Source organism: Chiloscyllium punctatum, chromosome 45, assembly GCF_047496795.1.
Source record: "Chiloscyllium punctatum isolate Juve2018m chromosome 45, sChiPun1.3, whole genome shotgun sequence".
NCBI classification, from domain to species: domain Eukaryota; kingdom Metazoa; phylum Chordata; class Chondrichthyes; order Orectolobiformes; family Hemiscylliidae; genus Chiloscyllium; species Chiloscyllium punctatum.
Window position 1 is genome coordinate 48,726,978 of NC_092783.1, and position 72,089 is coordinate 48,799,066.

The 72,089-nt window shown below is 40.1% G+C and overlaps 1 protein-coding gene and 1 long non-coding RNA gene across 2 annotated transcripts; one reads left to right on the forward strand and one right to left on the reverse strand.

The window, feature by feature from the left end:
- Positions 1–4,921: 4,921 nt before the first annotated feature.
- LOC140467105 (uncharacterized) lies at positions 4,922–27,162 on the reverse strand. Its single transcript, XR_011955344.1, has 3 exons — positions 27,082–27,162; positions 24,062–24,152; positions 4,922–5,101 (listed from the first exon to the last, which is right to left on the reverse strand). It is a non-coding gene; the product is annotated as an uncharacterized lncRNA (long non-coding RNA).
- A 216-nt stretch (positions 27,163–27,378) lies between these two features.
- prelp (proline/arginine-rich end leucine-rich repeat protein) lies at positions 27,379–57,228 on the forward strand. The gene is made up of 3 exons (XM_072563706.1): positions 27,379–27,703; positions 47,573–48,615; positions 50,207–57,228. Exons 2-3 carry the CDS (start codon positions 47,592–47,594, stop codon positions 50,380–50,382), a joined length of 1,200 nt encoding a protein of 399 aa, XP_072419807.1. The 5' UTR covers positions 27,379–27,703; positions 47,573–47,591; the 3' UTR covers positions 50,383–57,228.
- The last annotated feature ends 14,861 nt before the right edge of the window (positions 57,229–72,089 follow it).

The window sequence follows — 72,089 nt, forward strand, 5'->3', positions numbered from 1 at the left end:
TTAATAACCTGAGTTTACAGATTGAAGATACCTAACAAATAAAAAAAATCCAGGGGGAGTGGAGGAGGAATATTTTTAAGCAATCAATTATAAGGATTTTGGTGGCATGTTGGCTCAATGGTTAGCGCTGCTGCCTCACAGTGCCAGGGACCCGGCTTTGGTTCCCACTGCAGGTGACTGTCTGATGGAGTGTGCACATTCTCCCCGTGTCTGCATGGCTTTCCTCCAGGCGCTCTGGTGGAGAGGCAAACTAAAACTTGTTATTGGGCCATAATTAAGACAAAGTCATATTAAGATTTGACAGTCATTGTTAATTAAAATTTGCATTAGAACTACACAAGTGTATTGCTTTTATAATAGGACATTTTGCAAATTCTATTTAAAAAATTTTGAGAAGCATTAGAATATTTGGGTTTACTCCATCTTGTATAACGCAATCTTTGATATAGACTCTCTTTGGGAGCCCTGCTCACATTTTATAATTCTTGTTATGTGCTGAAAGAGCCTTTAGTTGTCATGATTGTTTAGTCCTTTCAATAAAAAAAAATTAAATAAATAAGTAACAATTCAGTGCCCAAAGTTGGTCTCAAGTCAGAGACTTGGGAGAGTAAGAGCCCCATTATCTCCCAACTAGGCTAGATGGAATGCGCAGGAATTGGAATTTGTCACACTCTGATGCCCCTGCAGTCCAACTGATGACCCTGCAGTCCAGAGATTGATAGATTCTTGTTGTCTCGGGGAATTAAGGGCTATGGGGAGAATGTGGGTAAATGGAGTTGAAGTGCCCATCAGTCATGATTGAATGGCGGAGTGGACTCGATGGGCCGAATGGCCTTACTTCCACTCCTATGTCTTATGGTCTTATGGTCTAACTGGAATGGTATATAGTCACTATGCTTGCTTCAGCAGCACATTGCAAGCCAAGTACGTGTAGACAACCATCCCTGGTGCCTTTCTGATCAGCCGTAGGACTTACAGCATAATCGGAACAGAAAGAACAATAGCAGGGCATTGGGGAGAAGCAGGGAAGTGAAATGAATTGGATAGTTGTTCAAAAGAGCTGGAAATGACATGATGGATCGAATGGCCTCTTTCTGTGTTGTATGATTCTCTGAAACAAATTAGTGAGAAATAGTTTTAAAGTTGATTTGCAAATGAGGTTGATTTAATCATTTTTCTTCCTTGTATGCATCAGATATTGGATAGACCAGAAAATGAATATCATTAACTCACCAGAATCAAGCTGTTGTTTACCTTTCTGAATTGCAAGCAGTTTGATCTCTAATCATAGTTTATTTCACTCTCTGCTCCTATCCTGTAGTAGTGAACAGTATTCTCTAATCACTATCAGCTTTTATTTTAATTAAACTAAATACAAACAACACAGCCTTGAAATTGCTCCCATTCTGCTTAAGACAGTGCTTCTATGTTCTGGTGTTATTAAGTTACCACATCTTATCATTACAGCTTAAATCCTGAGAGTCTCCAGATCATAGATATCCACCTACAAACAGCCGAAGTCCAGGGCAAATTGTTTCACTCCTAAAACTGTGTTTGGGCAGCTATTCGAATCTACTGCAGGGTTAAAAGTTCAGAGGCAAAATGTGTTTCTTGAGGGAAATGATTCCACCTTTACTTTTTATTAAGAAAACAAGAACAGATTCTCGCAATATTAAGACTCTTTGTTCATTTGTATCTTTTCTTTCTGCTGAAAACAGATTTGTGATCACAGTTCAGAGACAGCAATGTGAGAAAGGTCTCATGAGAAAATCACCAACAGCTGCAGATTTTAGTTTTGGACTGTGGGAATGTAGATAGAGATCTAAAATCATGAGGAGCATGGATAGGGTAAATAGACAAGGTATTTTCCCTGGGATGGGGTGTCCAGAACTAGACGGCATAGGTTTAAGGTGAGAGGGGAAAAATTTAAAAAGGACCTGAGGGTCAACTTTTTCATGCAGAGGGTGGTGCATGTATGGAACAAGCTGCCAGAGGAAGTGGTGGAGACCAGTACAATTATGACGTTTAAAAGGCATCTGGATGGGTACATGCAGAAGGGGATATGGGCCAAGTGCTGGAAAATGGGACTACATCAATTTAAGATAACTGGTCGGCATGGACGAGTTGGACCGAAGGGTTTATTCCTGCTATACATCTCTATGATACTATGACTCTTTGCTCCAAAGTCTTCAAAATGTCGATTACTGCTGAATCTTCAATTTACACAACACTGCTGATTGGCAAATCAGAGGCAGGTCAGCAGTGCTTGCAGTATGTATTCCACTTCATTCTTCCCATCTGAGTCCAACTGACTGCATGGTTGATATAAACCATGGAATTATACACGTTGGTGGATGGGAAGCGATCGGAGAAAATTCTGAAGGAGAGAATTAATCTCCAGTTAGAGTGGTAAGGTTTGATCAGGAGTAGGAAGCATGGCTTTGTTAGAGGGTGGTCATACCAAACAAATTGAATTGAATTTTTTGAGGTGGTGACCAGCTATGTAAATAATGGCAGTGCAGTTGATGTAATTTATATGGATTTCAGAAAAGCCTTTGATAAGGTCCCACATAGGAGACTGATAAATAAGATAAAAACACACGGGATCCAGGGTAACTTGGCAAGTTGGTTTAAAAATTTGTTTAGCATTAGGAGACAGAGAGTGGTGGTAGAGAGCTGTTTGTGTGACTGGAGGCCAGTCTCCAGTGACATATCACAGTGATCAGTGCTAACAATATGTTAACAATATAGAAGGAAATGTGGGGCAGGATGATAAGTTAGTTTGCAGATGACACAAAAATTGGCTGGGTGGTTGACAGTGAGGAAGGTCTTAAGTTATAGGAGAATGTAGATGGGTTGGTCAGCTGGGAAGAACAGTGCCAAATGGAATTTAAAACTGATAAGTGTGAGGTGATGAACTCTGAAAGAAGGAACAAGTCAAGGCTGTGCTCAGTGAATGGCAGGATACCAGGAAGCTCAGAACAATTGAAGGGCCTTGTCTTGACCACAGTTCCCTGAAGGTGGCAGGACCGATTAATAGGGTGGTTAAGAAAACATGTGGGCCTTCATCAGTCATGGCATTGATTATGTGGGTAGGGAGGTTATGTTGGCATTTTGTTAGGCCATAACAGGAGTACTGTGTATAGTTTGGGTCACCACACAATCGAAAGGATGTGATTGCAGTGGAGGAAGTGAAGAGGAGATTCACGAGGATGGAGCAGTTTAGTAATGAGAAGAATCTGAATAAGCTCGATTTGTTTTCTTTGAGCAGAGAAGGCAGATAGGGATCTGACTGAGGTCGATAAAGTTATGAGGGACCTGGACAGGGTTGTTAGAGAGCATTCTGAGGCAATGCAATCCACACCATACCATCTCAATGTACAATTTCCTTTGCCTCATGTTGCCTATATTGTTAACTTGTGTCAACTGTTACTGTGCTTTCTGTCATGGGAAACAGCTTTTCTTGATTTTAAACACACTCGGAAATCTCTCTCCATTCTTCTCTGCTGTAAAAGGAACAGCCTCAGCTTCCCCAGTCTCTACACATTACTGAAGTTCCCAAAATCTGGTGGAATTCTAATAATTCAATTTCTGCCCCTTCTGCAAGCCCTTGACAATCTTCCTAAAGTGTCGTGGTCAGAACTGAGCACAATACTCCAGCTGGAACTTAGTCAAAGTTTTATTTAGACAGTTCAGCATGACTTCCTTAAATCGGAACTCCAGGTCTCGATTGTGACCCATTCCACATCACAGATGCTTTGCCTCTGTTAATTAAGCCAAGTTTTTCATAGGTTTTGTAGAAGCCTTCTCAATTTCTCAATTTGAAGATGGATGTATATATTCTCCACATTTCTTCTGTTTCTAAGCCTTATTATAAATTGTGCTATTTTGTACTTGTTGTCACTCATTTTTCAAAATTAACCATGTCACACTTCCATACTTTAAACTTCGTCTGTCAAGTGTGTATCCATTTTATCATTCTGAAATCTGCTCCCATTTTCTTCATAATTTATAGAATTTCTGAGGTTTGGTTCATGCATAATATTTGAAAATATGGGTAAGATGCATTCTTACCATCGCAGCACCCACCAGTGGTCCTAAAAACAATCAGGGATCTAATACAAGACCATGGCGATTGGTTGGACCTGATTTATGTGATGGTTGGCCAATGTGTGTGGGTGATTTAAGCTGTCACTACATCATTTTGCAGGAGGTGACTCTGGTAAGGGGAAACCTGCTCATCTGATAGCCATGCAAGGACTGGGCGTTAGTTAAAGAGCAGTTGCTCTGAGTTTGGAAACCATCCAGGTGGCCTTTGAAGAACATATTGCAGAGAAGGGAGGTGATGGCCAACTGACATTATCACTAGGCTATGAATCCAGAAACTTCAGCTAATGATCTGGGGACCTGGGTTCAAATCCTGCCATAGCAGATGGTGGAATTTGAATTTGAATTTTAAAAAAAGAAAATCTGGATTTAAGAATCGAATGATGACCAGGAAACTATTGTTGGACGAGCCCCTCTGGTTCACTGATGCCCTTCAAGGAAGGATATCTGCCAATCTCAGTGAGATACCCTACCCACAGCAATGTGGGTCACTCTCAACTACCAGCTGTAATGATCTAGCAAGCCACTCAGTTCAAAGGCAGTGAGGGTCGGGTTATAAATGCTGGCCAACAGTGATGCCCACATCCCAGAAAGAGAATAAAAAAAAACAAAGAATTGATTTGTCACTCTGCACCATCCCAAGGTTTAGGAAAGGCATGTTCCTTGGCTTTCTGCTCTTGTGTTACCTCACAATGCTGCTGCTGTGTGGCCTCAGTTGCTATGGAGCTTAATGCTCAATCTTCACTGAGGAACTCAGATCGGTGATGCCACTTTAAAAATCACCCGTCTGCTCCTCAGTTGTGTGCTGCTCCTTTAAATTGTTGGACCTCTTCCTTTTTGAATTTTCAGCTTGGCATTCTGCCCCAACTCAGAGTGCCAGCCCAGTGAGGTTTTACACAGATAGAATGTCTCCAACATCGATTCGATGCCCTGTGACTCCTGGTAATCTAAGCTGCTCTCACAGTGAGTCCAGCTAGCATCCACTGGTGAAAGACTGGAAAACACAAGAGAAATGGAAATTTTACAAAACCATGGAAACAGGATTAAATCAGGATTGAATTGGATTTAAATTACACGCAAGAGATCAGTTAAGCATACCAATCAGCTTCCCACGGCTTTTCTTAACCTCCCACCACTCATTTATTTGTTTATAGTTTCCTTCTGTAAGTCTGACACACAGACTCCTGTGCCGTTTTCCACGCCCTCCCACCAATTTCCAGCAGTCTCCATCAATTTCAGATCTTCGTCCAGTGGATCCAAATCCAGGTCACTAATGTAGACTAAATAGTGCAGTGGTTGTATTACTGGCCCCTAGGCCACACCTTTTCCTGACTGTCCAAACCGCCATTAGTGACCATGGTGTTTACTGTCACTGAGCCAATTCTATATCATACACAATCCATCAAATTCCGTGGGCTGTTCCGTTGCCCACAAGCCAATTATTTGGCATATTCTCAAATGCGTTTTGAAAGCCCAATAATTGCCTCCTCTTTCCGATTCAGAACTGAGAGACTCCTGTTAGTGCTTACAGTCATGTTGTTTTTGGGAGAGGATATTGTTCTCTGTTACCTTTACTGATCCTCAGACATGCTCACCGATGACTTTGAAATGTCACTTTGTTATGTGACTCTGCACTGATCCACATTTCAAGACTCGAACCTTGGGACTCCTTACTGAACAGTCACGTGAGAGGAACATCACCTCTGCAGTAGGTCAGGATCTTGACTTACTATTGCCTTCTTCAGGGCAATTGTGAATTTTTCATAAGTTCCAGAAAAGGCCATATATTACATATGTTTTAAAAATTTCAACAGGCTGTTCTGGAGAGCCTCAGAGAATCTCCCAAATGCACTTTGGTACTGCATCAGCTCTGTATGTAGGCCCAGATGGAATTCTAGATTAGTGGTGCTGGAAGAGCACAGCAGTTCAGGCAGCATCCAAGGAGGTTCAAAAATCGACGTTTCGGGCAAAAGGCAATCTCTTGTCCATATAACAAATGTATGACATCAAGGCTGTCAGCCTACCCAGATCTTCTATCTTCCTCCATTGATACAGCCACGTTCTTCTCAATTGCAATGTATGGTTCAGCTGATAATTCTTCCTGAAAGTTATCACAGGATGGGGTAATTATATCCACTCAGCCCTGTATTGGTGCTGGCACAGAAGGAGTTCTTGATAAATGGAACTATTACCCCAGATTTATTGTAATTTAAACCACACCCAAAGCCCATTTCACATGTGTAGACCTTCATTTTCTATAGAGCTGCTACACCACTAATGAACAAATGTACACTATGTTCCAAGTTTCAAGCCAACACCTTCTAAAGAAGAGTTTGAAGTCTGCAGCTGATTTTGTGCTCCAGTAATGTAGAAATAGTGATGTGTATATGCTCTGACAGATTCAGTGGCTATAACAGTATAGAATGATCCTCTGTTTTGGACCAGACCAGACCCCCTCAAAATATTTTGAGAAGATAACTTAAACTCTAACTTTCTCTTAGTTTAAAGGTAGATGTGAAGTGTTGTGTTCCAGATGTGATGTGACAGGTCAAACTACTCGACGGTAAGCAAAACACCATTTATTTAAACACTATATTAAAAAGAGGAACAAAATAAAGAGGAATTTAGAAAAACATAACTATTGGAAAACTTAACAGAGGAGTGGATACAGTACGTAATACTAATTAACATCCTACACAGCCGTTTACAAAAAGGCAAATTCAGACACAGCTTCTCATATGTAATTGCCCAATCCAGGAGGAAAAAACATCAAGAGAAAATTCAGAGACAGTCACTGCCAGGAGACATTCAGTGAAGCTTCCAACTCCTTTGAGACCCCAAAGGCTTCAGCTTAAGTCTAAGCCTAAAAACCAAACAAAAACCTAGAAATCCTGGTCTGTGAGAGCTGGCCACACCCATCTAGGCTGCTTCCATTGTTCCAACTTTAACAAAAAGCCCCAAGACCCCACAAATTGTTGACTTTCCCAGAGACAGTTCATCATCTTTGCCTTACAACCTCTCTTCCAAAACAAAAACCAGGACAAAATAACCTCTTGATGTGTCAACATTGTCACCCTCAGATATTAGTTTATCATAAACCCATGCCTTTTCTGCAGGAGGGTAGGGGTGGAGGGAGGAAAATCCTCCAACTGATTCACTCCTTTCTCTGCCTTCATTACATTGACTAATAACGGGTGCAAGTTAATTTTACTTTGCAGTTCTGGGATGCCTCACCAGTTCAATATTAATGTGCTCAACATGCAGAAATGTTGCTTTTTCCTGAACACAACATGAATGTTCATTTATGTAGTTTGGAGAGATAGAAACTGCTGATTGTAGCATTCAACTTGGACAGATATTCTATTTGTGGCACAGAACCCTTTCATATCACATCTGTTTTATGCTACAACAAATATGGAATGTCAGCCCGTTAATGTAATAAATCCATCCTTCTAAATATATTCTTTTTTGTGGGAGGATTCTAATTGTCTAATTAGGATATTGTGTAATGCAGAGTTAAACTATTTCAACAAAGAATCCCACCCTAAACGTTCCTTGCCGCCAACAAACCAGCTGTTCATTTCTAACATTTTCTGCTTTCTTTCAGATTCCCAGAATGCCTTTTCTTTACATAATATTTATACTTTAAATATTCTCTTCTGTGTAAAAAATTATTGAGTAAAGAGAAGGGAATGTAATATATTTGTAATTCGGTATGACCCAGTCTCCATGTTGGTGAAGGTTCATCTAATTTCATATACAAATGAAGGTACTTACACTGTTGTGTGTTCAGAGGGCTGCAGTGAATGATGGATTTGGTTGAGCTCAGTTGGCTGGTTGGCTTATTTCTAAAGCATAGTGACACAAATAGTACAAGTTCAGTTCCTGTATCAGTTAAGGTTACCATGAAGGATTCTCCTTCTCTCCCACTCCATTGGCTGAGGTATGATGACCCTCAGGTTAAAGCATCATTGGTTATCTCTCTCTATTGTATGAGTGGTTCTTTGGGACTACAGTGACTTTACCTCACAATGAGTGATAATGCTTCTCTTTTAAATTTAAAATATTTTTGTAATTTTGAAGGATATTTATTTCATGGAATATATTGCTTTCATGTATAATATTAAGTATAGCATAATGAAAATGCATGTTGATGACATGATCACTTGCTTTTACTCATTTGTGAGTCATGGATGTCACTAACTGGCCAGTGTTTACTGCTGGTTGTCCTTATGGAGGTGGTTGTGAGCAGCCTTCTTGAATCATTGCGGTTTATGTTCTGCAGGGCAATCCACAAAGCCCTTAAGGAAAGGCTTCTCAGATTTTGACCCAGTGACAGTGAAGGAACAATGATATATTTCCAAGTCAGAATGGTGACTTGGAGGGTAACTTGTAATGGTGATGTTCCCATGTAAGAGTTGCCCTTGTTCCTCTAAATCAAAATGGTTGAGGTTTGGAAAGTGCTACCAAAGAAGTGATGGTGCTATTCTGCAGTGCATCTTTGAGATGGTACACACTGCTACTGCTGAGCATTGATTGTGGAGGGAGTGAATGGCTGCTTTGTTCTGGGTGGTGTTGCTGGTGCTGCACTCATCCAGGCAAGAGACGAGTATTCCATCACACTCCTGACTTGCACCTTTTAGTTGATAGACAAGCTTTGAGGAGTCGGGACTTTACTTACTGTAGAGTTTCTAGCCTCTGACCTGCTCTGGTAACCAATGTATTGATATGGCCGGTCTATTTCTTTTTCTGGTCGAAGGTAACTCCCAGGATGTTGAGGTTAGCAGTGGGAGATTAGTAATGATACTGCTATTGAATGCCAAGGAGTGATGGTAAGATGGTCTCTTGTTGGATAAGCTCAGTTCCTGGCATTTGTGTGGTGCAAACATTATTTGGCACTTATCAGAAAAAGCCTGGATACTGTCCAAATCTTGCTGTATTTGGAGTATTATTGGAGATGCATTCATCCAGGGAAATGAGGAGTATTCCATTACCCTCCTGACAGGTGCCTTGAAGATAGTGGACAGGAATTGGAGAATCAGGAGGTGAGTTATCTGTTGCAATGTTCCGAATCTCTGATCTGCTCTTGTAGCTACTGCATTTATGTGGCAAGCCCACATGAGCTTCCGGTCAATGGTGTCTCCAAAAGTATTGATATTAGGTGATTCAGTGATGACAATGCCATTGAATTTCAAGGGCCGGTAGTTTGATTGTCTCTGATTGGAGATGGTCATTGCCTGGTATTTGTGTGGCTTAAATGTCACTTGCTACCTGCCTGATCAAGCCAAGTCTTGCATTTGATCATGTATTTTAGTATCTGAGGAGTCATAAGTAGTATTTTACATCAGTGTATACTGTGGAGAAGAACATGGAAGATATCACATGTGGGGAAATAGATGGTGACCACAGAGGAGGAAGTGCTGGATTTCTTGAAACACATAAAAAATAAATCCCCAGGACCTGATCAAGTGTACCGTAGAACTCTGTGGGAAGCTAGGGAAGTCATTGCTGGGCCTTTTGTTGAGATATTTGTATCATCAATAGTCATAGGTGAGGTGCCAGAAGACTGGAGGTTGGCTAACATGGTGCCACTGTTTAAGAAAGGTAGTAAGGTTAGGCCAGGGGACTAAAGAACGGTGAGTCTGATGTCCATGGTGAGCAATTTATTGGAGGGAATCCTGAGGGATAGGGTTTACACGTATTTGGAAAGGCAAAGACTGATTAGGGATAGTCAACATGGCTTTGTGCATGGGAAATCATGTCTCACAAACTTGATTGAGTTTTTTGAAGAAGTAACAAAGAGGATTGATGAGGGCAGAGCGGTAGATGTGATCTATATGGACTTTAGTAAGGTATTCACCAAGGTTCCCCATGGGAGACTAGTTAGCAAAATTAGATCTCATGGAATACAGGGAGAACTAGCCATTTGGATACAGAACTGGCTTGAAGGTAGAGAGCAGAGGTTGGTGGTGGAGGGTTGTTTTTCAGATTGGAGGCCTGTGACCAGTGGAGTGCCACAAGGATCGGTGCTGGGCCCTCTACTTTTCGTAATCTATATGAATGATTGGGATGTGAGTATAAGAGGTACAGTTAGTAAGTTTGCAGATGACAACAAAATTGGAGGTGTGCTGGACAGTTAAGAAGGTTACCTCAAATTACAACAGGATCTTGATCAGATGGGCCAATGGGCTGAGGTGGGGCAGGAGCGGAGTTTAATTTAGATAAATGTGAGGTGCTGCATTTTGGGAAAGAAAATTTTAGCAGGACTTATACACTTAATGGTAAGGTGCTAGGGAGTGTTGCTGAACAAAGATACCTTAGAGTGCAGGTTCATAGCTCCTTGAAGGTGGAGTCACAGGTAGATAGGTGTTTGGTATGCTTTCCTTTATTGGTCAGAGTATTGAGCTTGGAATTGGGAGGTCATGTTGCAGCTGTACAGGACATTGGTTAGGCCACTTTTGGGATATTGTGTGCAATTCTGGTCTCCTTCCTACTGGAAGGATGTTGTGAAACTTGAAAGGGCTCAGAAAAGATTGAGAAGGACGTTGCCAAGATTAGAGGATTTGTGCTATAGGCAGATGCTAAATAGGCTGGGCTGTTTTCCCTGGAGCATCAAAGGCTGAGGGTGACCTTATAGAGGTTTATAAAATCATGAGAGGTTTATAAAATCATAGGATAAATAGACAAAGTATTTTCCTTGGGGTGGGGGAGTCCAGAACTAGAGGGCATAGGTTTAGGGTGAGAGGGGAAAGATTTAAAGAAACCTGAGGGGCAACTTTTTCATGCAGAGGGTGGTACATGTATGGAATGAGCTGCCAGAGGAAGTAGTGGAGGCTGGTACAATTACAACATTTCAAAGTCATCTGGATGAGTATATGATAGGAAGGGTTTGGAGGGATATGAGCCAATTGCTGGCAAATGGAACTAGATTGGGTTAGGATATCTGATCGGTATGGATGAGTTGGATCGAAGAGTCTGTTTCTGTGCTGTACATCTCTATGACTCTATGGTGCTGAACATTGTGCAGTCATTGGTAAACATCCCCACCTCTGACCTTATGATGGAAGAATAGTCAATGATGAAGCAGCTGAAGATGATTGGAGCTAGGATATTACCCTGAGGAACTCCTGCAGAGATGTCCTGGAGCTGAGATGACTGACCTGCAACAATCACAACAATCTTCCTATATTCCAGGTATGACTCCAATCATCACACAGAGTTTTCCCCGACACCAGTTGATTCCAGTTTTGCTAGGGCTCCTTGATGCCACACTCAGTCAACTATAGCCTTGAAATGGAGGACTATCATTCTCACCTCACCTCTGGAATTCAGCTGTTTTGTCCATGTTTGAACCAAGGCTATAATGAGATCAGGAGCTGAGTGGCCCTTGTGGAACCCAAGCTGGGTGTGACTGAGCAGCAGATGCTGCTTCATAGCACTATTGGTGACATCTTTCTTCACTTTATTGATGATCGTGCATAGATTGATGAGGCAGTAATTGGCTGGGATAGATTTGTTCTGCTTTTTGAATCCGGCTTTGGAAATTTTTCACACTATCGGGTAAATACCAGTGTTGTAACCATACTGGAACTGCTTGCCTCGGGGAGTGGCAAGTTCTAGAACACAGGCCTTCAGTATTATTGCCAAAATGTTGTCAAAATCCATAACCTTTGCAGTATCCAGTGCCTCCGACTGATTTTTGATATCACATGGAGTGAATTGAATTGGCTGATGATTGGTATCTGTGATGCTGGGGACTACTGGAGGAAGCCATGATGAATCATCCACTCAGCAATTCTTGCTAAAGATTGTTGTGAATATTTCAACCTCATATATACCCTCCTATGGTCTCCATTGGCTTAATGGTAGAGGTTGAATAGTGGATATGCCAGCCCATGAAGTTACAGCTTATGTTGGAATTCACCTGCTGCTGTTGATGGCCCACAGAGCCTATGGATGCCCAGTCTTTAATTGATAGATCTGTTCAAAGTCTGTCCCATGTAGCACAGTGATAGTGCCACACAACACAATGGAGGTGGGACTTTATCTCAACAAGGATTGTGTGGTGGTAATATTCACCAATACTCTCATGGACAGATGCATCTGCAGCTGGCAGATTAGTGAAGATCAGTTCAAGTATGTCTTTCCCTCTTATTGGCTCCCTCACCACCTGCCGCAGACCCAATCCAGCAGCTATGTCCTTTATGACCAGACCAGCTCAGTAGGTTATGCTGATGCTAAGCCATTCTTGTTGGTGGACATTGAAATCCCTTACCAAGGTACATTTTGTGCCCTTTTGCATCCTCAATGCTACCTCCAATTGTTGTTCAACATGGAGGAGTATTGATTCACCAGCTGAGGGAGGATGGTACGTGGTAAATGAGCAGGAGGTTTCCTTGCCCATGTGTAACCTGATGTCATGAGACTTCATGAAGTCCAAAATCAATGGTGAGGATTCTCAGGGCAACTCCATCCCAACTGTATACCATTGTGCCACCACCTCTGCTAGGTCTGTCCTGCTGATGGGACAGGTCATATCCAGGGATGGTGATTGGTGGCATCTGGAACATTGTCTGATTTTATGAATATGACTATGTCAGGCTGTTGCTTGACAATCCAAGAGATAGCTCTCCCAATCCTTGCACTCTCCTCAAATGTAATCAAGAAGACCTTTGCCCAGTCGACTGGGCTGTTTTTGCATTGTCATTTCTAGCGCCTATGTTGATTCCATGTTGTCCATTTGCTTTCATTTCTTTTTTGAGACTTTGTAGTGATTGACATAACTTAGTGACATGTTAAGACATTTAGAGCGCACTCGAGAGTCAACCATAAGGCTGTGGGTGTGGAGTCACATGCAGGCCAGACCAGGTGAAGATAACAGATTTCTTTTTCTGAAGGACGTTGGTGAACCAAATGGATTTTTCCTACAATGAGCAATTGGTTTCATGGACATCATTAGATTCTTAATTCCAGATATTTATTAAGTTCAAATTCTACCATCCGCTATGTCAGGATTCAAACATGGGTCCCCAGAACATTAGCTGAGTTTCTGGACTAATGCTGCAGCAATAATACCAGTAGGCCATCATCTTCAGATAAAATGATGCAACACAAGCATCGGCAGTCACATGTTATTGAGACTGTAAGGAGGGAGAATGGACTAATCTGCAAGAGACAGCTGTATAACAAAGCTCTGAATTATGTATAATGGAGTGTAAACAAAAGAGTACCTTGGAATTCCTGTGAGTTAGTTAATAGTTCTCTTCGGTAAGATGGAGATGAAGAAGTAACAAACTCAAAGCAGAGACAATACAGTCGTAAAACAACAGTCTTACAGCAGAGCAGGACAGAACCCCAAGTCTCAAGTTCATGGGAAGCTAATCCATAAGGATTGTTCAGTTAACGTTTATATTGTGAAGACAGAATCAAACTACAAATTGCTATTTCTAAAGACTCTTGTAGCACGAAATGAGTAGAAAAATTGCACAAGGAGGTACACATCAAAGAACAATCAATCATCCATGAAATGTATCCGTTTCACAGACTGTACGCATCCTCTACTCTCATGAGCTCTTCTGCATTCATTCAGCTTAAAAGAAAGTTTGTGTGCATGTGTTCCCTAAATGCATGAAGTCTATCAAGCAAAATGTCAAAAAAAAATTATCCATTTGTCAGCACCAAGCAATTATAGCTCGACACCACCCAACCACAAGTAGGTGATCTGTACTTTTGTTCTTTCATTTCACTGAATACTCGGCTCTTCACAGGCTTCTGCCTTATGTCACCGTGTGTGTATATTAACGAAAGCAACGTCTCAAAGCTGATGCTGAACTCTCCACAGATTATATTGCACAAATTAAAACTTACTCACAATGAGATCCCTTCTCTAGAAAAATTCTGTTGACACCAAAACATAGTCCAACATGTCATAATCTTGAATAGTGTCAATTAAGGCATGTTAGAAACATTTTGTGGTTAACATTAAATGCCTTCAAATGAGAACAACCTGTTCAATATTTACAAGACTTTAAAAAGAACTATATACTTCTGAAAAGATGCAACACAGGAAATTGTGTCTTAACAGACAATAAAATATTTGTAAAAGATTTCTGATGTTTTTCCTGTGTTTACTATGTTAGCAAAATCTTTATCTGTCTATAAGTTTCACTAGAAATGAGAGCAGAGAAAATTAGATATTTTAAGTTGTGTATCTCTGTCACTGGAAGTATTTATTTTCCACCTTCCTTTAGTCCTGTACATTTTACATTTTTAGTCTCTCCTTCTCTCCCTAATGGTGATTTTTATCATTGATCAGGTTTAGAAATGGAGGCAGCAACTTTTCACTCATCCTCTAAGAAAGAAAAGTGAGGAAGAAAAATAAAGAAATTCTATTTATTTAATGTTATGAAAATGTTTCAACACATTTTACAGGCAATTGATTCTTCTTATTTCTTGTCTTGTTGGCAAATGTGGCAGCCATCTTGTTTACAGACCAGCCTTGATGGATTTTCCCATTGCTTCGATGGGTGAATAATGAACAAGCAAACTAAACGCTCATTGTCTGTTGTCTCATTTGTGGTGCAAAATTAAATCTTGGGGTTTGGTTTTGCAGCAGTAGGGTTGGAAATGCTGCTTGAATCCCTGCTGGGTCAAAAATTAAACAACTTTATACAAAAGGGAGCTTTGTTGCACATACCACCCACCCACCTGCCCTTGCAAAAAAATGTGTAGCCTCTTTTTTTCACACCAGTCACAAATCTTACTGGAAAAACAGTTTATCCACTTCCCCATGCCTTCCCCTACCCAGTGAGTGGAGATAATTAACCACTTAAAGTTTCAATAGATGCAGGGTTGGTCTGACTGGTGGGTATTTTCTTCATTGCATACGTATGGGGGCAGAGTCAGGGGGACACTTGGCCACCCATCCAACATATTACATGTGTCCATCCTTTCCCCTCACTGGCAAAAACATTCCTGGCCAGGAGGGGGGGGGGGGGGGGGGGGGTAGGTAGTGGAGAGGCATAAAATCCAGCCCTTGCTTTGTAAATCCAATTACAAATGTTGCAGATGAAGTCAGGTGGGTGAAGGCAGTGGTATTCAAAATGGTCACCTATTCTGTTGGGGATCTGATCCTGTTCTCCTCAGTTGTTGGGATTTTCCTATGATCGACTTCTCCATTTTTTATCTTTCCAAGACTGTTTTCTCCCCTATGGAGTGGGATCCAGCTGACAAGCTCTGAAATAAAAACAGGAAGCTGGAGAAACTCAGCAGGTCTTGCAGCAACTGCAGAGAGAGGAACAGAGTTCATGTTTTAAGGCAAACATGATTCTTTACTTTTTAGGTAATGAGGAATTGTCATTTTGGACTCAAACCGTTCACTGCTTATCACTCCAAAGATTCTGCTAGAGCTTTTTCAGCACTTTCCGTTTTTCTTTTTATATCAGAGCTCTGAGTTTGGCTTTTAGCTTGTTTCTGTATCTGAGTTTAGGACGTCCTATGGTGTGGGTTCCTGTGCTCAGCAGGCTGCGGAACACTGCCATTGCAAATAGGGTAAAAGGCCAGTCAATCATTTTCTTCCCAAAAATGAACTGGCTGTGGATTATTTCTACAATTTCAGTTGGAATTCTGATGAGAGAGCTCCGCACATTAATCCTCCCAACGGGACCCCTCATGCAAAGAACCTGTGGAGATTTAAATCTCATTTTACGTCTGCAGTCCTGTTGGCTAAGAGGTGTTCTAGTATTACTGAATCCTTTATCGATATCACCAATGTTTATGTTGGAGTTGGTATGGGTTCACTCACTGACAATCACAGGATTCAACTCACAGCTAATCCAGGCCTGTGTAGCTCTGCATCGCACTGGGCTTGTGATGATTTGCTCAGCAATTGGGACTCTGCAGGAATGAATCTGAACAGTGGAAAGAGTTCTGTGGAGAACCATGAGTCTATAAACACTTCCAAGTGTTGTGAGATTTAAAACAGAACTCCTTCAATGTTGACCTGTTCGGGCAGTTGCTGGAGAGCTTTGAATGTTCCCTGGCTTCAGTCTCAGGAAGTGGTCAGTTAATTCAAAGTGAAAACATAGATTTCTCTTCAGGTTTGCAGCTGTCAGAGTAGCAACTGAAATCTCTGTAGCTTAGTAACCACTGAATGCCCCACCCAATAAAATTCTCTCAGTATTCCTTTGTTAATGCATTTGATATCAAATTAATCCTATTGTCTATGTGTGTCAGTGTATATTTATCATCCATGCAGAAACTCTCTGAATTCCCAAGTGGCAAATTTTAACTTGCATGAGTTCATCCAGATGTAATGCGTATGACCTTTGCTGTCAGACCACAGATGCATTTCATTTCTATTGTACGAAATTGCAACCAAGGGAAAGGAAAGCTTTGGAATATATTCTGCTTCATTACACTGAACTAAAAGCCTGATTTGAAACATTGACTAAGATACATGTGAAGGGAACTGAGAAGGGCAACAACACAGCTGAGTTGGACAGTGCAAGACCCGAGAGGTTATATCTCATGTGCAGCTTATTGTTTGTTGGTCTCCCTGAAGCTGGTGGGAAGTGAAGGCTGACCAGCCAGCAGAAAGGGGCTTTCAGGAGGCCAGAGGCCATCAGAAATACTCAGTAATTGATCTGAAGCCAGAGCAGGAGTGATTTGGATGGACCGTGAGAGACTGCCTGGGCACCGAAGTACTGAGATTTCAATGTGCAGCCTGAAGATGGACCAATGCATCTCCTGACTCATGAAGAACATACAAAATATGTTCAATAACATGAATTGCTGGAGAAACTCAGCAGGTCTGGTACCATCTGTGGAGAGAGAAACATGGTTAATGTTCTGAGGAAGGGTCACTGAACTTGAAACATTAACTCTGTTTCGATCCCTACAGATGCTGCTACACCTGCTGAACTTAGAACCATGTGCCCCCCTATAATGCAAAAGGAGGCCATTCAGCCCACACCAACCATCTGAATAGCATCCTACCCAGACCCTATCATATCCCATGGCCAACCCACCTTACATACAGATGAGGAAGGGCACCACCATGCTTCTAGGAATTCTAGTGTGTGTCTCTGTTTGGCTTGTCCTAGGTCTGGAAAAACACCAGCTTCATTACAGGTAAGGATATTGAACACACCAACTGCTCATCTTCAGTTGCACAAACAGTATTAAACTGGGTCGTTAACTCTCCAGGATGAGTTCTCTGTACATAAAACTCTCGACACGGTGGCTCCATGGTTAGCACTGTTGCCTCACAGGGCTAGGGGTCCGGATTCGATTCAAGCCTTAGTGCAACTGTCTTTGTGGAGTTTGTAAATTATCCCCATGTCTGCGTGGGTTTCTTTTGGGTGCTTGGTTTCTTCTCACAGTCCAAAGATGTGCAGGTTAGGTGCATTGGCCATGGGCAATGCAGGTTACAGGAATTGGGTGGGATGCTCTTCGGAGGGTCATTGTGGACTCAATGGACTGAATGGCCTACTTCCACACTATCGGGAGTCTCTGTTGCTACCCACATAATGGATTTTCTATGCTTGATTGTTCTTATGGAAAACTAAAGCAAAACCCAGAGCTGAAGATATTGTTGCATTGGGGTGGTGTTGCTTTGGGAACTTACTTGCTGGCTGTGGAGCCGGTAGAAATCCATTCTCTCTTTGGGAATGGCTGCTGAATAACAGGCCACTAAGGCAGCGATGAGTTCATCAGCCGTCCTTCTCCTGATGGCTGCTGCAGGAAGGACAACATCTGAAGGCTCAGGATCACATTTGGCCCAGACTGTGGACAGGTAAAGAGATTTATGGAGAGGAAGAATTGTTGAGCAAGGTGGAGAGAAGTGGCATGGGGGTTAGAGGCAATGTGAAGGTCACTGTCTTCAGCCTCCACCTTCCCAATATCCAGTCCTTCAGTAAGGCACTTTTTTTTTGATTGATGCTCAAATATGTTCCTCCCCAGTCACCATCTGCTCTTCTCCTGAGGTGATCACCCGTTCACATTTTTAGATGCCATAATTCTTGCAGCAGGATTGAGGCCCAAATCTGATCTGAATTAGCTACATGGGAGTCTCAATTGGCAGCACATGGGAAGGTTTCCAAAGGACCTTTCTGCCCAGAATTAGATTCTAGTGTAAATGTGAAGGTGATGGGGCTCGGGTATGCCACCATGCTGCTGAGTTCAATGTCCTACCTGCCTTCAAGCTCATCATTAGTGACAGCAGAACAACTACTGGGGACTGTCCAAAATAGGGAATAATAAGATTTGTCCTATTGAAGATATCAAATATGGATAATGAAGCTATCGAGCAAGGTTAGATCTCATGGAATACAGGGAGAACTTGCCATTTAGATACAGAACTGGCTCAAAGGTAGAAGACAGAGGGTGGTGGTGGAAGGTGGTTTTTCAGACTGGAGGCCTGTGACCAGTGGAGTGCCACAAGGATCGGTGCTAGGTCCACTACTTTTCATCATTTATATAAATGATTTGGATGTGAGCATAAGAGGTATAGTTAGTAAGTTTGCAGATGACACCAAAATTGGAGGTATAGTGGACAGTGAAGAAGGTTACCTCAGATTACAACAGGATCTGGACCAGTTGGGCCAATGGGCTGAGAAGTGGCAGATGGAGTTTAATTCAGATAAATGCGAGGTGCTACATTTTGGGAAAGCAAATCTTAGTAGGACTTATATACTTAATGGTAGGGTCCTAGGGAGTGTTGCTGAACAAAGAGATCTTGGAGTGCAGGTTCATAGCTTCTTGAAAATGGAGTTGCAGGTAGATAGGATAGTGAAGCAGGTGTTTGTTATGTTTTCCTTTATTGGTCAGAGCATTGAGTACGAGAGTTGGGAGGTCATGTTGCGGCTGTACAGGACATTGGTTAGGCCACTGGTGGAATATTGCATGCAATTCTGATCTCCTTCCTGTCGAAAAGATGTTGTGAAACTTGAAAGGGTTCAGAAAAGATTTACAAGGATGTTGCCAGGGTTGGAGGATTGGAGCTGTTGGGAGAGGTTTAATAGGCTGGGGCTGTTTTCCCTGGAGTGTCAGAGGCTGGGGGGTGACCTTATAGAGGATTATAAAATCATGAGGGGCACGGATAGGATAAATAGACAAAGTCTTTTCCCTGGGGTGGGGGAATCCAGAACTAGCAGGCATAGGTTTAGGGTGAGAGGGCAAAGATATGAAAGACACCTAAGGGGCAACCTTTTCATACAGAGGGTGGTATGTGTATGGAATGAGCTGCCAGAGAAAGTGGTGGAGGCTGGTACAATTGTAAAATTTAAAAAGGCATCTGGATGGGTATATGAATAGGAAGGGTTTGGAGGGATCTGGGTCAGGTGCTGGCAGGTGGGACTAGATTGGGTTGGGATATCTGGTTGGCATGGACAAGTTAGACCGAAGGGTCTGTTTCTGTGCTGTACATCTCTATGACTATGACTATGACTCAAGGCCTACTAGGCCAATATTGCTGTGGCTGGGCATTAATTGCTGCTGAAGCCAACTATCAAAAAGTCTTGGTTATATTTGAAATTAAATGAAAATGTAGTCTTGTCAAAATACCTAGAAATTGTAAGGTTTGCGAATGTTGATACATGTACAATCTTCAGTGAACACCGCTGTTTCCAACCTGATGATGGAGGGAAGCATGGACCTTGGACATTACCTTGAGGAGCTCTGACATTGATGTCCTTATGTTGAGATGAATGGCCTCCAACAGCTACACCACATTGTGTTGTGATGGGATATAATTCCAAACAGGAGAAAGCTTTCCTTGTGAATCCTATTGATTTCAATTTTGCCCCATCATTTTGATGCTGCACTTGTTCTTGACCTCAGCTGATGTCAGGGGCAACCGCCCTCGCGTTAACTGTGGAATTCTGAACATGTACAACCATGGTTTTAATGAGGCTTGGAGATGCTGTGAACTGCATCAGGGGGCAGATTATTGCCACAAAAATAATATATGATAGCACAGTCAACAACAACTTTGCTGATAATTGAGAATAAATTGATGGGGCAATAGTTGACCAGACTTCACAAGATCCAGGCAACAGTGAGAACTCCTATGTCCACTCCCTGCCAACTGCCTACCACTATGCCATCAACTTTGAACCTACTAGTGTGACAGAACACATTCAAGATTGATGATGGCGGAGATGACACTTTTGGTTCGAGTGTCAACTATCTTGCACTGTTGTTTCACTAATCTGTGGGACAGCTCTCATAACTCTAGTACGAGTCCTCAGTTGGAGAATGTGATGAGATTTATTGGCCCTTTCACATGTTTTGTTGCCTGTGTAGAAGATGCATGGATAATTCAATTTTATTTTTCATAATTTTTAATGCAATTGGATACAACTAGATTAGATTAGATTCCCTACAATATAGAAACAGACCCTTTGGCCCAACAAGGCCACACCGACCCTCCAAAGAGTAACCCACCCAAACCTATTTTCCTCTGAATTATGCACCTTACACTATGAGCAATTTAGAGTAGCCAATTCGCCTGACCTGCACATCCTTGGACTGTGGGAGGAAACCCAAGCAGATACAGGGAGAATGTTACCTGAGACTGGAATCAAACCCAGGTCCCTGGCACTGTGAGGCAACAGTGATAACCACTGAGCCCCGTGCCACCCAACTAATGACTATGTGGACCAGTTTAGAAAGAATAAGGTAACCATGTTGCTGTGTGCCTGGAGACACAATAGCCAGATTAACTAGGCAGGTCACTTTCCCAAAAGTACATTGGAGAATTGTATTTCTAATGGCAATTCAGTAGTTTTATGATCAACACTTCAGGCACTTTTTTTTGTATTCCAGATGACTGAATTTAAAATCCCCAGTTGCCATGTGTGAACTTAAACACTTATCTGTTGATCGTTAATCCCAGATTCTACATTATAAATCCAGTAATATAGCCACTATGCTATTATCATGTATACACTCATGGGACATGGACATTGCTGGCTGGCCATCATTTTATTAGCCATCCCTAGTTGCTCTTGACAAAGTGGTGATGAGCTGCCACCTTGAGTTGTGAACCATTCAAATTTAGAAATATATAAGTCATTCATTGTCACTGGGACAGGATCATGGGAGTGTCTAATTTCTGCATTGTGGCAGCACCGTATCTACAAGACGGTAACAGTTTAAGAAGGTGTATCACTGCCTTTTCTTATTGGCAATGGATGTTTAATAAATGCTGGCCTTGACAATGATATTCACATAAATAAATCAGAAAATGGCTCAGAGCAATGCCTGCTTCATTTGATACATTAGTGTTGAATATCTATGTTATCGTCATATTCTGCATTTCTCGCTCTCTCCAGAAGTATTTGCCATGAGTTGTAAATTTCCATAGACTACCTGACCTGACCAGGCTGTCAAACAGCCTCAGATTATTGTTTTAGGCTTGATAAACCAAAGACAAAGGAGGGCCTCATCCCCGAAATCCAATATTGTAGACTTGCTGAAAGGTCATCAGGCAAATGTCCAAAACGAGAAGACTAAAGCCCCCTGTTGCTGGGTTTTCCTGATGTTGCTGTTTTTTGCCTCATAGCCACATTGTTCGAGTGGTTCTCCAAAGGGGCTCATTGATGCAGAAAGCTAATGGAAAATTGAGACACAGGCTCCATTTGCCCTGGGAAATAGCCAGGATGTCTGTGGCCAACATAAATGTAAACATCTCAGTATCATGCATCTCCACACCTTGACCCATGCTCTGAACCTTGGAATTGAACATTTTTCAGAGGTAAAATCAGGAACATCTCCCCAATTTGTCTTTCCAATCTGTTTACACTGGCTGCGTAAATGGCTATTTTTCTAATAGACTTCACAGGAAACTGAACACAATCTTTTTTAAAATGGCTAACTGGGAAGAGATCTGTTAAGAAAAATATTAATATTCAAAAAAACGATTTATAAGAGGCATAACAAAAGGCCTGGGGTGGGAATTGAGGGATAATGAGCAAGACCAATCAAATCAAAGAATCCCTACAGTGTGGAAGCAGGCCATTCAGCCCATCAAGTTCACACTGACCTTCCAAACTGCATCCCATCCAGGCCTACCCCCTTACCCTATCCCTGTAATCCTGTCTTTCCCATGGCTAATATACCTAGTCTGCGCATCACCAATGGGCAGTTTCCCACAGCCAATCCACCTAACCTACACATCTTCAGAGTGTGGGAGGAAACCAGAGTCACCTGGGGATGGAATCAAACCCGAGTCCCTGGTGCTGTGAGGCAGAAGTGTTAACCAGCAAGTCACTGTGCCCTATATGTCAACAGAAATGCCAATTGATGTAGGTACTCATTTGAATCTGGGGTTGAACGTGTAAAATTCTAAGAATACTCTTTCCTACAAACTTATGTATGTAGTGGAAATAGGTAGTAAACATTTATTTTTTACCAGCACAGGGACTCACTTTTCTCTCCCTGCAATCTTAAAACGATCTACACTATTAAATGACCTATACTATTAAATTATCATCGCAGATATTTTAGGAAAATTCTTCCATTTTGTATACGTTGCTGCTTTCATGTCTGGGTGCTGTACATTTGAACAACATTGTTATCATTGGATTTCGTCCATCACGATGAGGGAACATTAACTTGAGCACATGTTGGCCATAATTGCTGTTCGATGAGTTCCAGCTTTACAATCGAGGATAACTGATACTGGCAGTAAAAAGCTATTTGAAATCAAGGGACATCCAGAGGGTGTGTGTGAGCTCATGTGAAAGGGCTAGAAGGCTCCCAAGAAAAAAAATCAGCTTTCTGCAACTAAAATCCATATTCGTGGCAGAATGAAAATTGGCAGTCAAAGAATGCATTTTGTAGCCCAGTTAACTCAATGGCATTTCAGAAAATAAGATTTTAGTGTAGGATATCTTACCTGCAGACTGCTCTGATGACCCCTGAATCAAACACTTTGTTATCCTGTACCATTGATCTCTCAGTCTGAATAAGTCATAGGATAATTATAACCACAGTACATGTCTCTGAGTTCATAATTCAGTTTGATGTCAGATATCATGTTCTTTTGGCAGATTGGATTGCTTTTTGTGCAGCTTGTTTCATCTGTTACTTATTAAAGGCTTTGTTTTAGAAGTATCTATTACCTTGTCCTCCAACTTTATCATCCTGCCCAATATACTCATTTATAACAATGACCCGACAGTGCAAATAGCATAAAATAAGGAATATATGTCTTTAAAAGATTTCAAATAAAAATATAAAGCTCACAAAAGGATAGTCGTTAAACTTATCCCAAAAAAATGTTGTGTAACAGATAACTCCATGGAATTTATTTTACCATTGAGGTCCCTCAAAATAGAGTTTCCATTATTAAATTCTTGGAGTTCAGCACGTTTTCAAAGAGCATATGGAGAAATGCATAAAATGTTCAACTATCAAGAGAGTTGTCACTATGTGTAGGGCACTGATGAAGCTGTCAATCATTCCATCATAAGATAATTAACCGTTTTGATATGCAAAAGCTGTTGCATAAGGCATCGTCTTGTTTTTGAATAGGAAACAAAAAAGGTTTGTCAAAAAAAAAGACTTGCACTTATATCATGATCACAACGCATATTAGAAGTATTTTAAAACCCAAGAAGGCCTTGTAATTTGGGATGCCAATTTTCCACACAACGAACTCTCATAAATGGTAATGGAATGATGATCAGAGAATCTGCATTTGAAATGGTGATTGCAGGATAAGTGTTGACCAGGACAGTGGGAATAACTCTCCTACATTTCTTCATAACAGTGCCATGGGATACATTAACAACCACACTGGCCAGCAGTGATAGGTGCAGTACTCCATTCAGCAGGTTTGGGAGGGTGTTGACCATGGACGGGAGATCTGCACTATGCTCCAATCTGTCTCTAATCTAAAGCTTATTTTGCCCCAAACCGTTAGTATTGACGGTTTAGTTTTGCTTACCTGCTGTACTGTATGTAGACATGGGAAAGTAACTCCAACCTTTATTCACACTGTATGCCCAGATGAGGAAGGATGATCAGCTTGTCTCAGTCTGTTACAACAAATACATTTCATCTGTTTAGCACATAACTATCATACTTCACTTAAAATATAATGAACTAGATACAAACTGAAGGAGGCAAATTACAAGGGTTTCTCGAGCAAACAAGATTAATTTTATTACTGACTTTTCTGAAAAATAATAATTAACACGAGATCAAACACAAACTCAGGTCATAAGCTGAAAAAGAAGTTGGAGAATGCCTAGTACACACAGCAAGGTAGTTCTTTGAATTCTTCAGTTCAGAGAATGACTTAAATTCCAACTATTTAGCTGTGGTTTTGTTTCTTCAACAGTGGCAACGTTTGCAGATATTCTTCAGTTCTTAGCGAATTGTTGCTAATTCAAGTTGCTTTTTCACTGCATACTGATTTTTGATGTGAAACAGGGACTAAGGCGGAGAGAAAAGGGAAAGAGTGTCTTTCCGTTCTTGTTTATGCATTCATTTTTCCTTGTCTCTGCGTTGCTGTCCCAAGCAGTTGTTGATATAGTTCTGTTCGTATATTCCCGTGTGTGCTCATCATGTTTCCAAACTGGCAGGTCAGGCTCTCATCTACCAATACGTCACATGAATTAAACAGGGTGCAAATTACATGATGCTGACTTAATTGCCTTCAGATGAAATGGTAATTCCAATATGAACAAGTTTAATATATTTCACACTGCCTCACTAGGCTTGCCTCAATCCGTGATCATTTGATCACAGCATCCATTTTATATCACCGTTTTTCTTTTTTAATGCTGCATCAGTCCATTAAATCCTCAGGAAATAAAATTAGATGATGCAAGTTGGACATGTTAACAATTAACCAATGTGACTACAGTCTAGTACAGAGTGTGTACACTAATTCTCTCTCAGTTTCTTATCTCTGATGTCATGATTACATTGGCAGTTACAAGGCTGACGAATTTCCATTTATCCATTCCTCCTCCAACAGGAATCACCCAAATCTACAAAGCTGGAAGAAAAAGGGCAGCAGGCACGTGGTAACACCACCACCCGAAATGCTCCCCCACTAGTCACCTCACCTAAGACTATGTCAGTGTGTCTTCACCATTGCTAGTCAAAATGCTGCTGTTCCAACTCTAATACCTTCATGAGAGCACTTACATCACAAGAACGGCAGCATTCCAAGCAGAAAAAACTCACCACCACTTTCTCAAAAGCAGATAGGATGAGCAATAAGTTCTGGCTTTGCCAGTGCTGCTCCCATTCTGAGAATGAACCAACATCAAAAGTGCAGCACAAAGGTAACAGCTTAGATTTCCCTGGAAAGTCTTTGAGGGGTCTTGAACTCACAAGGACTTTGAGATAAGAGTAGCTTCAACTGAGTCTCAGATGAAAGAAGACCCATATTTACATGAAATATTCATTATGTGCTAAACTGTTTCACTGCTCTTTGATTATAAACATCATTTTGAAATATAGCGTTCAGGCAACCCTGGCAGCTATTTTGCATAAAGCAAGATCTCAGAAATAACAAAAAAATTCTGACAGGTGGAGACTCACTAATTCAATAGTTTTCAACAGTTGGAAAGTCTAATTGAGGGAAGATAGTGCTTCCCTTTGAATAAAACCAGTGGAACAGGAAGATATATCCTGAGTTTAAATTCTCATCCAAATACCAATACATCAGACAGCATGGCATTCAAATGGATTCGGAATGTCAGAATTATATCCTCAATTAAGGCTTAAATCTACAACTTTCTGATTCAGAGGCAAGAGGACTGTCAACTCAAATGAGCTGGTATTACTTTTGTGAAACAACAAATCAATTTCCATGATGTAGACAGTGCGTGATGTTACATTCAGTTCTGGAGATTTGCCTCGCATTTCTGTTTGGCTAGTTGGCACAAAGTATGGAAATGAAAAATTTCTGATTAAATTATTGGGAGTGAAAAGGGTTTACGTCGGCAGCACAACAGCCTCACAGAAAAATTGACAGGCTTTTTACAATTATCCTCAATCCACTTGTTAAGATGTACCATAACATATCTTCAGGGCTGGTGGGATTATGAAGCAGGGTTCTCCGATCCCAGAGATAGGGACACAACCACTACACCACTAACAAGGAGACCCTTTCGGCTGACTATACCATGATCACTTTTCACTTTCAGAGAGAACTGATCCACTCTAAAAATCTGTTACTTTGCAGGAATAGACCAATGACAAGGATATGTAGCAGCTTGGAAAATAATTATTTCTTTGCTGTTAATTAATGCAACTGGATTTAACCATTATACACTAACATACCAATTATTTTAGCCATTCCTATTTTTCCAAAGAAGACAAAGCCTTTCTAATGGCATAAATGTTTGTCTCTTCCTTAAAAAAAGAATAAGGAATCAATCAATCTTTAAGATGATTTGTAACCACTCACTGATGGTTGCAATTGCTGCAGTTGCAACAAGCTTTAAATCGGGATCTCACCATTGTTTAGTGCCCCATCGTCATTTTGAAGTCAATAATGCAGTGAGGTGTGTGGGAAAGGAGCAGGATGCAAAAGGCTGGGGACACCATGTAGTCATATGCTCAAAGCAATGTTTACATACTGGGAAGCTTGTTTTAGTCATTGGATTTCTTCTGAAGACAGATACATAGATAACAGAAAATCTATTTTTAATGCTGTTTAGTGTCAAATGTGCATTTAAGAAATAATGATAAAACATGGCTTCCTTCTGGAGAGATGGTCATGTGGCAGTTGGGAGAAGACGGTGTTATTAATGTTTATGCTTTTTTTAGTGAAACCAGAAAATAGATTCCTTTAGAAACATTGACACCAAATTATAAAACCTTATCATTTTCAGTCACTGTATGTTATTCCAAAGTTCTTTGCACTCTTAAATTGGTTGTCTCCAGATGTGGAGAGAACTGAATTCTGGCAGAACCCAAAGTACAAAATCCAGAAAAAAAACTTACTGCCAATTATCAAAGTGTCAAAACAGCTGAAGAAAAGTACAATCCTTTGTTTTGCTCCCAGTGAGAAAATATTAAACTATGTCCATAGATAACTTCAGTTGGTATGTACTTATCAAGAATTGTCCAGAAACGGAGGCATTCTGCATTTTATGGCTCTTCAGCATTCACTTGGAATGCATATAAACCATCCACATTGTAAAATAAAGAAGCTCAGACTTCTGAAATGCCTCCCAGAAAGAAAACTTTTGCAGGCTAGTTCCATTTTCCCTTAACAAGTCTCCACAGAATTACATATCCTTCACCCAGATACTTTGGGGACGTGGGCAACTGCCAGAATGATTCTGGGAGAAATGATGCACAAATATTGGAAAGAATGTGGGGAATGCAGTGATGAAAGAATGCATTTATTTCACTGAGGTAAACGTTATTAAATATGGGAACTTGTGAATGAGGATTTGGGGGTGTGGATTCAAACTTAAGGAGTTGGCTGAGAGATAAAGGATGTATTGTTGCTCCGATGGAGTCTGAGAGACTAGAAACAAACTGAAACATAACAAAAACATACGGCACAATCAGTCGAGGCTGCATTGAGAAAGAAGCAGACAGATTCTGGAGGGTCGGGGTAAGCATACATTTTGCTGCAAGTTTAACATTCTGCAATGTTGATCTAAACTCTTCAAATAGTTCTAACATCAAATATTAGTGGTTTTCTGATAGTTACTGAAGTTTTTGATGGAAAATTAAGAAAATATTAGAAATGTCTGGAGATGTTTCTTCAGTATTTTAGTGAATCAGAAGAACAGCTTTTCTGAAAGCATTTTTGTCAGCATGAATATATTTTGTTTCAAAACACATTGTTGCACCTAGTTTGACAGATTGTAACAAAACTTTAAAGTTGTGTTTAAGTATTTGCTTAATTCAAGTAAGTGTTAAGTTACTTTTGCTGAAGTTTAACTTTGATTGCGATTACTATAAAGAACTTGGCATTCAGTCTGACAAACGTACTTTTAAAAACATCACAGTAAGTGGAGACTTCTTCATGTAGCAGGGCTTATTGTAATTAGTTCCTAATGAGCATGCCATTTCTCTTGAGCAGGGGCCAAGCTCGGGTATATCACCCTTCATGATAAGGCACATGAGTGTTTTCAGACATTATATTTCCTGTTCAATTTACATGTTTTTGAGTTTAAGTCAAGCTTTGGTGCTAGGTTACAGCTTTGTTGAGCAAACAAAACTTATTGAGTACCCGACAAATTACTTTAACTCTGTTGCTTCTCCCTTGCCAAATACTTGCAGTAAATTAATTATCGAGCAGGTTTCCTGTTTTTCTTTGGAAACTAGTACTCAAGTCAGTTGGATCTGATGTCAGTGTTGTACTGTATGTCTTATTTACTTTTCCTGAACTCAATCTTCATTAGAACTTTAAAGTTATGACTGTGAGTTATAAGATTTTTAAGTGTGCTGGCTTCACATGTCAGCGCAGGTAATCAGCCAACCATTCAATGACATTAAAAAAAAGACGAAAGTGGGTTGTTATAGAATTCTGAAGTGGTTCAGGCAGCTTTAAATTAACAAAACTGAAGGAAACTGTAGCACAAAATAGACGTATCATTAGAAAGCAAAGAAAGGAGTAACTGAATCTCTAACTTGTTCTGTTTCATCTTTGTGAAGTCCCATGTCTTTAAGTCTCATTTTGCGTTGTGAACAACTGCAGTCTCAGCTATATAAAAAAAAAGCCTGTTGGCTTAAGATTACTGAGCAATTTTATTTCTTTATTGGACAGTTCCTCAGGGACACTAATTTTGTTGCCTTTCTCAGTTTAAGAGAACTCAGTGAACTCATTGAATTCTTTTACAGTTCTTTGAAAAACAGTTTCATTTAACAGTTTGCATTTCATCAGTTTTCTTTTTCACTTCCTCTCCATCTTCTGTTCATGCCACTCCAAACTCCTTCTAAAATGAGGTAGCCTGCTGGAAGACTACTGTCGTCTAAACCTTCTGGTGCTTTCTTGCTCACGGAAAAACACTGGGACCTTTAAACCTTCACCCTTCACAAGCCTCCCTTGTGCATGATGCACAATTAAAGCTTAACAGAGGACAACCAATGAATTTGTGATTGGGGTACAGATTTGTTAATACAGATGTGACTGAGATACAGGCTCAGTAGAGCACGTGTGACTTGAGAACATGTCTGATAGTGCACATATAACCAGAGACATGGGTTCAGCGGTGCAGTTCTGAGCACAAACAATTCATATTGGCTAATATCTCACATGGTGGTATCACAGCCTACTCCACACTGGTGTTGATTATTTGTTCACACATTTGTGTCCTTCATCAGGAGTTTTGAGATAACAACCAGGAGCAGCTAATATGATTCAACTCCTAAACTTAACAGAGCCAACACTAAGTGAGGAACTCTGGCACGATACTAACCCAAAGAAGCTAACTCAGCACAGAATGAGTAATCATTCCTCTTAGTTTATAATGGCTCGGTTCCATAATATACTTTGACATTATCATATAAACCAACAGGGGAGAGCCATTTCTATATGTTCTGTGGTCTGAGGCTACTAACTGAGCTTCAGCCAAAAAGTTCTCTGCTTTTAGTTTCCCAGCTGTACTTCATTTTATGTTGTCCAGGAGAGAATTCTTATAGTTACATATGGCACTCCCAGAAATTGGAAATTAGAAATGTGTTTAGTAAGTGTTCCATATGTGTTTAAACATTCAATTGAGTGGATTTTTGCGCACTTTTCAAATTTGGTTCAACTCTGGTCTGGATTTCTATTCTAGCATCAAAAGGTATCAAATTCATGGATAAATGAGCTGAGATGAGAGGACCTCATCTGGCATTTAGATAGCATTTGTATCAATGTGGCATGAGACTATCACAATACAAAGGTCAATGGAAATCAGGGGATTTTTAAAAAAATTGTCTCTGAGATTAGGTGTGTTATTAGGAAGAGAGTTCCAGGAATTTGACACAACACCCCAAAGGGATAACGGTATAGGTCCCAGTCAGGAAGTCATGTGGATCAGTGCTGCTCAGTGTTGAACACCATTTGGAGGAAACACTGAGGGTAGTAAGGATACAGAATATACTCTGGGTGGGGGACTTCAATGTCCATCACTAAGACAGGCTCAACAGCACAACTTCAAGATATTAGCAGGAAAAGATAAGGATAAACTATTTCCGCTGGTTGGAGATTCTCAAACTCGGGGGCATGATCTGAGCATAAGGGCAGACCATCAGGAGAGATGTTAGGAAGCATTTCCATACACAAAGGATGCTCGAGGTTTGGAACTCTCTTCTACAAATGCCAATGGATGCTGGATCAGTTGTTAATTTGAAATCTTAGATAGATAAATTTTTGTTAAGTAAATGCATTAAGGGATATGAACCTAAGGCAAATATACAAAGTTGGGCCTCAGTTCAGCCATGATCTCATTGAATGGTGAAACAAGCATGAGGGGATGAAAGGCCTCCTCCTGTTCCTATGTTCCTATGATTGAGCTGGTCAAGTCCTAAAGGATATTGCTACTAGATTTGGCCTACAACAGGTGGTGAGGGAATCAACAAAAGAGTAAAAGCATACTTGGCCTGATCCTGACCAATCTGCCAACTACAGTGCATCTGTTCATGACATATCAGTAAGAGTCGGTATAGAGACAAAATCTCATCTTCATGTTGAACATATAATGTGGTATTGCTGGACGAAATGTGACAGACTTCAAATAGATCTGGAAACTCAAAACTGGTGGGTAAGTTGTTGAAGGGATTATGAGGGCAGGATTTACATTTAGAAAAACAAGGACTGATAAGGGATACCCAACATGGCTTTGTGAAATTGTGTCTCACTAATTTGACTGAGGGTTTTGAAGATCTGATGAAGATGATTGATGAAGGCAGAGCAGTGAACATTGTCTTAATGGATTTCAGCAAGGCTTTCAATGAGGTTCCATATAGTAGACTGGTTGGCAAGGTACAGGAAGAACTAGCCATTTGGATACAAAATTGGCTCGAAGGTTGGCGACAAAGGGTTGAGGGTTGCTTTTCAGACTGGAGGCCCGTGACCAGCAATATGCTGCAAGGATTAGTATTAGGCCCACTGCTTTTTGTCATGTATATAAATGATTTGCATGTGAATATAGGATGAATGGTTAGTAACTTTGTAAAAGGTAAAAACAATGACTGCAGATGCTGAAAACCAAATACTGGATTAGTGGTGCTGGAAGAGCACAGCAGTTCAGGCAGCATAATGATTTCGCTGCTCGTTGGATGCTGCCTGAACTGCTGTGCTCTTCCAGCACCACTAATCCAGTGGTTAGTAACTTTGCAGATGACACCAAAATTAGTGGTATCGTGGACAGCAAAGAGGGTTACCTCAGAGTACAATGAGACCTTGATCGGATGGGCAAATGGGCTGAGAGTGACAGGTGAAGTTTAATTTTGATAAATGCGAGGTGCTGTATTTTGGAAAGGCAAATAAGGGCAGGACTTCTACATTTAATGGTGGGATCCTGGAGAGTGATATTGAACAAAGAGATCCTGGAGCGCAGGTTCATAGTTCATTGAAAGTGTAGTTGCACGTAGATAAGGTAGTGAGAAAGGCATTTGGTACGCTTGCCTTTATTGATCAGTGCATTGAGTATAGGAGTTGGGGGGTAATGTTAGATTGTACAGGATGTCGGCTAGACCACTTTTCAAATACTGCATTCAGTTCTGGTCTCTATGCTGTAGGAAAGATGTTGTGAAACTTGAAAGGGTTTGCAAGGATGTTGCCAGGTTTGGAGGGTTTGATCTGTAGGGAGAGGCCTGAATACGCTAGGGCTGTTTTTCCTGTAGTGTCAGAGGCTGAGGGGTGACCGTATAGAGATTATAAAATCATGAGGGGCCTGGATAGCGTTAGTAGCCAAGGTCTTTTCCCCAGGGTAAGGGAGTCCAAAACTAGAGGGCAAAGATTTAAGGTGAGAGGGGAAAGATTTATAAAGGACATGAGGGGCAACATTTTTATGCAGAGGATATTGCGTGTATGAAATGAGTTGCCAGAAGAAGTGGTAGAGGCTGATAAAATTAAAACACTTCAAGCATGGGCACATGCATAGGAAGGGTTGAGAGGGATATGGGTCAAATGCTGGCAAATGGGATCAGATTAAGTTAGGATATCTAGTCGACATTGATGAATTGGACTGAAGTGTTTCTGCACAGTACATCTCCAAGATCATATGACTGTATGTGCACGTTGCTGTGACTGATCAGCAGTAGAATTGTACTCCAATGTAATCTACAACCTTATGACCATATCTCCCACTCTACCATCTCCATCAAGCCAGAGGATCAATCATGGTTCATTGGAGTGTGCAGGGGAGGGGGCATGCTAAGAGCAGCAAGTCTATCACACATAACTACAGGTGTGTCAAACACCATAAACAACAACATATAGACAAGATTAAGTTATTACTCTCCCAATGGATCAGATTTAAAATCTGCAGTCCTGCCACACCCAATTATGAATGATGGTGGAGAAATAAACTATTCACCAAAGAAGGAGGAGGAGTCTTCACAAATATTGTCATCCTTGATGATGACGATGCCCAGCACATCAGTGCAAAAGATAAGGCTGAACCATTGCAACAATAATCTAACAGAAATGCAAGTGGATGATCCATGTCAACCTCCTCCAGAAGTCCCTAGCATCATCAATGTCAATTCAACTGAATAATGTGCCGTAACCCTAGACAAGCTGTTCCAGGACTGCTACAATACTGACATTCACCCAACATAGAAGATTATCAGCACAAAAAGCTGGACATATTCAATTTGGCCAATTACCATCACAACATTAATTAGCACAGTGATGGAAGGTGTTGTCAATAGTGCTTATTGATCAATACTTGCTTACGATAACCAGTTCATTGAGCTCAGTTGGTGTTCCCAACATCCACTTAGCTCTTGACTTCATTGAAGCCCTGGTTTGAACATGGAGGCTTCACTGGAGGCTCCCAAGCACTGAGGATGTCACCTAGACAGGGGACAAAACGTTTGCAAGACAAATTCCCAGCTCGGCGAATAGAACCACAACAACGAGCACCCGAGCTACAAATCTTCTACCAAACTTTGAGTGGGCAAAAGACCTGAATCCAAGGGGTAAGGTTAGAATGGTTGCCGTTACATCAAGTCAGCATTTGACAATCAAAGATCCCTTGTAAACTGGTCAATGAAATCAAAGGGAAATCCTTCTGCTCATTAGGAAGATGGTCATGGTTGTTGGTCAGTCATCTCAGCTCCAGGATATCTCTGCAGGAGTTCTGCAGGGTAGTGTCCTAGTCCCAACCATTTTCAGCTGCTTCATCAACAATCATCCTTCCAATATAAGGTCAGAAGTGACAATGTTGATGCTTGAACAATGTTCAGTATGATTTATGATTCCTTGGATACAAAAGCAGTCAATGTCAAAATATTGCAAAACCTGGCCAATAACGAGGCTTGTTCTGAGAAGTGGCAAGTAAAATGAATGCCATACGATGTCAGGCAATGACAATCTCCAATAAGAGAGAATCGCGTCATCGCCTCTTTACAGTCAAAAACATTACGATCACTGAATTCCTCACTACCAACAGCCTACCATTGACCAGAAGCTGACCTGGACTTGCCATATAACACTGTGGCTACAAGAGCAAGTCTGAGGCTTGGAATCTTTCAATGAGTAACTCACCTCCTAACTCCCAAAGTCTGTCTACCATCAAATCCTGATGAAGAGCTTATGCCCGAAACGTTGATTCTCCTGCTCCTTGAATGCTGCATGACTTGCTGTGCTTTTCCAGCACCACACTCTTGACTCTGATCTCCAGTATCTGCAGTCCTCACTTTCTCCCTCTGCAAGCCACAAGTGATGGAACACTCCCTACTTGCCCGGAGTGCAATTCGAACAACCGTCAAGAAGATTGACACTGTCCAGGTGACAGCATCTATTTACTGGTCAGCACATCAAGAATAATTCACTCTCTCACCATCCACACTCAGTTTTAGCAATGTTTCGCAGAAGTGTAGTTTGGCCGTACCTTCCAGATTCCTGATGGAGGGCTTTTGCCCAAAATGTTGATTTTCCTGACCTGCTGTATGTTTCCAGCACCAATCTAATCTTGACTCTTCCAGATTCGGAACTCAGAAGGACTAAGGCAGCAGAAACATGGAAAGACCACCACCTGAAATTTCTCTTCCTTTCCACTTGCCACCCGGACATGGAAATATATCAAAATCCAGGCTGTTGAATGATGATGGGGGTGTCCCTACACTAAATGGACTGCCATGGTCAATGAAGCCACTTCGCCACCACATTCTTAAGGGCAATTGGAATGGGAAACATAACCTGACCCAGCCAACTATGCCACATTCCATGAATAATAAAGAATGTAATTTTAAAAAAGAATTTGCGTATAAAGGTAAATTACTGAAGATGTTGCAAATCTGAAATAAACACAGAGAATGCTGGACAAACTCCACCAGAACAAGAGTTATGCCAGACTTGAAGCGTTAACTCTGTTTCTCTATCCACAGAGTCTGCCAGACCTGCTGAGTTTCTTCAGTATTATCTGTGTTTGTTGCATACGGTGTTATTCCCATGCATTTGTTGTCTTTTCCCTTCTAAGTGATAGAGGTTGTGTGTTTGGAAGGTGTTGGCAGAGAAGCATTGATGAGTTGCTGGAGTGTTCCTTGCAGATAGTACATACTACTGCCACTATGAGGTTTGCCATGTTGAAGGCTGACCATTTGCTGCAGTGGTTCCTCAGGTAGTATCCTTAGTCCATCAAGATGTCATCAGTTATGTTCCTTCCATTATAATGGCAGAATTGGGGATGTTCACTGGTGATTTCAATATGTCCAGCACAGTAATGACTCAGCAAATAGATGTACCATGACCTCATTCAATGTACCAGACAATATTCAGACTTGGCTTGATAATTAGATAATGGTATTCACACCACAGAAGTGCAAGGCAATTGCCAGGTCAAATAATAACTAATGTACCTATGTTCCATTGACCAGAAGCTGAACTGGACTAGCCATATAATTAGCAGTACTACATGAGCAGGTCAGAGAAGAGATATTCTGCAGTGAATAACCCACCTTCTGATTCCCAAAGCCTATCCATCACACATAATGAGTTTAAATTTTTCACTTGCACAGAGGCGTGCAGCTCCAACAATGCACCATCCAAGACAAAAAAGCCTGCTTGATTGGCACCCCATCAGCCACCTTAGATGTTCATTCCCTCCAGCACTGACACAGAGTGGCAGCAACATGTACCATAACAAGATGCACTCCAGTAAATCACCAAAGCCCCTTCAACAGCACCTTCTGAACTTGATACCTCTAACACTGTGAAGAACAATGGAAACAGGCACAAGACAGCATTGCCACCTGCAAGCTCCCATCCAAGTCACATACCACCTTGACCTGTAGCCATTTTGCTCTTCCTCTGCTGTCGTTGGGTCAAAACCTTGGAACTCCACCTTTAATTGTGCCATGGTCATCCCTGCATCACATGGACTGCAATAGTTCAACAAAGCACCTTCTCAAAGACAATTAGGAATGGATTATAAATATTGGACTTGCTAGCAATGTCCTCATCCTATGAATAAACATAAAATCCATCTTCTCAAAAGTGCATACATATTCTTAATTTCACAAATCTGTCACTAAGAAATTCTGAGCAAGTTACTATTGACTTGTAAATTAGAATGTGAAACACATCCCATAGCATCCCATGCTTAAAACATTTACATTTTTAATTCAATAAAATTCCTTTTAAAATCTACGAGATTTTATTTTCAAAGTAGCATCAAGTAAAATGATACATTTTGAAATGTATTGGCATTGAAGGATAATATAATATTATCCAGAATATGGAACCAAAGTGCATTTTTCATCCTGAACAAAATCTCACCCATAAAACTGAAAGATTTTATGTCATGCTCTAAAATGTTTTTGACAATGAACTTCAGCAAATTACTTCTTGCTGGATAATGCATACGTATTTCCTAATCAGACTGTGTTATGTGCATGACTGCACCTTTAATCCCTTCATTTATTCAATTATTTATAAATGTAGGACACTGCTTCTAATCTTTTAGCTTCAGTGTGTGTGCCTAAAAGCCTAGTTAATGAGTTTACTCCAGTGCCTTTATGCCATGACTTTTAAATTAGATTCCCTACAGTGTGGAAACAGGCCCTTCAGCCCAACCAGTCTACACCGACCCTCCGAAGAGTAACCCACCCAGACCCATTTCACTCTGACGAATGAACCTAACATTATGGGCAATATAGCATGGCTAATTCACCTGGCCTGCGCATCTTTGGATTGTGGGAGGAAACCAGAGCGCCAGGAGGAAACCCATGCAGTCACAGGGAGAGTGTGCAAACTCCACACAGTCAAGTCATCTGAGGCAGGAATCAAACTCAGGTCCCTGGTGCTGTGAGGCAACAGTAATAACCACTGAGTCACCATGATCATCTCTGCATCACAGCATATTGTTCAGATTCTCTTCTTCCAGAAAAGCTGAGCTGAAGAAATTTTTACATTTACATTGCAAAATAAAAAACTCTCCTCATGATGCAGTCTATATTTTTATAGCAGTCCAAATAATCAACAGTCCACATTCTGATCAAAACCAGATCATGTTTTTCTTTTATTTATTTCTTTTACTGGTTATGGGTGGCATTAGGAAGGTGACTAGTAGCTGTAATAACTAAATGACTTGGGAATCATATTCGAGGACAGTTGCAACAGTAGTTGGATCATTCATAGTCCAGACTGGTTCAGGATGACAGATTTCCTTTCCTAAAGGACATTAGATTTTACAGAATCCCTGTAGATGACTGATGCTAACCTTTTTTTTATTATTATTTGACATAACATTACTTCTCCTAATTTAAAGCCTCCAGGAGCTACAGTGATGTTTGAGCTGGATTACTACGATGGTAAAGTCATCATAGTCCCAGAGGGCTGCTCTCTCATTAGAGAGTTGGATGACTGGGAGTGGCTTAACCTGAGGCAGATCGGTGTGGACTTGTTGGGCTGAAGGGCCTGTTTCCACACTAAGTAAACTAGTCTAATCTAGTCTAATCTAATCTAATCTAATCTAATCTAACCTAACGTAACCTAACATGCCTAAAGCATGGGGTGAGGTTGTGAAGGTGGGACTTCTCCTGGTAACCTCAGCCTGTACAGGATTTAAATCAGTGCTGTAGGCATTGTAAAGCAGCCAGCCAGCCACCTGAGCTAACCAACTTCACATTACTCAAGTAACATAATCGCTATAACATTAATTTTATTTTCCTCTTTAATCTGACTGTTCTTGCTTTCTATAAATCACAAGTCATGAATTTTTCCTCTGAATATTGGAAAATTGTTCTATTAATTGAAAATATACAATGAAATACAATGTTCAAATACACCTTTTCTGTTGCAGGGTAATTTGAAAGAGTTTCAGTTCAAGAAATGACCAACAAAACCAAATTTTAATCAATCGAACTCAAAGAATAAATAGGAAAGGTTACTGTGTTCACTAACATTTCTATTTTCAATACCCTTGCCATCCAAAATGACTCAGCATGTCTCAGTTTAAGATTTGGAAGTATCCCAGTGTAAATAGATTATACTGGTCGGCTCCAGACCCAACAACTCCACTCTGTTATCATCAAATCCTCAGCACTGCCAACAGTTTCAAGTTGTGTTTCAGATCTGGTCATAAAGCAAGAGAACTGAAATCATTGTCTAATAATTTGGCATGGATCGGTAAGTAGACTCTGGTGGGATGGCTTTACAGCTGCGATGTTTTTTTAAATACCATTTTATCACATAAAATAAGTGATGACTTGATATAAGAACTTGACACATACAAATGGCAAGCCATCTCCATATCTTCATTTCCTTTGGCACATAGTAAACTTGGCAATGGAGCAGGATTACTTGACTTTTTAAAATAGATGGTAAGTTTTGTTTTCTTTCGGGTGGATGTAATCGATCCCACAGTAGAATGTAAAAAAAAGAGCATGGCCAATATTCTTTTCTTCCAACCCAACATCACTAAAAGAGATTATTCAGTCACTGTCTTGCAAGTGTTTGTGGAACATTGCTATGCAGAAACGCGCAGTGTCATATCCCTGTATTACAGGATTGGTTATACATTAAAACAATAATATTTCATTTGAGGTAAAGACTTTCAATGCCCTAAGTCATAAAATGTGTTATTTGGACACTAGCTTTCTGTTTATGTAACATCCTTTCAGTTAATTACTGCAGTTAGCCCTTGGGAGACACAATAGTCAATTAAAAGCAGAACTGAAGTTTTCAGCTGACATTTATGCATGTTCTTTCCATCTCATGAACTCTCTTTGTGGTATCCTGTACTGAATACAAATGACAGCCATTCATGTACTGCCACCTTCAGGCTGTGTGATAAGACAATATTAATGATCGATGACAGAGGTCTTAGCCATTAAATAAAGAGCCAGCAAGGATCCTTTTACATGGAAGGATGCCTGAATTAAGTACCACTGAAGAATGGTGAATCTTTCCAAGGATGAAGGAACATGAGGAGATAGTGGTCCAAGCTTCTGAGGGCTGCTGACCAATCAGAGGTCAGTGGCTCTATGGATCTGTCGTGCCACTGTGGTGAACGTTGATGCTGATGGTGAGCTCTTCACCCAAAAGCTTGGGATCATCACTGAATTCCAAACCACACCAGCTGGCAGGATGGAGGTTGCAGTACTGATCTCAAAGACAAGAGTCTACAGACTCTCACTCACATTCCCTTTGCTTTGCCAAGTCTATGTTGCTTGACTAGCCACTGTATTGAACCTTGGGAAGATACCTCTCCCCAACTCACCAGACACAGGTAGTAACTTGTTCCAAAATGTATCTCATAGTACTAAAGGCAAAAACCACTAACAGAGATGGCAGAATGGATCTGACCAACAGTTGCTGTGAATATACAGCAGATACATTTAGTGAACTTGAAACTAGTGACTCCAGAACAACAGGGCTGCATGGTGGATACATGAAACAAAATTATAATTTAATAAGTTTTCAAGTGGTCATTATAGAATGTGGAACTTATCGATAGTCAAATTGGAATAGGAAATATGGAAATTATGTAATAAATACAAACATAGGTATAGCCAATAGGGAGGAGGACAGAGGATGGCAATCTTGATTCTCTGCAACAAATTTATTTGTCACAGTGTTTGTCTATGTCCTCCATTGCTCTGATTGCTGAAATTAACTTTGCTGTCACTCCTACCCCATGCCTTTAGATTCAGTTGTGCCTTAAGATAAAAATAATATTATGTTAAATAAAATTTAAGCCTTCTAAATCATTTTAATCCAAAACACATTAACTTGCAAAAGGTATCCCCTTTTGTCTAGTGGGGATAGGCTAAAAAATCCTTCAAAAAGCCAACATGGGCATGTTATGTTGAATGGAATCTTTCTTTGCTGTATCATTCTGTAATTCTACTAAATTGAGCATTAAATTATTTCTAATTATTAAGGGATATCTCTAAATGTAGATATGTAAATGTTCAAAAGATGAAATATATTTAAAGATGGTTTGTACTATAATTAGATTAGATTAGATTACTTACAGTGTGGAAACAGGCCCATTTGGCCCAACAAGTCCACACTGACCCGCCGAACACTAACACTACGGGCAATTTAGCATGGCCAATTCACCTGACCTGCACATCTTTGGACTGTGGGAGGAAACCCACACAGACACAGGGAGAACGTGCAAACTCCACACAGTCGCCTGAGGCGGGAATTGAACCCGGGTCTCTGGCGCTGTGAGGCAGCAGTGCTAACCACTGTGCCACCGTGCCGCCCACTAAATTCTTTTGGTTTGTTTATGATCACCTGGCTTAAAATACTGAAGTACATGGATGTGTAAATAACTGGATGTAAGTTGCTTGCTGAGCTAGAAGGTTCATTTTCAGATGTTTGTCACCATACTAGGTAATATTATCACTGAGCTTCCGGTGAAGCACTTGTGTTATGTCTCACTTTCTATTTACATGTTTAGGTTTCCTTGGGTACATGATGTCATTTCCTGTGTTGATGTCATTTCCTGTTCTTTTTTTCCAGAGACAAAGAATGAAAATGACATCCCCACAGGAAATGACATCAGCAGCCCTAGGAAACTTAAACACATAAATAGAAATTGGGTCATAACACCAGTACTTCACTGGAGGCTCACTGATGATGTTACCTATACTGGTGACAAAAGATCTTATAATGAACCTTTCAGCTCAGCGAGCAAATGTACATCCAGGACCTCAACCTGAGCTACAAATCTTATCAAAGCTTGCTAATGTAAATAGCTAATTGATTTTTCATTCAAAGTGCTTTGCCCCACTGTTCACAAAGCAATGTAGTTTTAGCAACTAAAGCCAAAATCATCAAAAACCCCTCCCACTCAGTAGTATTCTCCTACAACCTCTTCCATCAAGCAGAAGATGTAGAAGCTTGAACACGAACACCAACAGGTTCAGGGACAGCTTCTTCCCTGCTGTTATAAGACTAATGAATGGACTGTCTAACTTCAAATAATGTTAATCTTGGTAATGCTGATCTTGCCTTACATACATCTTGTGCTATATAACCTATATGCTTCACTCTGTCCAAGCTTTTCATTCTATGATCTGTATGCTGTTGCTTACTATGATCTGCCTGTAGTGCTCACAGTCAAAACGTTTCACTGTACTTAGGTACACGTGTCAATAAATCAAATCAATCATTAAAGCATAACATTATTTTATGCATGACATGTTTTTTCCACTGTAATTTTTAAAACTAAATTTCTAACTTTAACTTTTAAATAACATTCAATATATTTTAATAGAATTTACATGTTAGATACTCATAAACGACAGCAACATGAATGTTGCTAATTTCATGCAAGCCCATTCATTCAGCTGAAGAAAACTTCCATTAAGAGAAACTTCAGCATAAGCAGCCCACAAATGATGGGAATGCTATGAACAAAGGCACTACTGCCTCCATGTTTTTGCAAGAGAGTAATGTTGTAATAATTCCACAGTGCCATTTTGGAGGATCATTATATTCAATCCAACAAATCCAGAACAAAAAAACAGAATACAACAGGTTGAAAATCTAACTTTCAGCCTCACATTAATTTGTGTTTCTTTTTCCAGATAAGAGGTTAGTAGAAATGTCTAACATAATTGAAAGATTTACTGCATAAAAACAAAATATAATTGGAACAATGTATTACACGAATAAGAAAGATTTGCATTTTTCTAGAGCCTTTGATAGTTTCTGGATGTCTCAAAGCACTTTATAATCAATGAAGCAATTTTTGGTTGTGACAAATGCAGCAGCTAATTCATGCACAGCCAGCCCCATCAACAGTAAGGAAATAAATGACCAGATAATCTGTTAATGTCATTGATTGCAAGGCAAATGTTGTCATTACTTCATCAGTAAAACATGCTAAGAGATTTTCCAATAACGACAAAAATGGGTACAGCTCAGTCAGCCTTAGGCAGCCCATTTTTCTCTATTTAACCTAACACTCAATTATAAAGATTGATTCAAAATGCAACAAAAAGCATACTCTTGAGCCAGGCAGTCTGGACTGTGCTATCGACACACTCTTGGAAGCTAGTGCTTCCAAATAAACCTAGGTAAAAACAATGACTGCAGATGCTGGAAACCAGATTCTGGATTAGTGGTGCTGGAAAAGCACAGCAGCTCAGGCAGCATCCGAGGAGCAGGAAAATTGACGATTCGGGCAAAAACCCTTCATCAGGAATACAGGTAGAGTGCCTGAAGGGTGGAGAGATAAATGAGAGAAGGGTGGGGTTGGGGAGAAAGTAGCAAAGAGTACAATAGGTGGATGGGGGTGGGATGAAGGTGATAGGTCAGAGAGGAGAGTAGAGTGGATAGGTGGAAAGGAAGATAGGCAGGTAGGACAAGTCATGGGGACAGTGCTGAGCTGGAAGTTTCAGATTTCCAAATAAACCTGTTGGACTATAACCTGGTGTTGTGTGTTTTTTAACTCTTGGAGTAACTATTCTGCTGCCTGGCCTATACATGCTGCCAATATCATTACAATAAAAGAACAAACGTAGGAGTTCTGTTTCAGCTCCTATTAGTTCACTTATTAACATGTCCAATGCTTACTTCATAACCCACTACTGAGAGAGACCAGATTGTTTGGCTCCCCTGTTTATATAATGGGTAGAGGCACCACCCAATGTAGCTTGAAGCCATACTGTGTTGTCAGTATTTTCAGTTCTTTTTTTGTTTCAGATTTCCAGCATCTACAATATTTGGTAGATATTATTTAATAATGCTGTTCTACCTTTGGTTACCTCATCTCCACTAAGAGTAAAACACAAACGACGCCAGCAATGCACTGCCAAAGGGATGACAGAGAGTGCACTATGGTAATATAATTCCCATTTTTATTCTGTGCATACAACTACTTCAGCAGCTTTGAAAGATTCTAAGTGATGCACCATATGCTCTTGGTTTCTTTCTTTGACCAAAACTGATTCAATTCTAAATAGAATCCTTCAGTGTGAACTCACTGAGCTTTTCAGAGTTGCCAGGAGGAATTAATCAGTCCAACTTAGTAAAAGAGTGAGATCATTTGGAAAATAATATATTTTTTAGTAGTCTGTCATTATGCCACAAGTGTTGAACTGTGTGCAGTAATTTGGATTTCGAAAAGGTGCAATTTCTGTTGCATATGTTTTATGTGCTAGAGATATTTATGCTAAAGTCTTTTTCAACGATTCTGATCTTCATTTTTGCATTTTGTGCAACTGTTACATCATGCATTATCATATCCAAGCTTTACTGTTAGTGATTGTAACGAGGTCATCCAAGTTGACCTCACAAAATATGTGTTGCCTCATTGGACCAGGTTAACAGTCCCAATCAGGGAGCTCTGGCTGACAGAGAGAAAGACATGTATCAGACATCCTGACAATCTGACAGCTGGTGGTGAGGGAGCTGGATCAGTGTCAAGGACTGTCCATGTATAAATAATGGAAAACTTGGTGATGGCATACTGGTCTCTATGGAGGTATTTCACTGGCAAAAAGAGTAGGATTATACCCGGTGGAAGAAAATGTGAGGGCCATCATATTTGCCCCAGTTCCCACATCTGTATCAGAGCTTAGATCTTTCCTTGGGCTGGTGAATTATTCCAGAAAGTGTGTACATAACCCAGCCTCCATCCTGGCACTTTTGTATCGACTCTTTTAAAAAAAAATTCAGCCTTGGAATTGGTCACATTGCTAAGCCATAGCTTCCCAGGCAATGGAGAAACAGCTATCAGCCTCCAAGGTGTTGGCACACTATAATTCTAAACGAGATCTGATGTTGACATGAGATGCCTCCCTGTAAGGCATTGGGGAAGCATTGGCTCACATGTGACACAATGAAGAGGAATGGCCAATAGCATATGTATCCAGGACTTTGGCTAATGCAGAGGGAAAGTATGCGCAGATCGAGATAGAAGGCTTGGTGGTCATAATTTCTTTCAACAAGTTCCACCTATACCTTTACAGACATAAATTCTGAATAATAATGGACCACAAACCCCTGCTAAGTCTTTTTAAAGAGGACAAGGCAGCGGCCACCCATAGCTTCAGGTTGAAATCAGCAGCATGCCCTACTTCTAACTGTGTATAATTGCAAGCTGGAACACCATCCGGAAGGCCGCGTAGCAAATATGGATGCATTGAGCTGCCTCCCACTGGCAGATGCACCACCGGTAGTACCACCACTGGAAGAGTCCGTAAAGGTTGTAAATTATCTCGACATATTATCAGCTGTGACTGGAAGTATCAGACCTTGGATGCAGAAAGGTCCAGTTCTGGCAAAACTGAAACAGTTCATGGTGATATGGGAAACCAAAGAGTCGTCACAACCAGAACTGAAACCTTTTTGGACCCAGAGGGACCAGCTCACAGTAGAGGATGGCATATGATTGCCTTGAGTGAAGGTTCCCACCACATACTGGCTGACTCCACTAGAGTCATCCAGGGGTTTTCAAAATGAAGATACTGGCAAGAAGTTATGTTTGGTGGTCAGTATAGGATGCAGACATAGCTGCATTGATGGGCCAGTGCCCATAGTGCCAACAAGGATAAAAATTACCATCGGCAGCTCCCCCACATTCATGGGAATGATGGGTAAATCCTGGACTCAGTTACACATTGACTATGTAGGTCTTTTCATGCAGTCAATGCTCCTAGTCACTGTGGATACCCACTCTAAGTGACTGGATGTGCATAAAGTTCATTCATTAAACACAGAGATGATGATAGAAAAAAAACACTCTCATCTTTTGAAACACACAGACTTCCAGAAGGGTTGGTCACAGATTGGCACAGGCTTGGAGAGCCAAAGGGTCTGTTCCTGGGCTGAAAATTTTCTTTGTTTTTTTTATATAATGGGCCATGATTTATCAGCAGGAAATCTGAGTGTTCCTAAAATTGAATGGTATTCAACATATAATAATAGCTCCAAACCAGCCATTGTACAATGGTCTGGCAGAAAGAGCAGTCCAAACTTTGAAGGCAGGCTTAAAGCAACTGCCTACAGCTTCACTAGATACCAAACTGTCCCAGTCCTTACTTGATTACAGGACCATCACTTATGCAACTACAGGGATAGCTCCAGCAGAGCCAGGGAAAAGACTCCACACCAAGTTAAATCTGATCATCCTGGACGGGGGGAAAGGGTGAAATGAAATCAAAAACACTAATGGTGGACACAAGATTCCACTAAATAAGAGAGATAGTATACTTGAGAGGATGAGATTTGGTGTAGGAACCAAGGGAATGGCCCTGCATGGGTAAGAAGCATGGCCGGAGAGAGGTCAGGTGCAGTGATGAATAAAGTTTGGGTAGGTGTGACAGTCCGAAAACATACACATGGACCATATGAAAGCTGCAGACTTGCAAATGGCATGGGAGCAAAACATGCCCAAATACTTGATGGCCTTTCTACTGGTCTGGAGCCAGTGGGTTCTCCATCTCTGTCAAGCATTGAAGGTACGTCGGAATCTGAGATGGACATGGTAGATGCTGCTGCCTTGTTGTCATTGTCACCTGGAGAAGAGAATGAATTTCTTCTGAGACACTCCAGGCACAAGAGGTGAGCTCCTGTGCATTACACTCCGTCTGTATCAGAGGCAGAATTAGAGGAACTTGACCCGGTGCTAAGACACCCCAGGAGGAGCTACAAAAAATTTTTTTTTTAAAAAATCGGCCTACATCCTTGAACTCAGACAGGGAGAGATATAGTGATTATAATGAGGTCAGTCAGGTAGACCTCATAGAATATGAGTTCCTAATTGGAACTGTTAATCTGATCCAATCAAGGAGTCCTGGCTGACCGAAAAGAACAGGAGTATCAGACAACCTGTGCACACTAAGAGCTGGCTCTGTGGGTGGTGGATTAGTGCTAAGGATTCTCTATGTGTAAATAAAAGGGGACTCGGTTTCAGGATACTGCCCTCTGTGGAGTTATTTCACATAATGTTATTGTATGACTGCACCATATGTTTGGTTTGGCTCTTCTATCCACCATTTTAGCAAGAATGTTAATCCCAGTGAAAACAAAAACTGCTGTTAAAATCCCAGAGTGAAAGTTTCATTTTAAAAACTCTTAATGTTTGATTGATAATAGCACAGAGTACCTTTTCAGCTTGAAAAGGATCCCCTCCTGTGACACTACAGATAGGCCATAGGTTAGCTGAGCAGTGCTCTATTTTGAATTGAAATGTTTTGAGGCAGTGCAATAGGACCTAAAACTGAAATCAAAAAGCGCTGGAGATCACTGCTGGTCAGGTAGCATCCATGAAGAGAAAGCAAGCTAACATTTCAAATCTAGATGATCAGGACCTCCAATTCTTCAACCAGTTATGGTGCACTGAACAAGGAGCAATTGGCTCTTTGGAACACAAGAAGCAGAAGCAAAACTAAAACTATTCAGTCCAATTATCCTGTTTCAACAATTCAACAAGATCATGGCTGATTGATATGCTATTTTCCCACAGTATTCCCCTATCCCTTGATATCTTTAGTATCTAGAAATTTGGGTGGCATGGTGGCTCAGTGGTGAGCATTGCTGCTTCATTGCACGAGGGACCTGAATATCAATTCCAGCCTCGGGTGATGTGGAGTTTGTACATTCTCCCCATGTCAGCATGGGTTTCTCTGGTGCTCTGGTTTCCTCCCACAGTCCAAAGATGTGCAGATTAGGAGGATTGGCCACATTGGAATTGTCCATTGTGTTCACGGATGAGTTAGGCTAAATGGATTAGTCAAGGTAAAAGTAGGCTTATAAGATACAGTGAGGGTCTGGTGGGATGCTCTTTGGAGGGTTGGTGCACCCTCAATGGGCTGAATGGCCTCCTTTCAGACTGTAGGGATTCTATGATTCGAATAAATGTATCACTCTCTGGCTTTAACATGTTGAACAACTGAGCCTCTATAGCTCTCTGGGACAGAGAATTCCAAGATACTACCTCTCTCTTAATTCTCCCTCATCTCAAGCCTAAATGGTCTATCCGTCATTATGACACTCTGACCTTTGTTTCCAAAATCCCCAGTCAAGGAAAACAGCCTTCCCACATCTATATAGTTGAGCCATGTCAAAAATGTGTGTGTTTTCACAAGATTGTCTCTCATTCTTCTAAACTCCCGAGAATACAGGCCCAGTCTCCCCAATCACTTCTCATAGGACAATCCTGCCATCCCAGGAATCTGTCTGTTGAACCTACATTGCACTCTTTCTTTAGCAATTTTATCCTTTTTTTGGTAAGGAGACCAAACTACACACAATACTTCGGGTTCTATCTCACCAAAGCACAAGACAGTTACAGGAATTGTGTTCTACAAAAAGGTGAAGAAAATCTTACATTGTAGAATACCTGCTGTAGATGTCTTACGACCACTAGCCATTGTGAGACCAGCTACTCCTATAAAAAGACATGTGTGGTGATTTTTCTGTGTTGTTTAACTTTTGCATTAAAAGTAATGAGCTAATACTAACATTAAAATAATACGGGATCTACCAGAACAGATTAGGCTGCGCATCCATAATTTTATGGAGGAAAAATTTCATAAGCTTGTTTGTATCTTATACTTGCTTCTCCTTTGGAGAACCATATAGAAAGGTTTATCGGCTGACTAACAACCTCCTAGGTTGCACTATGCTTAGTCCATCCATGGTCATCAGGTCCTAGAGTGAGACTTGAACCCACAACCTTCAAGCTCAAAGGCAAAAGTGTTATCTGAACCCTTTCCTAAACTTATTCCCCTGTTGTGTACAGGTTTGTTTTATGAGGCACAGTTAAAACTTTCGTTTCAGTCGCTTCTTTTCATTTATTTATTCATTGCATTGGATATTCTTCTAAAAACTTTGGAAATTGTATTTTCTCAGGTAAACGTGCATCTGGATCATGACCCACTTTGGATACATACTTTCTATTTGTCTTATTTTGACGACAGTGGTCCATTGCCAGGATCGTCAACCTAAAGTCAAACCTTCCAAACGTCCAAAGCCTCCCAAGCCTCCAAAGCCTCCCAAGCCTCCCAAGCTTCCCAAGCTCCCCAAAACTCCAAAGCCTGGAAAAGCAATTGCCATTGAGCCTACAGAGCCATTTCATGCCACAACGCTTCCACCACCTCTCCCCCCAGGTCCAGTGTCTGTGTTCCCAGACTGCCCCAGAGAGTGTAACTGCCCCCCTGACTATCCCAATGCACTCTACTGTGACAGTCGCAATCTGAGAATAGTCCCCATCATTCCACCCAGGATCCATTATCTCTATCTCCAAAATAATTTCATTGATGCTCTTCCAGAGCGGGCTTTCAGGAATGCAACGGAACTCAAATGGATCAATTTGGACAACAACAGGATTTCGAACCAAAAACTTGATAAACAAGTTTTCAACATTCTGAACAAACTGCTTTTCTTGTACATGGATAGAAATAAGTTAAATGGAGTTCCCCCCAATCTTCCATCTAGTCTAGAACAACTTCGACTCTCAAGGAATCAAATCTCCAAAATCCCACCAGGTACCTTTAGCAAGTTGGAGAATCTCACTTTACTTGACCTCCACCACAACAAGCTATCGGACGGTGTGTTCAACAAGAATACATTCAAAGGTCTCAAAAGCCTAATGCAGCTCAACCTGGCTCACAATTCCTTGAAGAAGATGCCTCCAACTCTACCTCAGGATATATTCCAACTCTTCTTGGATAAAAATCAAATCAAGGAAATACCTGACAACTATTTCAAGAATTTACATCATTTGGCTTTCTTAAGGCTGAATTTTAACCAGTTGACAGACCAAGGTATTCCCAATGGTCTTTTTAATCTATCAACTCTCCTCGATCTCCACCTGTCCAACAACAATCTCAATTCGATACCAACCTTTAGCACAAGGCTGGAACACCTGCATCTCAGCCACAACCATATTGATAGTAAGTTTTTTTTTGTATTTTATTTGGCAGGTTTCAATTTCAATGTTTTACTTCTATAGAATATGATAAACTATTTAGAATTATAAGTAATTTACTTTGAGATATCTGTTGAACTATTGATGAACTTTTAATTATTTAGATCATCAAAGATACTCACTCTTAACATTTCATTCAAATTATTGGATCAGCAGAGATGTTTTACCACTAAGTCGCTATTTGATTTACACTTGTAAAGCAATTAATTTAATGCAAGATAATGGGAATTATCAGTAATTGGCTAGATGGAAGAAAATCAGTAATATTGTGTACTTTAGTTAATAGATGATATTGATTCATTATTAAACAAGCATCATGAATTTTGACATCATTTGTACCTACAGAGTTGATTTGTGACATCAAAAATGACAATATCCTGCTAATAGATCACTCAAATTTTGTATTTACCTTAAAGCTAAAACTCTTCTTCATTGATGCCCTTAAATATTGTTTAAGAAGTCAGAGACCTGCACAAAACAATCTATTTATATCTGAAAACACGAATCTGAATTATTTTAACCTATCTATTCAATGAAAAATAATTAATATGTAAATCTCCTATGTTGTTACAGTGGCCTTCCATGCAGTTTTATACTGGACAACTCCATTTCTTTGACAATCTTGCCACTATCCAACATCACACTTTTACTGCCTGGTAATTTGTGCATTTGTAAATATTTTCCTAATCAACCTGCCTCAGAGGTATTCTTACACACCTCTGAAGCAGGTTGATCTTAAACTGGGGCCTCCTGGATCAGAGGTAGGGAACAACTACTGCGCCACAAGTGCCCTGTGAAAGAAAGCATACTCTTGTTTATACAGAGATCAGACAAAACCCAACCTGTTTAGAAATACCTACAAAGCAGGTGTGACTTGAAGCTGCAACTTCTGTTGTAGAGATACGGACACTCCCACTATTCCATAGGTACCTGCCTGTGATGCCAATAGCGACCTTTCCCCATCTACAGCAATCTCAAAGAGATTGGCATGCAGAAGTCAAATTGATATACATATCTTTTGCCCATTCCTTCACCATGCTTTCTGTCATGATTCACCACAGGTGATGATATCATCCAAATAATTGATAATGTCATTCTGCATGTGATGGTGCCATCCCAATACATGATGACACTATTCTCCCAGGTTACAACCGTATTTTGTAAATGTGGCCTTTGGAAACGCCCATCCTTGTAATCATTTTGCACAATGATTGAATGCCAAGTTTAGTTTTCAAATATGAAGGGTCAGAGGAGATTCAGTCAGCATATGAAAGCCCTAAATTCTCCTTTATTTTTTGTATGGTCATTTCACAAAGTTTAAAACAATTTTGGAAACAGCAAAGTACAGTTAGCTGCAACATTTCACTGCAGCACAGGGTAAGGAGCTGGGAGGTACATAACCCACTACTGCTGAACAGATGTGATGACAGTGTGGTTCATTTCCATAAACAGTTGCCACTGTCAAAGTGGATATAGGAATTGTGGAAAAGGTTGGTGCAGGAGGTTTTGTTTCCTAATCATCTGCCAATTTAAAGTTACTTTTCTCTTCCTCACAGAAATCAATGGAACTGAAATCTGCCCATGCCCCATCGATAATATTGCTTTACATGCCCACGATCTGGAGATGATACCACGCCTCCGATATCTAAGATTGGATGGGAATGCGCTGGCGCCCCCGATACCAGTGGAAATAAGGATGTGTTTCAGACTCCTGCAGGCAATTGTGGTTTGAAAGCTAGATCCCTGCAAGTTCTCTTTCCACTTTTGAAACAGAGCCAATTTTCTCATAGGGCTATTAGTCCAACTCTCTTTCTGTCAGATTATTGCTATGACTGTGTTAAATGGCAAGGCACAAAATACTGCAGAAACAGTTTCTTCCTTTTCAGATTATTATTGTTTCAATTTGGACACAAAAGTAATCTAACAAATGGGGCCACTACATCAGCATTAAACCCTCAATAGTGTGTGCAAAAGTTTGCTTCATAGGAGAAGTATCATATGAAGTGGAAAGACAAGACCAGCTGATATGTTCAGTCAGTCGCATATAAATATGGTTTAGACTCCATGCACATCAACCTATCCTGGAAGAAACAAGGGACAAAAAAGTTAGGTGATATTTAGGAAGAAATAAACATTGAAACTGTAGTGAGCCTTGTACCTACAGAACACACTTTGTGATTGCCTCTCTGATTCTCAAATACTCCATTTGCAGTATTAAGAGTATGAGCAAATAATGACATTCATATTTGCCCTTGCTGTGGTGCAGATCAGAAGAATGCAGAATCACCTTTTTCTCTAATCTAATGAAAGCTAATATGCCACTCGTTATGTGAAATTACTGTAGTATGGTTTGGTAATATCTGCTGGAAAGCTAAAGATTCATTCCCTTTCTCTCTCTAATTCGTTGCCTATATATCCTTCTAAATTTAAGACATTAGGGGATCAATGAGCTTCCATGTGAATTGAATCAAACACGACCTGATCAATGCCAATGTCAGCTATCCCTTTTGTAAATTTATCACCAATTACATATTAATGCAAGGAAATAAAGCAAAGGCAGCAACAAGATGTATCATTAACAATTGCTTCTGGTAATTCTTTTGCTCTCCTATAGACTTTTTTGTCATTGTTAATTGTTTACACAGTGTAGTTTTGTCCTACACACTGTCTTATCATTTCATGCACAGTTAATGGCAATCAGACTACATGCTGTTGAATTTGTGCTGACTTTGAAATGATTAAATAGGCATTTTGTCCCTTTTCAGCAGCTGGTGCCATTGATGTAGAACTAATGGACAAGATAATAACAGACATAATTATCACTTCCAAAATTCATTAGTATGAAATCCAGAGAGGAAGGTGAAAATTAGTGTTTGTAGGAATTCAAACATGTTAAATTGGATCTATTTTGCATTCTGCTCGATTGCTCCAATTTATTTAAAGTCTGTCTGTCCTCATGTGGCCTCTTCTGTCAGCCTCTTGAGGAAAATTAGTAATGCCTTAAGCATTACTGTGAGCAATGTTCCCCAGCACTAACACAATCATCACAAATACAATGTAAGGCCTGAGACTCTGTAGAGTATATCACCTGGCTATTAGTGAGGTTGTTTCACTTCCCTCTTAGTTTGTGCCTTATACATTTTTCATTACTTGTCCTGAATGTGAAAATTTTGCAGTTAAAGTACCAAAATGTATTCTAAAATATATACCAGAAGAGGGAAAGGAAAACAGATCCTTATTTGGATCTATTGTTTCATGTATTCATATCGGAGACTGAACAATCCTGCTTTTATTCTAGACTAAAAGATTTCATCAGAGTGTATTGGGATCCAACATGTGCTTCAGGAAATATTGGGATATGAGCACTGTGTCTAAAACATAGAATTTATGTTTGTTTCAGCTTGCAAACATATTTTCTTGAAACTAGAAAATGTATGCCTTCCATCAATAGCAATATATGCCATCAGTAAATTACGTTTGAGGTCAGTTGGCTTAGATTTTGCATTCACGACCAAAATTTCTGAATTCTGCTTTCACTATAGCTCTGCTCTGATTCAATTTGTTAAAAAAAATTGTTCTTGGGAGATCAATGTTAGGAGCAAGGTCATTATTTATTGCCTAAGATGGTTACCGTGGAGAAGGTTGTGTTGTGCTATCTTATTGAATCTTAGCTGCCTATTACATGGAGGGACATCCAAAATGCTGTTAGACAAGGAGTTCCAAGATATAACTTCAATGTTGATGAAGGATCGGCAATTTGCATCCATATCGAGGTGGCATCTGATTTGAAATGAAACTTAGAAGCTGCTGTGTTCCTGACAGAGCAGTGTATTGTCCTTCTAGCTGACAATGGTATGCATTTGGAAAGTACTTCCAAAGTAGCCTCAATATTTTGCTTCAATAGTGCCCTTGTAGAATGTTTGGGGTGGTGCCATGAATATATGATGAAATATTGATTCAATCAATAAATCTGGAATATAAATCTCTAATGATGTGTTGGAAATACTGTCATTAAAAACAATCTGGTTCACTTATGCCATTTAGAATTAGAATCCCTACAGTTAGAAGCAGAATCTCTACAGTATGGAAACAGGCCATTTTGCCCTACAGATCCACACTGACCCTCCAAAGAGTAATCCATCCAGACCCATTCCTCTACACTTATTACTCTAGATTTCCCCTAACTAATGAAGGAAACCCACCATCCTTGTCTGATCTGGCTTACATGTGACTCCAGGTGCATAGGAAGTGGTTAAAACTTAACTGATTTCTGAAAATGGCCTGGCAAGCCACTCAGTTCAAGGGCAGAAAAGGACAGACAATGAATGATGGTTTCACCAGTGACTCCCACATTCAATGAAGGAATCAAGAAAAAAATGTCAAGGGTGGAAATGAGCTTGAAGTGGATGATGGGGTACCAATCTTTGTTCTGGATGGTGTTGGACTTCTTGGGTGTTGGTGCTATTTCTGCACCCATTAAGACAGGTGAGGAAAATTCTATTCTATCTATCCTGATTCTGCCTTGTGTCGAAGCTGTAGGGAATTAAGAGATGGACCACTTGTTGCAACGACGCAGCTTCTGACATGTTCTAGTATCCATGGCATTATGAGCATGTCAAGTCTGATTTCTGATCAATCATGACCCTACGAAAGATGATGGTGAGCAGTTTGGTGATGTTACCTTTAAGGAATTCACATGGAAATCCATTCATCCCAGGTTAATATATTACAAAGGTCTTTAAAGCTGCAATATTTTATAGCAGATAAGGTTTTATTTTAATGATAGCACACATTTCTATCTTGCCTTTAAATCAATTAATAAATATATAGAATTGTAATCTTAAAAAGCAAAAATGTTTTCAAAGCGAGTGAGTGCTGGGGCAAAATATCATTAAATTCCTATCAGGTCTTCTGTTCACATATATCCATTTTCAAAGCTTTGCTTTATACAATGATAGATTACTGCTATTATCATCTTTTAAAAGCTTGTTTGTTTTAAAATGTATCTGTCAGATAATAATTAGATAATAGCTTTTTAAAAAAGTCATTCCTAGCATGCATATTTTATTAAGCAAAATTTTAAACATTATTTATAGCCAACATATTTTACTATAACAAATTGCAGCTTTAAGCACCTCCCTCATAGAATTTGATATGCAAATTGTTTTCATTTGCTTTGTTTTATTCGTTTACTTGCAGAGATCTGTAATTTACTGCAGTGCAGTTTAATGCATTTCTTGCACAAAAGCAAATATTGTCAGCATTGCTTACTTCACATCTCGCACAAAATAAATAAATTGATTTACAGTTCTTCAGCAAAAAGGACATTGGGAGTTTTTTTATGCAGTAAATGATTTTTAAACTTTTTTTGTGGTTGGTTTTGACAAAAGATCAAAGAGAGACAAATTATTGGAGTTATTTAAACATACGGGATAGAATCATTGGAAAAGGGCATCTCAGAAATGAACACTCTGTGATAAAGAGACTTTACTGCAACACTTAGATCTTAACCCTAAGGCCGAGATGAAATCCTAAAGCCAGTACAAAGTATATTGTTAAAATATATAATGATTATATTTTAATTGACAGTTACAAATAGTTATACACAAATTAATAACAAGATCTTAGACATGGAATCAAGTGACCTTAAGCGAACATATCATACAAAATCTACCAGAATCCAAATCATAAATCATAAAGAATCCAACATGAATATTTAATGAGGAATTCTTCCTGGTTTGTAAAGCATTTAATGTGTCTGCAGGAAAGATTCTACCTATTACCAGTTGCTTTTCATAAAGCGACTATTATTATTATACAAAATTCTTCTTCATGAACATCACATTTCAGGGGAAAATTAAGACTTGCTCGGTTTACAAAAACTGCAAGTCCATCCATTTTGCCTTCCAAGAGCCTGGTAGAGGACACAAAATTAGTTCCATGCAAAAGATCTCACCACACTACTTAGAAAAAAAAGAGTACTGAAGTTCTCCCAAAATTTCTCAATCAATGCCACCAAAATAAACTTAACTGATTATTTCTCTGTTGTTTGTAGATCTTGCCACATTTAACATAATATGGGAAAAGAGAGTCAGAGAATGGCAGGAAGGAGATTAAACCTAAGAGTACACCAAAAGTCAAGACTGAAGATTACAAAGACTATAAGAAGACAGTCTAATATTTCCATATCTGAAGGTGCATAGCGTTTATAACTAAGCAAACAAATTGTTAATACATGGCAAAATAAATGAATATGGCCTGGCAGCCATTACAAAGACATGATGACAAGGGTTGCATCTTGAATATTTAACATTCTGTTCAAGAAGAAATTCAAGAAGTATAGGAGACTAGGTAAAGGTGGAGGGGTAGCATTGCTAATCAAGGATGACATTTATACAATGACTGGAGATGACCTTGGTTCAGGAGATCAGGATGTACAATCAATTTGATAATGAGGAACAACTGGGGAAAGAAGTCACTGGTGGGAGTGGTTTACAGACCCCTTAAGAGTAACCACAAAGCTGGAAGAAATATACAAGAAACAACATTGGGTATATAAAATAAAGGTCCAACAATAATCATGGATGAATTACTTTACATGTAAACTAGAAAAATCAGTTTTACAAAAGTAGTCTAGCTGAGAGTTTATAGATTGCTTTTAAGTTATTTTTCAAGAGCAGCACATTCTGGAATCAACCAGAGAGCAGGTTATACTGGGCTTGGTATTGCGTAAAATGACTGAATTAATTAATGACCTCAGAGTAAATGCACTTTCTAGTACCAGTGACTATAAAATGAGCGATCTTTTCACTCTGAAAGGTAGAAGATGGCAGTAAAACTGATATTTTAAACTTAAGTAAGACCATCTATATTGGCATGAAATCTGAGATAACAAGAGTGAATTGTGATACTAGAGTAAAAGGTAGATCAATTAAGAAGCAGTGGTGGACATTTATGGTTACTTTTCATAATATTCAAAGAATAAGAATATTCCCACTGTAAGAAAAGTTTTGCACGAAGTGCCCATCATTCTTAGATAATTAAAGAAATTAAGACATGAATCAAACTTTAAAGTAAAAGTATATTACTGCACAAAGATGACTGGGAGGTTTGATAATTGTACATTATCTGAAGATTGTCAAAGAATGACTAAAAGATTAATCAAGCAAAGAAAAATAAAAACAGAAAGCAAGAGTTGTTACAGGTATTATAAAATGCAAAAGGTAATTAGCATCGTTCCGCTAGAGATTGATAATGAGGAGTTAACAGCATTTAGACTTTACTAAGATAGGTCACTATAGATGTTGCATAAAAATTGACAGTAATACCTGTAAATCCAAAGACAGAAGAGAAAGAACTTGATGAAATTACAATCACTGGAGAAATGGTGCTGAGCAAACTGCTGCATCTTTGTGCTCTCAAATTGATGGGTCCAGATGGAACTTCATCCTAGAGTCTTAAAAATGGTGTCTAATGGGGTAATGGATGAGTTGGTGTTAATTTTCCAAACTTCGCCAAATTTTGGAAAGGTCAATTTGAACTGGAAGGTAGCAAAGATAGTTTCTATTCAAGAAGAAAGTGAAGCTGAAAGAGAGAATTGTAGACCAGTTAGTTGAATAGAAAATGCAGAGTATTACTCAAATGGGAAATGGTTGAAGAATTCCTAATGCATTCTAATGCATACATAACTAAACCTTTTCAAGAAAATATAGCAAGTAATTAAGAAAACTAAATGAATGTTAGCCTTTATTGGGACGGGTATTGAATATAAGAGAAAAAAGGTGATATGCTGGTGAAACCACATCATTAGGGTGCACTGATTAAAAATTAGGGATCGCCTTTTTTATAATAGAGGTGAGTTTCTTTTATCTCCCACAGGGTTGTGCAACTTTGGAACCCTATGCCTCAGAGGGCTGTGGGTGTGAGACAAATTCATATTTTTAGGGCAGATAGATTCTTGTTAGGCAGTGAAATCAAAGGTTATCAGGGGTATGTGGAAATGTGGATTTCAAAACACAAGCAGATCAACCATGATCCTATGGAGAGTCCAAATGGCCTAATTCTACTCCTATGTTTGTCTTTCATAGACGGGCTGGAGGGTGGAACAACACAGCAAGCCAGGCAGCCTCAGGAGGTGGAGACTTCTCCACTTCCTGATGCTGCCTGGCTTGTTGTGTTCTTCCAGCCTTCTGTTCGTCTACCTGGAATCCAACATCTGCAGTTTTTTTTTGTCCCTAATCAATGTTTGTCTTTGGCCAGATAACAGTGAACACATGTTGCAGGTATTACTTGGCTGTGATATCCCTCAGAATAGGGCATATTTAGTTCAACATATGTTTTTCCTTCCTTTAAAAGTAAGACTCCATTTGGTAGTCCAAACAGTAATTAAGGTACCTATCAATTGTAACATGAGACACAGTACACAAATATAACCATAAATTTTCTGAAATCTTTAATCCAGAAGGAACTATAAATAGCAATGCTTTTTATTAAAGCTTCTGAAATTATTAACAGGTAATATATATATTTATGTTAAGAATTAAATTCCTGATGTGGAAGATCAATAAAAAGGCTAGGGTAACTGTTGATTCACTAACTGTAAGTTGTTATCTTAAACATCAATAAATAAATATTATTTCAATACTTGAAACATTTTTTGATAGTCATTTGAAATGCATCTCAATGTCTTGAGATTAAAAGCTTCAAATATAACTGTTACTCGTTCATCAAAGAAGTGTTGGTGTGATCATTCAGAGCATTAATTAAAATTATTTATTTTCTATTGCATCTGAATTAAGATGTTTTGGTTGGCCTGCTGGGAAATGTAGATGAAGAAAATTTGCCTTAAAATTCTACGGTTGACCATGGACTGAATTGGGTCAGATTTATCCTCCTCAGAAAAGTGATATTTTTAAACAAGAGTGGAATCCTGAAAGACATGGGAATGTTCTGTCTACTCTCCACTCAGTGGGAACTATTCATTTTCAGACTGTTACAATTTCTCTTGGAAGTGAAAATTAAAGAATGTGAGGTCTTTCACAATCAGGAATGTGTTGCAATGAGCTAAATCAGATGCAAAGCACTAATTACCCAATAACCCACAAATTTTGATATCTCTTACTTCATGCGAAAACACGTGAGGATTACAAATTAACACTTACTGCATTTCAAGAATGCAGATATTTTCTCATCAACCAGCTCAGAGATGTTATGCCACGGTTTGAACCCAAGCCTTCTAGCTAGAGGCAGATGTACTACCACTGCACCACAAGGGCTAAGAATTTCAAGACTGCAGACTCAGCATTACAACACATTTTGTTGTCCAATGGATCCTTACCACTGACATCTTGGTGAAAGATGCAGCAAGTAGATTTATTGCCACCATCCTCTTTTCAGGTTGAGCTATTCAGGGCCTGACTGGTATAGAGTACTCAAGCAAAATCACTCGGTATTCTGACAAGAAGATTTTGTTGTCTTAAACAAGTTATAATTATCGCATACTGCAATCAAATACAAGGACCAATGTTATGACACACAGGGAGGATGTGACCAAAGGAAGTTCAGTTGGGAAAATACATTGAGATTGGAAAAATTAAACTCTCAACATTGCAAAAGGAAAATATGACCTTGCACATAAGGATGAATTGAATTGACTTGTATCATTTATTGTCTCATGTATTCAATATAAAATACAATGAAAAGTCACTGTGCCTAGGCGCCATTCACATTAACTTAGAATCAAATTTAGAAAAGATAACAAAGAGAGTGTCTAACCTTTCCTTCTCCACTGCTACAGCCCCACTCCGGGCTCTAATGGCTCAATGATAATCTTACTACTGAGAGGCATGGGACATAGTTACATAAATGAACATCTCATTACTAACTAATCTTGCCTCTTTTATGTTTGAGTTGCTATTTTAGGCCTTAAGACCATAACATTCTGGAGCAGAATTAGGCCATTCAGTCCATCAAATCTGATCCACCATTCAATCATAGCTGATATGTTTTTCAACCTCAATCTCCTGCCTTCTCCCTGTAACCCTTGATCCCTTTAATTTAGAACCCTATCTCTCACTAATTTAAATATAATCAATGACGTGGCCTCCACAGCCCTCTGTGGCAATGAGTTCCATGGATTAACTACCCTTTGGCTGAAGAAATTCCTTCTCATTTCAGTTCTAAAGGGTCATGCCTTCACCCTGAGTCTGTGCCCTTGGCTCCTAGTCTAACCTACCAGTGGAAACATCATCACATCCATTCCATCCAGGTCTCCCAGTATTCTGAGTTTCAATGAGTTCTCCCTCTCATCTTTCTAAGCTCCATCAAGTACAGGCACAGTGTCCACAACTGATCCTGTTGTGACAAGCTTTTCAATCTAGGGTCATTCTTGTAAACCTCCTCTGGACCCCCTCTAATGCCAATACATACTTCCTTAGATGGAAGGTCCAAAACTGTTCACAATATTCCAAATACCATCCGGCCAGAGTCTTATACAGCCTCAGCTGTACATCGCTACTCATGTTTTCTAGCCCTCTTGAAATGAATGCCAACATTGCATTTGCCTTCCTAAATGCCAACTGAACCTGCATGTTAAATTTAAGAGAATCCTGAACCAGGATTCCCAAGTCCCTTTGTGATTCAGATTTTCAAAGCCTTTGTTCACTTAGAAAATAGTCCACACCTCTATCCTTCTTAGCAAAGTGCAAAACATCATACTTACACATATTGTATTCTATCTGACACTGCTTTGATGCTCTCCTAGTCTGTCCAAATCCTTCTGCATCCTACTCACTTCCTCAATACGCTTTGTCCTTCTACCTTCCTTTTTTCCATCTGCAAACTAAGCAACAATACCCTCCATTCCTTCATTCGGATCGTTAATCTATAATGTGAATAGTTGTGGTCCTAACACTGGCCCCTGCAGAACTCCTGAAGTCACCAACTGCCATCCTGAAAACATTTTCCTAGGCAGCAGAGAGGAATCAGATGGATAGAATTGTTGACATAAATATCTGATCCGGCAGCTGCAAGTTATCTGCTTTTTTTTCCTGGGTATCCATCTTGGCTAGCATTCCGCAAAACCTCAGGGCACACTCCAGATGTTGTCCGCATCCTTCGTCCATGAACTTGGACATCAGCTGAGCATTAGCTTCACCACATTATCATGGCACCTCTCTGAGTCACTTAAACTATACATTTCGACACTGTAGTACTGAGCGCTGGAGCTCACTAACTGTTTTCATTGCAATGAGTTAACCAGGCCACTTTGCACACAGGAATAGACACCCATCTCACCAATCAGAACTGGGTGCATTTCAGAGCTCCTTGTTTTCTTTCTTAGCACTGACTCCAGCTTCCATGCTCATAAGATCTCAGTTTTGCCTTTTTGCACGTTACTCCCCCAACAGGAACTTGAAGGCTTACAGTCCTTATGCATTCTTATCTTTTAGCACAGCCACAAAGCCAAGCAGCTTGACAGTTATGCCACACATGATCAGTTCACAGGGGCTGATATTGCTGTATGACACTGTGCATAAATGTCAATGCGCGCACGTGCACACACACAATGTGTCAGCAGCACATTCAGCAAACACACTGAATCTCCTTTAACAAATGCCCTCATCTCAATATCTAAGGGAAATGGTCCTCAATGAAGTCAATGAGAACTGTCACCCAATAGAGGATACTGGCACAATTAGTCAAGGATGTGATCAATGCCAGTTCAGGGGCTTAGATGCAGTCAGTTGGCCATTTAGTCATTCAGGATCAAAGGCCCATTCCAGTGCAGTCCAGAGGGTGATGCACAATCTGGCCTACAGGCCCCAGGCAACCAGTCAAGGGATTAGTAGTAAATTAGGGAAGATCTACACAGATATCAGTCAAGGATTTGGTTGGTCATGAGTTAGGGCTGTCATTCCAAGTCAATTATGAGCATGGATACTAGTCAGTGCAGAAGATATGCTGTCTGAAAGTCAAGTGGGTGCTGGGGGTAGGCGGGATTATCAGGGTCGGTTGTAGCAGAGAAGTGGGGAGGTCAAATGTATGAATTGAGGTAACATGCTGGCATGCAGAGGGGATAACTATGAATTGTCAACATATAAGGGTGAGAGATGGTAGAGCATGGGATGGCATCAGGGCTGCAGAAGTGGCATCTTTAATGGCTACCACTGCCCAAGCTTTGGTAAAGGGTTGTGCATAACAATAGTTGGCATGACTAAGGTGGAACTTGGCATGAGTGGGGTAAGAGTTGGTGAAGAGTGGGCAGATAAAGAATTAAATGAAAGAGTTGGGTATGACTTTGAGGAGCATCAAACCCAAAAACTTAGACAGAGAGGAAAAGCATATAGGAACATGGAAGTTTTGGGGTATGGTGCCACCTAGATTGAGACACTGGTCTTTCAACTCACTCTATTCTGTGTCACCTTTTATCCTCATCCAAATCACAAGGGCATAATTGGAATGAAAAATGGCCATCACATACAGAGTTGGTGGTGTAATTTGTTTCTTCTTCTTCTACGTCATGTGAGCCCTTTCAAGAGAAAGTTGCAATAATCAGAGGCTCAACATAGGTTCAATTTATCTGTTATTACAGAAATCCAGTTGTGCACCTCATGCAATGAGCAACAATGTCAACACAAATCCAGATCACAAGCAACCGCACCACATCGCAGAACATTGCAAATTAATCCCAATGATGATGGTACAGCACAAGTAACATCACACGAGGTGTAAACTTTTACCTCAGTTCCATGATTCTCATAAACTTTCCATATAGACTGCACAAGGTCTCAGATCTATTTACCTCACATGTTGGGCCATAAAATGCACACACTGCCCTTCTTGGATAACGTAGGGTTTGGGTTGAGAGAACAAAATCACATTCTGCATCCCAACCTCACAATCTTTGCGTGTGCCAAATAGCTTTTGTTTCTGAATTAGGTATACAATGTTAATGATCCATCTAGAGCCATCCTACTTCTCCCCTTCTCAGAAGCCTTCATGCTCAGTGTTTTGAGGACGCCATGAGGAAATATCATCTGGAGTGGGGTCAATACTCCCTGATGCTCATTGCCTTGCTTATGATTCTGAATACCAATGGCACAAGGAGTGGAGTGCAGATCTGTGCAGATGACCAGCAGACACTGAGTGTGCTAGATCTGGTCTCCAGGGCAGCCAACAATTATTCATGAAGACAGCCTTACACACACATGCCAGAGCCAGCATGATATTGGTGAACTCCTCCAAACTTCGTTCCTCACTGAGTGCCTCCAGAAAACTTGCGATCTGTTACATGAAAGTAATTATCAAAGAAGTGCTGCAATACAAAAAGAGACCATTCAGTTCTCTGTGCATATACTGCCTCATTAACTGAACCTCATCACCAAGTGACAATCTCCAGCTTTCTCCCTTGCACATTATTTTGTACCATCCAAGACCCATTTGAATGTATCGATTGAACCTGATTCTGCCACACTTCCAGTCAGTGCATTCAATACCCAAACTAATCACTGAGTGAAAAGATTTTTACTTGCTTCACCATTGCATCTTTCCATTAGGAATGTTCCATTTCACAATATTCCTTTTGTTATTTCCTTCCTTTTCTAAAGACTTTGACTCAAGTGAATGACTTATTATGTTAACATTTTCACTCTGTTCTGTGCGCAATAAGTTCCAATAAACAACAATGATTCAAATGTTCTGTTGCTCTGTTTTTTTAGCGTCATTGGTTTGAGGCAGAAGTCAAGAGAACATCTTTCTCTCTCTGAAATTGTTGTTTCCGTCCAAAGTACTGTACTGAACCAGAGCAGCCAGTCATCAATTTAGCAATTCATAGAACATTGAACACAGAACACTACAGCCCAGGAATGGGCCTTTTGGCCCAAGCTGTTGTGTTGAGCATGACACCAAATTAAACCAATCCCTTCTACCTTGGTCCACATCCCTCCATTTCTTGCCCCTCACATCTCCTTTGAAATTCCCCCTCTTACCTTAAATGCATGCCCTCTAGTATTAGATATTATATCTTGGAAAAAAGATTCTGATTCTGATTGCCTGCTCTATCTATGGCTCTCATAATTTTATAAACTTCTATCTCCCCTCAGCCTCTGCCACTCCAGAGAAAGCAACCCTGGTTTGTCCAGCCTCTCCTTATAGCTCATACCCTCTAGTCAATGCAGCATCCTGGTAAGATTTTTCTGCAGTCTCTCCAAACCCTCCACATCTTCCAGTAATGTGGCAACTAGAATTGAATACAATCCAATTAAAAGAGAGCACTACTAATAACACAACATTAATTTCTTTGGTTTGTGTGTTCTAATACTTATTGTAAAACTTAAATTCACAATGTTTAGACCACAGACTTATATTGCATTATTAATATCGATATTTGTAACAGGCCAGCTATTAAATGCTGCGGCACACAGCCATATAAAGTAGAAAAATATCAATTCATCATCTCTACTGCATTCATTAATATAAACTAAAACAATGGCTATGTCAGAACTGATCTCAGAAATCTCAAGATAGGAAAGGAAAATCAGTGAGAATGATGAATATATGTGTCTCCTGCTGCACAATTTGCATTTGAGGACATCAACTAAGACAAAACACAATTAGAGTCAGTTGGGTTACTCTTGTGATAAAATGGGCCACAGGCATTTCCCTGACAAGGCTCATTCATGAATACTGCTTACCTCAGTGATATGCTGAAAGATGCTTAATATCAAATTAGATTTACCACCTGCACAGAATGCATAGTCTGAATATCAGAAAGTCTGAAACCCCATTGTTGATTATTCCAGGATCAATTTGAATCATCCTCACCTAAAGATTATCTATTGACTCATTATATTTAGTGTCATTAAATTCCCCTTAGCTCACCGAGAGAGCCAATTCGTGTTGCTAATATCTTTACATCCTTCGATCTCCCTTCTCAACATGGTCCTGACCCTTCTAAAGATGTTGACTGACCTTGTGTCAATTTCCTTTATGGGAGATAATAACTTTTCGCAGACTCTAAATTTGCTCATAGCTTATGAATCCATTGATTTTACATTAATTTTCCAAGTTAAATAGCTTCTTGACATCGACTTTATCTATATGGACAAAGAAATCGATCATCACTCTAATGATTGTCTTTCTGCCATCAAAAATTAATTTAGTCACTTGAGCTTTTCCTCATGTTTTAGCTCCTTAAAAGGCTGAAAACTGTTTCTCCACCATTCTATTAATGCTTTTATAATCCAGCTACACCTTCTTCAAAGTCCGGTGCTCAATATTCCTTGCCATGTCCCAGAATATGGTCTCACCAATGATCTATAGAATGTCACGTGAAGTGTCGTAATCCAACATCTTCTAGATACGCCCAGTATCCAACTTCCCACATTGCTAATTGCATCAAGCTGAACAAATGCATTCAAGTATGATTAATAAATGCATTTAAAATCTTTTCAATATGGAGACCATTTCAATTTCCCATGTTTCCTGTTAGTCATCCTTTCTCTGTTACCCTATATTTATCCACATTACGAGAAATGTATACCACATCCATGTTCCATAACTGATCCAACTTCGCTGAACATAATCACAGAATCATGGAAACAGCCAGAACAGAAGTCGACTATTTCACCCATTATGTCTGTGCTAGCTTTTTGAAAGAGCAGCTAAGCAGTTTTACAAAGCAGGGTTCAATTTCCAATTTATTAATTGCCCCGATCATATTAGGCATCAGCAAACATAATAATGTCTCAAACACATTATTCCCAGTCATAGAATCCATACAGTGTGGAAGCAGTCCATTGGGCCCATCAGGTCCACACTGACCTTCTGGGAGTGTTTCACCCAGATCCACTTGCCTACCCTATCCCTGCAACCCTGCATTTCATTTTTTTTTAATGCTGTGTGAGCAGACAGTGAAAGGGAGGGCAGGGATTAAATCAAAATCTTATGGTTATATATTTTTTTCTTCTTTTTTTCTTTTTTTCTTCTTTATTTGCCCCGCATTACCACCTGACTGCGGTAGTGTTTATTTTTCCCCAGCACCCATGTTGTGTGTGTGCAGGTGTGAGACACAGTGAAAGACACAAGGTGCACAAATATTTATTTGGTTTCCACCACCAGAAGGAAAGGATTAACCCAAGTGGCCAGTGACAAGCGGTGCCCTTGATCCCCTGTTTATTTTTTTTTTCTTTTTTCTCTTTTTAAAAAATTTTACCCCCACACTACCGCCTAAGTGCGGTAGTGCTTATTTTTTCCCCAGCACCCATGGTGTGTGTGTGTAGATGTGAGACACAGTGAAAAGACACAAAGTGCACCAATCTTTATTCAATTCCCACCACCAGGAAGATATGAAAAACACCTGAGTGGCCAGTGACAAGCACTGCCCTTCACATCAAAGGGCAATGCTATGTGAACCCTGCATTTCATATGGCTAATCCACCTTACCTGCACATCCTCAGACATTATGGACAATTTAACATGGGCAATCCACCCAACCTGCACATCTTTGGACAATCAAATACAATTGACTATGCAAATATTACAACACAATTGACTGCAATCCAAGAAGAAATTTGAGAAAGATCATGGATGAATTTTTCAAAGGCATTTTTACAAACTTTAATTTAGCTTTAATTGACACCTGTATTAAAATTATCACAAAGGAAGTAGAATAATCAGTGAATTTTATCAGGGAGTGCAATCGTGCATATCCTTTGCTCACCATATCGGTGCATTGTTCTCTTATCTTTCACTTTAATAAAAGATGCACACAATGAATAACTACTTTAATGTCCACATTTCCATGATTATAAAAATGAACTACTCATTTTAATTACAACATGTCTTTTAAAAGTCATACCAGAAGATGACTGCAGATGTAAATTCAATGACTGCAGATGTAAATTCAATGACTGCAGATGTAAATTTCTAAGTGGAATCATGGAAGGTCACAACTGAAGGTGCCATGGTAACTTTGAACAGTTTTTCCTTCAAAGGCAGAGGTAGTACTCAGAACAAACTGGACGATGATCTCCTGTGGCAACAGAGATAATGACGGGCTAACTATTTCTTTTAACAGAAATGTCTCTCCTTTTGGGCTTTGTTCCATGCTCCATAATTTTATTCCCTTTCACGGATTTACAGAAAGTAGTTTAAAAACCAACTGCACTTAGCCAAACGGTCAGATTCAGCCCTTTAATTTTATCAGGTAGTGCAACCGTGCTACAGTCTGGTCTGCCCATGGTATTGGGCTGATGTGCTATTGTGGATCAGTGTGCTGTGTGCTTGGGGACAGCTACTAGCTAATACTGTACCTCAGGTAAAGATAGCCCAGTTCTTGCTCAAATTGCTAGAAGCTGCACAAGCTGGTAAAGTCACCATTGGAGAAGAAAACAGAATAGAAGCCTATCAACTCACTCCCAAACTTTTCAAAATCAATTGTTTTACCTGCAATATTAATGTGAAGATATCACCCAGATTACTGTTTGCATCGTTCTGTCATCTACTCCTCATGGAACCTAGAGACTGATTTGTATATCTTTTTAATTGTTGCCTTTTTATTTATTTCCTGTTTCTTACCTATCTATATGTGTTAGATTTCATGATCTTTTCTCCCCTTCAGGGGTGAATAAACTTCAAAAGCCTGGTTACTTTGACTACATTTAAAATATAAATACACTTGGATTGGGAGAAATCCTCCCCAAGGAAATGGATCCTTTTTAATTTAACATTTGTAACAACCAACTGAGAGAGAGGTAAAGAAGAGGTGCTAGTTCATCCTTCCCTACCAGGGAGTGTAAACATTTTGACCATATCCCATACAGTACCCTTAACCAGAGACTGGCTGTAACAACACAATGGTTTTTCACAGGAGCAATAACATTAACTGACTTCTTTCTAAATTTTGTAACTATTTCTTTGTCTTGCTTTTGTTCAGTTTAAGACAATTGTTATCACGCGATTTTTTTAACCTTTTCAACAAGTTCCTAGGGTTTGCTTCATTTTTCTTGCTGAAACCACACCATTGGCATACTTTAAGATTATTATTTCTTTGGTCTTAATTTTGTTCTCAATTTTTAACCATTCAGAAAACTTGTATTCTACTCCATCCATCTTAACCTTCCTGAATAGTCACAATTTCATGAAACAGGACCCCAGCATGAATCAGCATCTATGGTAAATGCTGCAGCAAATTGGAGTGATTTTTTGTAAAACAATCAAATGTAAAATAATGTGATGATTTGTTATGTCAGCTTTGTCTGTCATTTAAAAGAACAATAGCTAAATAAATAAATTAAATTCTCAAAATATGTGAATCAATGGGAGGAACAAAAGGATGCAACAAAGTGAGAGATAAAAATATTACATTTATAGGTACGAAAGTAATAGATTCAACATTTTTAAAATTAGTAAGTTTACATTATGGGGCAAATAAATGATGAAAAATAGTTGTTTTCATCAACAGGATGGAAATAGAGGAGTCACATTTGATCAAATGGTTGATTACTTTTAAGTTTCCACATTTTTACAGAGCATTACTCATTCTTGGCAGCATGCCAATACTTCTGAAGAAAACAAGTACATTAAGTTGATGTGTTTCATCATGCCTGTATGGCAGGAGCCAAACTTCAGTCTGTTGACGCTAAAGACTTGTGACTTTTGTGATATGTTATTAGAAATGATTGTGGGAGGAGAGTGGGGAAAAAAGCTCACATTGACAGATGCAACAAGTAAGCAGCATTATATAGATGACCATCTTCTTCAAGTGATCTAAGAATGTTTGACAACTTTTTTTCTTCTGTCTTTCCTCAAGGTGCTGAGTTTAGATAGACTTGAGTTCCATGCCCCTGGCCACTTTTGGTTAACTTGTCAAATTCGCTGTTCTTCCCTCTTACAACAGGGAAGGAAGGATAAGGTCACCTTGTTCATGTTCTCTCCTGCCATTGATGCACTTATTTCTCGCAGAATTCATCACTGGAAGGAGGAACATTTGCTGATTTTAACCATGTGTGGCCCAAAAACATTAAAACAAAACATAATTGTCCCAAAAATCTACAATATTCAATATAAGTTTTAAAATGCGACCAGGGTTAGTGCAGGATGCTCTAACTTCCCAAAAGCAAGCTCCTCTGTCACCAAGAACATGCCCACTTAAAACTGAATAGAATTCTCAAAATCATAGAATCTATAGAAACATGCCATTTGGTCCAACAAGTCCACACCCTCCCTCTGAAGAGCATCCCTCCCAGACCCCATTCCCTTACATTTCCCCTGACTAATGCACCTAAACTACACATCTCTGAAAACTACGGGTAATTTAGTACAGCCATTTCATCTCGCCTGCACATCTTTGGGTTGTGGGAGGAAACCCACACAGACACTGGGAGAATGTGCAAACCCCACACAGGCAGAAATCTGAGGCTGGAATCAAACCCAAGTCCCTGGCACTGTGAAGTAGCAGTGCTAACCACTGAGCCACCATGACGTTCTTGTGAGCGTTATGTTTTGGAGTAAAAAAAGTGGCACTGGAAAAGCACAGTAGATTACGCAGCATCCAAAGAGCAGGAGAATTGACATATTAGGCATAAGCCCTCTCAGATGTCTGCCTGACCTGCTGTGCTTTTCCAGTGCCACACTTTTTGACTCTGATCTCCAGCATCTGCAGTCCTCACTAACTCCACCATACTTTCTGAGGCTTAAAAGCCTGGGACATGCTTTGTAATGGCTCCCACAGCTATTCCCACAGCTGCTGTCCTCGATCAGCCATTGCAGATAAATTAGCTCAGCTAGGTTAGCACAATAACTGTGCATCAGTGTCTCTCTGTGTGAGTATTCTGAGGATTACACTTCCCTGAATCTAACTTGAATCTGACTCCATGGAATGCTAACGTAGTAGAACTTGGAGGAGGAAAAAAGAACTTCTAGTTCAGGAGGCACTAGTTTCCAATTCATAATATTATTCCTCGTTGTTTGTTAAAGATACAGATGTAAAGCAATTGTGTTACTGCACTTGTAATCTAGAGAGCATAAGGTCAAATTTCACTGTAATCAGTAAAAGAGACCAGAATGTTATTTTAAATGCCATTGAAAACCTAACTGACCCACTGACTTTTCTCAAAGGAATCTGCTGACTGTACCTAATCTCTGATTCCAATTCCAAACTAATGTTTTTCTTTTAGTTGCACTCTGAATTGGCTCACTTGTGTTGGTACCTTGTCAGGGCTTTCAGCGATTGGCAATGAATGTTTGACTTGTCCGTAGCACCCGAGAATGGCATTGGGTGATGTACCCACTTCACTAAATGTAGGATGCTTAGAATGTTTACTAAAGGAGTGAGGTGGCGTGGGCTGAATGTTTATCTCGGGCCAGAAGGAGACTGATTCATTGAAAAACTTACTGGAGAGGTTCACGGAGTGGTTAGGACATTGACACCAAGTATTAAGTGGGCAGAAACTTCTTATTCCAACACTCAGGCTGGAATTTAAGGCACTCCCTAAGGAGTGTTTGCTGAAGGAGGGTGCACTTAATAAGGCAGGAGGTGGAAGATGGAGGTCCCACTATTTTCTCATCACCACCCTAAATAAACCAATGTAGTTTCCTGCCAATTGATGCCCAAAAGTAAGCAATTAATGCCCACATAAATGTTCCTGTTAGCTGCAATTTATACTAAGTCCAGGGTGCATGATAGAAAAACCCATTTGTGTAGGCTCCCCCAGAGGGGGGTTTCTCAACAAAAGACATTTTGTTCCTCATCCTGAAACTCAGTAGCAGAAAAAGGAGACTCTGCTGAGTGTCATTTCATGCCTTTGCTGTCAACTACCCCTTCACACTTCCCTCCATCCCCACAGCCACATCCCTATTCACTTGCACTTTCACTCCTTGAAGACACCATGTCTCAGGTGTGTGTCTTACCCCCTGCAGCCAGCATCTCACCTGTCGCACTGTCCTTCAATGGAGGTACCATACTCTGATTAAAACAAATTTTGAGGTATTGAGATTCATCCAGGTAAATAAAATAAAAGTTAAAATGTCGAGGGGATGTTGAGGGTCAGAAAGGAAATTACTGTTATAGCTGCAGAGGCTTTCTGTCCAGTCCTCAATCCCTCATTGGACCATGGAGATATTGAGTCCAATGGACAACTGAGCTGCTCCTCGAAGACTGCCTCTATGAAGCTACTCCAATGTCTAAGGCATGACTCTAAACTCAATGCATCTACACCACTCCTCTTGTTAGCTAATGTACCTAGTCTAAGGCTAAACTTACTTCCAACCCCATGGAGTGAGCAATCAAATTGTCTCATATCTGACTGCTGGGAAAGTTCCCCAAGACTACATCTTGGAACTGACACAATAAAGGTCTCCTGTTATCCTACTCACAATCCTCATGGGGTTGGGTAAAACTCTATCCTGTGTTCTCTAAAACAATGAAATCCATTCATGTTATTGGACTTCAGTTTACATGCTGCCGTATCCAGTGGACATTTGTGGCACCTATTTGGTAGCCAAATCAAAATGTAAAGGCTGCAGTATCATTTAGAGTGCAGGGTTAACACTTTAATTAGCCTACGATGCTCTTCCACCTAACAATTCTGATGAAAATCAATTACAATGTCTAAGGCATGGCTCAAACATTTACTACTCTCATTAGCTTCTGTCCCAGCCTTAAACCTAGTAATAAGCCCAAAAGACATAGGAGCAGAAGTAGGCCATTCAGCCCATTGCGTCTGTCTCACTATTCAATGAGATTAGGGTTAATCCACCCTCTTGACCTGTCCTACCTGTGTCCATCTTCCTTCCTACCTATCCGCTCCACCCTCCTCTCTGACCTATCACCTTCATCTACCTATCACACTCTCAACTACCTACCTCCAGCCCCACCCCCTCCCATTTATCTCTCAGCCCCCTGGCCCACAAGCCTCATTCCTGATGAAGGACTTATGCCCGAAACGTCAATTCTCCTGCTCCTCAGATGCTGCCTGACCCACTGTGCTTTTCCAGCACCACACTCTCGACTCTAACCACCAGCATCTAGTAGTTCTCTCTTTCTCCTAGTTGGTCTGGTAACCTTCAACTCCACTCTCTTGCCTTTTCCCTATAACCCCTGGATTCTGAACTGATGAAAGATCTGTCTATATCAGCATAAAGACCCAACCTCAACAGACCTGTTTGGTAAAGAATTCCACAGTAGTTTACAGTAATGTCTCTACTCCCATCGTAAGAATGCCCTACGACTTTAGACTGTAAGATATCTTCCCTTCTGGCCTGACATCAATCACACGCATACTTACGTTTCTGTTCTTATTCCCAACATCTCTTCACCAGCCTTAATCTCCAGAATGCCGCCAATCCCAACATCAAACCAAAATAACTTCAGTTTATCTCTTATCTTCATAGAATCAGAAGCCTTACTTTATCATAGATTCCCTACAGTGTGGAAGCAGGCCCTTTGGGCCAACAAGTCTACACTGACCCTTCAAAGAGCAACCCATCCAGACCCATTCTCCTACCCTATTATCCTATATTTAACTCTGACTAATACACCTAAACTACACATCCCTGAATACTATGGGTAATTTACCATGGCCAAATTCACCTAACCTGCACATATTTGGATTGTGAGAGAAACCAGAGCATCTGGAGGAAACCCAATTCATCCTAATACCAGCTCCGATTATGTCCAGCAGCTCTGTTCCATGGCAGCTTGTCGTATTCTGCTCTCAGACATTTCCTTGGCAAGGGCCAGGAACAAGAGGGAATACTGCCTTGGGGGATCTACTACTGAAAATAAAATGAGTATAGTTTAATAAAAAATCCTCAAGCTTTATAATTTGTCTCATCCTGCCCTGCAAGATAGAGCATACACTGTAGCAGTACAATATGTATTGCAAAAGCAAAATTGAACAAAATAGGCATTATATTTTTTATACTTCCCACCCTCATTCATTCCATATTCTTTTGCCCTGTGATAAAGTTCCAATAAAAAAAAAGATGTTGCAACTCAAAGCTTTACTGGAGCAGTGAATCAATACATGTTGATTTAAAGAGGCCACAAAGTTGTTGTATGTACCACAATCGCCATCAGTCCAAGAGGGTGATGTTATTCTATCTCAAAACTGTCCAACCTGCGCACCACACAAGCTGCCCTCATCTTCTTGTTATGTCATTTCTGTGAAAGACCTCAGCTCCATTCACAGCAGAGGAATTGTGAGTTCTCAGCTTTTGACTTTCAAGGATGTGCCTTCTCAAAACTAAAAAAAAATTCTCCACAGAAAAGTGAGAGATTGATCTGTCCATCATATGGCAGCTATCACATTTCAAATGATCAAATCTGTTAACATACATAAATAAATAATAGACAATCATCTTGCATTTAGAAAACATGGAATTTTTCTCACTGCTGCTGAAGGTGGTTTGCAGATGTACCTGGAGTGAGAAAGATGA

Coding starts and splice junctions, on each gene's coding strand:
- prelp (XM_072563706.1), top strand. CDS start 47,592: ATGACCCACTTTGGATACATACTTTCTATTTGTCTTATTTTGACGACA. Junction 48,616..50,206: donor CAGCCACAACCATATTGATA/GTAAGTTTTTTT, acceptor TCTTCCTCACAG/AAATCAATGGAACTGAAATC.